This window comes from Lathyrus oleraceus, chromosome 2 (assembly GCF_024323335.1).
Source record: "Lathyrus oleraceus cultivar Zhongwan6 chromosome 2, CAAS_Psat_ZW6_1.0, whole genome shotgun sequence".
Lineage (NCBI taxonomy): Eukaryota > Viridiplantae > Streptophyta > Magnoliopsida > Fabales > Fabaceae > Lathyrus > Lathyrus oleraceus.
In genome coordinates, this window is record NC_066580.1 from 9,428,905 (window position 1) to 9,500,993 (window position 72,089).

The window sequence follows — 72,089 nt, forward strand, 5'->3', positions numbered from 1 at the left end:
AGAGTTTTCCGACTATTGAAGATTGAGTCCTCACGAAATTCTGTAATGACAACAATATTAATCTTTGTTTTTACTTTTCTTATGAGTAGCTAAACCCCCCCATTGCTAGGGGGGTGACCCTGATTCTGAATGTGACAGTATTGATGTTTATGAAAGTATTGCTTATTTCTTCTTTTCCATTAATTTGTTCTTATCGCCGTTCTTTATGCGTTATTCGTCGGACCAACGAATGATGATTATTATGAATAGTGTAAGCTGGACCGCAATTATTCATTGACCTGGATAAGAACTTTGGATAGTAAAAATAACCTAGGACTAGGGATTTTCTATCTGACCGGTAATTCTTGATATGTGAATGCTTGAGTATGAACCTAATTGTGTATGGACATAGTAATTAGGTTACATAATAAAAGGTCTATTACTAAGGACTTAGGAATAGATACCCTTGAGGACCGGAATTAATTTGACAGGAATAGCTCTACGCCGTCATAAATTATATCTGTTACAAGAAGTTTCATTCACCGAACCCTAGCAATCTTCTCTCATTTGTATCTCGTTCAACCTTTTTACTTGTTTTATTTATTTGCAATTGGTAGTATAATTACACCACAACACAAAAACCAAAGGCTTTTGTCTAATTGAAACAATCTATAAACTCTGTATCGTCAAGCAGTCCTTGAGATCGACAAACGGGGAATGTCCCTTTTATTACTACAGTGAGAAAAATAGTACACTTGCTATTTTCACGTCAAGTTTTTGGCGCCGTTGCCGGGGACTGCCAAAGATAATAGAGTTTATTAATTTATTTTCAATTAGAATTTTGTTGCTCTGCATCCAAAATTTTATTTATTGTTAATTGTTATTTTTATTATTATAATAACTAACTTCTTCTAATCTGTGTATGCGAGGTAAGGCCTCAGCTCATTTTCATTTTGACGCAGAACCAGAGAGAACACTGCGCAAAAAGCTCAGAGAAGCTAGAAGAAAGAAACTGGCCAACTCTGACACCGAAGAACCGGCTACACCTGTCACTCCAGTTTCTGTTCACTCCGAAAAATCTGAATCAGACACAGCTTCACATCCAGACACTGAAAACATGGCTGCAGACCCACCTCCAGCGGAGAGACTTTTAGGTGATTATGGCAGACAGAATATCCCAGCAGTGCGGTTGACCATTGTTAACCAACCTGTTAATGTTGCTCACTTCCAGTTACATCCCTCAACTATCCGCCAGTTAGAAAGTAAACCGTTTGCAGGAAAAATCAATGAGGATGCAAACAAGCATCTGCAGAGGTTTCTGACTATGACCACATCATTAAAAATTGATGGGCATTCTGAAGAGGCAAAGAGATTGGTCATGTTCCCATTCACCTTATCTGAGGACGCTGAGGAATGGTTCTATTCCCTACCCGCAGGAAGCATTACTACTTGGCAACAAATGGAAACAACATTCTTGAACGAGTATTTTCCTGCTTCTGTGTATATCCGTAAGAGGTATGACATCGTGAATTTTAAACAGAAAGACGGAGAGACCCTTGGAGATGCATACAAAAGATTCAAGAGATGTTTAGTTGCATGTCCTACACATAATTTGGATGAAACTGAACAAATGCAGAACTTTGTAAACGGGCTGAAAATGAAAACTAAGCAACTCATTGATACAGCTGCTGGTGGCTCATCTAATTTTTCAACAGCAACCGGTATCAAAAAGATCATCGAAGCTATTGCAGCAAATGAGCATTTGGAATTATATGACCGCACTGTGAATCAGCCGGAAGGAAAAATTGACTTGAAATTAGCAAATCAGGTAGTGAAAATGGAAGACCAAATTGCAGCTGAGGTTGAAAGAAGATTGAAAGCTATGAATATAGGTACCCAGACTGTTGCTCAAGTGCAACCGGTTCCGACCATGATTTGTGAGATTTGTAGTGGACCACACTTTACCATGCATTGTGTTGCAACCGCAGAACAAGTGCAAGCTATAAATTACCTGAGGCAGAATAATCCCTACTCAAATACTTATAATCCGGGGTGGAAAAATCATCCTAATTTCTCTTGGAAAGATCAGCAGGGTAATATTCAAGGACCTCCACAACAACAACCACCGTACCAACAGCAACCTTATCAGCAACAGGTACCGAAGAAAGCGGATTGGGAGATTGCTATAGAGAAGATGGCAACTCATAATATGCAATTTCAGGAGGAAACCAGGAATAATCAGAAAAGCACCAATGCATCGATTAAAAATCTGGAGATTCAATTGGGTCAGATAGCACAACAGATAACAAATTCCCAAATACCAGGCGCATTACCTAGTGCAACAGTGACAAATCCAAGGGAGCACAATAATGTGAGTGCGGTAACAACAAGAAGCGGAAAATCTGTTGAAGATCTTAAGAAGAAGGATGAAGAAGAAGATACATTGTGTGAAGTGGACCTGGAAATCTTAGAGAATAAGACACCACCTGAGGAAGAAAGTGTGAAAATGCCGGTGGTACAAGAAAAGCTACCTGAACCAAAACCCATCATTAAGCTTCCTTTCCCACAAAGAAACAAAAAGAAGAAGCAAGATGAGAAAATTTTTCAGAAATTCATGGAATTGTTCAAGAAATTAGAAATCAATATTCCATTCTCTGAGGCACTCGAGCAGATGCCTATCTATGCGAAGTTCATGAAAGACATCATCTCCAAGAAGCGCACCACTGACACTGACCCTGTTATATTAACTGAAACTTGTAGTGCTATTTTGCAGGGTATGAAGATTCCAGTAAAGAAGCCAGATAGAGGGTCTGTGACCATCCCGTGTACCATTGGAGATAGGTCTTTTAAAAGGGCGCTGATTGATTTGGGGGCTAGTGTTAGCCTTATGCCTTTGTCTATTTACAGGAAGCTGGGAATTGGCAATGTTCAGGATACCAGAATGACACTTCAATTTGCTGACCACTCAGTGAAGAGACCTTTTGGGGTGGTTGAGGATGTTCTGGTCAAAGTTGATAAATTTGTTTTTCCTGTTGATTTTGTAATTTTGGAAATGCCAGAAGATGAAGAGATACCTCTGATTCTGGGAAGACCGTTCTTAGAAACAGGTAGATGCATGATAGACATTGAGGGAGGTACCTTGACCCTAAAGGTATATGATGAAGAGCTCAGAATTGATGTCCGGGATACTATGAAACATAAAGAGGAAATGTGTACAAACCACTCTGTTGAAGTAATTGATCAAATAGTGACTAGCACAATGCAAAGAAAGTTTCCTGAATTACCATTGGAAAGAGTTCTGAGTCTGTCAGTCAGAGAGATTGAAGAGAATGATGATGAAAAAGAAAAAGAAGTGCTTGCCATGCTGGATACACAACCTCTTTGGATGAAATCCAAACCACGTCGGTGGGAGGACCTGAGATCTTCACCAGAATTAGAAAATGAAAAGGTAAGTAAACCAGGTATAAATTTTGAATTAAAACAATTGCCTGTAAATCTTAAATATGTCTTTCTAGGATCTGGGACAAATCATCCTGCTATTATCAGTTCTGAGCTAAATGCCATAGATGAGGAAAAGTTAATACAGGTACTAAAGAAGCATAAGAGTGCTATTGGGTGGACTATTGAGGATTTAAAAGGTATTAGCCCCACAGTATGCATGCATAAGATACTGATGGAGGATAATCAGAAACCGGTAGTGCAACCACAGAGGAGGTTAAACCCAGCAATGAAAGAAGTGGTAAGGAAAGAAGTTGTAAAGTTGTTAGATTCGGGAATGATTTACCCCATTTCTGACAGCTCGTGGGTGAGTCCAGTGCATGTGGTACCCAAGAAAGGAGGAACCACAGTAATTCTAAATGAAAAGAATGAATTGATCCCAACTCGAACAGTGACAGGGTGGCGAGTATGCATCGATTACAGAAGACTGAACACTGCAACAAGAAAGGACCATTTTCCTCTCCCGTTTATTGATCAAATGTTAGAAAGACTTGCAGGTCATGAGTATTATTGCTTTCTGGATGGATATTCGGGATACAACCAAATTGCTGTAGCCCCGGAAGATCAGGAAAAGACGGCATTTACATGTCCTTATGGTATTTTCGCTTACAGACGGATGCCATTTGGGCTGTGCAATGCCCCAGCTACTTTTCAGAGGTGTATGACATCTATATTCTCCGACATGCTTGAAAAGTATATGGAGGTGTTTATGGATGATTTCTCTGTGTTTGGTTCTTCTTTTGATAATTGTTTAGCTAACTTGTCTCTTGTTTTGCAAAGATGTCAGGAAACTAACCTTATTCTCAATTGGGAGAAATGTCATTTCATGGTGCAGGAAGGAATTGTTCTAGGACACAAAATTTCCCACAAAGGAATTGAAGTGGACAAAGCCAAAGTGGAAGTGATAGCTAACCTCCCACCTCCTGTGAATGAAAAAGGGATAAGGAGTTTTTTGGGTCATGCAGGTTTTTATCGCAGGTTTATTAGAGACTTCTCAAAAGTCGCCAAACCATTGACTGATTTGTTAGTCAAGGACAAGCAATTTAATTTTGATAAAAACTGCATGGTAGCTTTCGAAACTTTAAAGAGTAAGTTGATCAGTGCACCTGTTGTCATCGCCCCCGATTGGTCCTTGCCTTTCGAAATAATGTGTGATGCAAGTGACCTTGCTGTGGGGGCTGTCCTAGGACAGAGGAAGGACAAATTATTGCATGTGATTTATTATGCTAGTCATGTCCTTAACCCGGCCCAAATGAATTATGCAACTACCGAAAAGGAGTTGTTGGCCGTGGTTTACGCTTTTGACAAATTTAGATCATATTTGCTTGGTTCAAAAGTCATTGTGTATACTGACCATGCTGCTTTAAAGTATTTGTTTGCTAAGCAGGAATCAAAGCCGAGACTTTTGAGATGGATCCTCCTCCTTCAGGAGTTTGATTTGGAAATCAAAGACAAAAAGGGGTGCGAGAACACGGTCGCGGATCACTTATCTCGCATGTCCCCAATCAAAGAAACTGAGGAGGAACATCCTATTCAGGACACATTCGTTGATGAGAAAATACTTGCGGTTCAAGAGATACCATGGTTTGCTGATTATGCAAATTATGTGGTAGGTGGGGTTATACCTGATGACTTTAATTCTCACCAAAAGAAAAAGTTTCTTTATGATTGCAGGTTATACTTATGGGATGATCCATTTCTTTACAAAAAGGGAGTGGATGGTTTGATCAGAAGATGTGTTCCAGAAAGAGAGCAAGCCGACATTCTGAAAGCTTGTCATAATTCTGAGTATGGTGGACATTTCAGTGGAGATAGAACTGCAGCAAAAGTCCTCCAATCGGGTTTGTATTGGCCGTCGCTATTCAAGGATGCAAATTCTATAGTCCGAGAATGTGATAGGTGCCAACGAATAGGTAACATTACAAAACGGAATCAGATGCCACAAAACTCCATGCTCGAAGTTGAGCTGTTTGATGTTTGGGGAATTGATTTTATGGGACCCTTTCCGCCATCATCTGGTAAGAATTACATATTGGTTGCGGTCGATTATGTGTCAAAGTGGGTAGAAGCTGTGGCATTACCAACTAATGATGCTAAAGTGGTGGTGAAGTTCTTGAGGCATAACATTTTCTCTAGGTTTGGGGTACCACGGGCTTTAATTAGTGACCAAGGTACGCATTTTATAAATAAACTCTTTGAGAATCTGTTGAAGAAGTATAATGTCAAACATAAGATAGCCACACCATATCACCCCCAGACGAGTGGGCAAGTGGAGGTATCCAACCGTCAAATAAAGCAAATCTTAGAAAAGACGGTAAGTGCTTCCCGGAAAGATTGGTCAGTAAAGCTGGATGATGCATTGTGGGCATACAGGACTGCATTTAAAACACCAATAGGTATGTCTCCCTATCAATTAGTTTACGGTAAGGCTTGTCATTTACCACTCGAACTCGAGCACAGAGCCTTCTGGGCCTCCAAATTCCTTAACTGTGATCTTTTCAAAGCTGGTGAATCCCGAATTCTTCAACTTCACGAGTTGGAAGAATTCAGGAATCAAGCTTATGAAAATGCCAAAATTTACAAAGAACAAACAAAAAAGTGGCATGATAAAAAGATCCAGAAAAAGGAATTTCGGGAGGGACAACTTGTACTTTTGTTTAATTCCAGGTTGAAGTTGTTCCAAGGGAAATTGAGGTCAAGATGGTCTGGACCGTTCGTCATTAACAAAGTACTTCCTTATGGAGCAATAGAGCTGAAAAATGAGAAGAATGGCGACACTTTCAAAGTTAATGGTCAGAGGTTAAAGCCATACAATCCCGGTGAAGGGGGGCCAATTGAATCCGTTAAACTCCTCTGAGTATGAGGTGTCCCGTCGAGCCATGCGACGTTAAACGAAGCGCTGCTTGGGAGGCAACCCAAGGGAGGTTTGATTCTTTCTTTTGTTTTATTTTTGCCGAGTCAGTTAGTATGTAGAAAAGAAAAAATTTTAATAGAAAACAAAAAGAAAGAAAAAATTTTGAAAATGAACCTGCCAATACGCGTATGGGTTTATGATACGCGTATTGGTCATCAAAAATGCATGCCTCTGGTGAAACGCGTATGATACGCGTATAGACGAAGCATACGCGTATGATACGCGTAAGGGACCAGGCCATACGCGTATCACCTTATGATACGTGATCTGTTACGCAGCTCACTTTTTACACTTGTTTTTGCAGCGTATGATACGGGTATGGCAAAGTGATACGCGTAAGGTACGCGTAAGGCAGTCTGATACGCGTATTTGCAGCGTATCTTACGCGTATCTGTTTTATGGGGCTGTATATATATTTTTTGTCCGTACGGACTTCATTTTCTCACTTTTTCATTACGTATTTTCTGCGTATTACTGTGAATTTTCTCTGTTTTCTTCTTTTTCATTCAGTCCACAGAGCAACATCATGTCTCAATCACCGTCCGAGATCAACAACTTCCGTACCACCCACCATGCAGAGCGTTATGAACAAATAAAGGGACGAAGCATGGTTGAAGAAAAACATTGGATGTATCAGAATGATACGTATCCAGAGGTCACGAATATCCTAAAGAAGCAGAAGTTGATCTATTTTAATGACAAAATCCAACCGGTTTCACTGGATTTGATCTGGGAGTTTTACGCGAATGCGCTAAGGGTAACATCTGACGAAGACGATCCCACAGGTAATGCAGCGTTCGTATCATGGGTCAGGGGCACAGCGATCAAATTTGATGGAAGAACGATCAATAGTGTGCTGAAATGCAAGTTTTATGATTCCGTTTGTCCGTTTAATGAGATGAAACGGTCGGACAAAAACTATTGGCCTTACGCTGACATGAAAAATTCACTGATTAGGCCAGGCCACGATTGGGCACCCACGTCCAAAATCTCTCCTGCAAAGGTTATGGTGGTTGATCTAGCACCGATTCCGAAGGCTTTGGCCTATTTCATTCATCACAATCTGAGTACTAATCGAAGCGGGTCAGAATTAATATCCGAATGGGCCTTACTGCTCCATCAGATCCTGCATCAGAAACAAGTGAACATTGGACAAATCATAGCTGCTGATATGGATGACATAGCTCAGTCGCCTAAGAAATCCTTAGGCCATGCGACTGTGATTTACCTGCTGTGCAAGAAAGCGGGTGTCCCGGACTTCTCTGATTCGCTGATGTTGCGACCAGCTGCACCCCTGAACGCCCACTGGATGAAAGAGAGGACGGTCACAGATGATCAGCCCCGCCCTCTGAGGCAACCACGAGACAGGGAGGGAAGCACCAGTGCTCCGCAGCAGGAGGCTCAGCCGACTGCAGCAGGAACACAGCCACCTCAGCCTCCTCCGATTGATGAGAACTCCAGAGAGTATCGGATGCAGATGTCCCAGTTTTGTTTGATGCAGGACTTCTGTTTTCAGTATGGGATGTCAGGGAGAGTTCTGACTCATCAGACGGATCTGTGGGAGGAGGCACAGCGCTTCAGAGATAGATTCTCGGGACCGCCTCCAGCCCCTCATTTTGGCCAGTTCACCTATCCTTGGTGGAACCAGCCAGTGCAGATAGGGGGAGAGATTCCGCAGCAGCCACCGCAGCAACCACCGCATCAGACACCACCTCAGCAACAGCAGTCTCCGTCGGGCCACACAGAGACATTAACGCCTATCTCGGCATTCGCACGAGGGCAGACTATTTTGGACCCGACAGATATGATTAATTTTGATACCCACATGCAGGACGGTGGACAGAGTGATTGACTTTGATTGTTGTTTTTGTACTTTTGGTTTTATTTGTGTAATTTGTGGTTTTTTTTTAGTTATGCAGTTTTAATTTCTGTTGCTTTGATGTAACCACCTATTATGGGTTGGCGAATTCTAATGAATGTGATTTGGTTTATCTCAATTTTCCTGTTTATTTCCTTAGATACGTGACTATGTCTGGCTATTGGTTTCGCGATCACTCACACCAACTACTTGGGCATCCTCCCTTTCAGTCCCCTGACGTTAGATACTGTTGTTTATGATTGGACGCACTGGTTAAGATTAACATCAGAACCACGAGCATGAGCTTTGGACTCAGAGGTATGATAGAACAAGTCAGCTTAACCCGTCCTGGTGAGTTCATAAAAAGCCAAACACTTATTATCATATGAGCGATATCAGGTATGTCTTTATCAATCTTGGTTTGCGTACGTTCTTTTGTTATTATTAGCTGTACGAATACACACACTGAGGCATGTTTTTTGTTATCACCTAGAGCCTTTCTAGCCATCCCATTATTATTATTATTATCCATTGTTTTACCCCGTTGAGCCTTTAATCATTTATTGTTGATATACCCGTTTTTTTTTCTAAACCCATGACCCTGGACCTATCTTACCCTGTTCAGAGTATGTGAGAAGTGAGTTCATATCTACGTTTCTATCTAAGTTTGGGGTTGCTGTTGGTATAGCAACCTTTAAGTTTGGGGTAGCTTTGCAGTCAATGAATAGTAAGTGAATGTCGTATAAAAAAAAAAAAAAAAAAAAAAAAAAAAAAAAAAAAAAAAAAAAAAAAAAAAGTAATAATAACCAAAAGAAAGAAAGAGAAAAGCGAAGAACAGCTTTTGAAAGATGCTACATTCACTAGAAATAAAAGGAAAAGAGGATTGCATAACCCTACAGGAATAATAACAAAGAAACGTAGTAAGAGAATGATTTCATGTACTCTGAACCAAAAAAAAAAACAAAATACAATAAACATAAACCCTAGGTTCCACCTTCATAGCCTACCTAAACCCAAGCCCCGTTACAACCCTAAAAGACCTCAAAAAGTGTGTGTGATTGTACATGTTGATAGGATGAGAGAATTTATTCAAACTGTTGATTTGATATTGCATATTGTGATTTGAGAGTGATAAAACTTTAACCCAGAGAGACTTGGTGAGAGTGTGATATAAGCTGACAGGTAAAGTCATATCTCTGAGGGAAAGAGTTTCTAGCTCGTTGGCTATGTGGAAGAATCAGAAAACCTGAAAAACATCAAGAGGTCCAGTGCGAAAGATTTCAGCAGTATTGTGGTAAGAACTGTTTTACAGTAAGTTTGGGGTGACATGATTTTTGATGGTAATAAGATGTTACTTGAGGACAAGCAACAAGCTAAGTTTGGGGTTGTGATCAGTCACCATTTATGCTAGACATTCCACTATTTAACCGTAAATAAATCAGGTAAACTGTGTAAACTGAAGCATTTTTAGTTAGAAATAAGCTAAATTCTATGATATTAAGTGTGTTGTTACTGATGAGTTTCTTGAGGATATTTTACACTTTTTGGTATGTCAGCAGGTAAAAAGCTAGTTTGGAAGCTCAGGGGATCAAACGTCAGATGAGAAATCGAGCCCGAGCAAGGAAACGGAAGAAAAAGTCAATTTTTGGAGAACCTGCTGTCCATACACGTATGACCTTATATGATACGCGTATGGACCTTCCCAGTACGCGTACCATACGTAAATGACCAGAGGGAAGGAAAATTCAGCCAAAATACAAGCTTCTGGTGATACGCGTACCAACTTGGGCAATACGCGTACCAACTTGGGCAATACGCGTACCAACTTGGGCAATACGCGTAACAGGCTGGGCAATACGCGTACCAGATGCTGTGTTACGTCCAATACGCGTTTCCTACTAGGCAGTACGCGTATGGGACAGCGCAGTACGCGTATGGAGCACAAATTCAGGAAAAATCCAACTGAATAGCTATTAAGAGGCCAGACCACGATTTTCCGGGGGTTGGACATTTTTGGAGAGAAAATATACGCGTTTTGAGAGCTGGAGACTCAAGGAAGATCAAGGGATTCATATGTTCAAGAGTTTTCCGACTATTGAAGATTGAGTCCTCACGAAATTCTGTAATGACAACAATATTAATCTTTGTTTTTACTTTTCTTATGAGTAGCTAAACCCCCCATTGCTAGGGGGGTGACCCTGATTCTGAATGTGACAGTATTGATGTTTATGAAAGTATTGCTTATTTCTTCTTTTCCATTAATTTGTTCTTATCGCCGTTCTTTATGCGTTATTCGTCGGACCAACGAATGATGATTATTATGAATAGTGTAAGCTGGACCGCAATTATTCATTGACCTGGATAAGAACTTTGGATAGTAAAAATAACCTAGGACTAGGGATTTTCTATCTGACCGGTAATTCTTGATATGTGAATGCTTGAGTATGAACCTAATTGTGTATGGACATAGTAATTAGGTTACATAATAAAAGGTCTATTACTAAGGACTTAGGAATAGATACCCTTGAGGACCGGAATTAATTTGACAGGAATAGCTCTACGCCGTCATAAATTATATCTGTTACAAGAAGTTTCATTCACCGAACCCTAGCAATCTTCTCTCATTTGTATCTCGTTCAACCTTTTTACTTGTTTTATTTATTTGCAATTGGTAGTATAATTACACCACAACACAAAAACCAAAGGCTTTTGTCTAATTGAAACAATCTATAAACTCTGTATCGTCAAGCAGTCCTTGAGATCGACAAACGGGGAATGTCCCTTTTATTACTACAGTGAGAAAAATAGTACACTTGCTATTTTCACGTCATTAATTATTAAAAAATAATAGTCTTGAGTGTGTTCTAAAATGACAAGAAAATATTCAAGTGAAGATTAATTTTTGAATTCAGAAATACACAACACTTGAGAAATGTTATAGTAGGTTTGAGTTCAGAAATAGGAAATACTTGCGAAGTGTTGCAATAAGTTTGAATTTAGAAATAGGTAATAATTGATGAAGCAATACAAAATGCGAAACAATGCCACTTTTGAAAATACATGCATTGGCACGTACACAAATTTACTACTTATTTCTTTTTAACTCATTATCCTCCAATCAAGTTCAACTTGATTTTCTTTTTAATATAAAAAAGGAAGTATGAGAATTGTATGTCTCTTATCACACAATATATGTGTTAGCTCTAATTTTGATGCTCAAAAAGATATAAGAAGTCAAGTATAAAACTTAAGAAAATATTTGGAAGAAATCCAAGCTAACTTCGACGGGAGTTAGACAAAGCCTTTCGATTGGAATTTGGCAAAGAAATTGCTATATTGTCGAAATAGCATTATGGGATTTAGAAAGTTTCTGAAACGGTTCGAAGATGAGTTCGACGAAGATAATTCAAAATGAGATTAATAACTATATTTTGACCTTATCCATCCCTTCAAAGGCCGTGTGGAGGCCTATGAAAGGCGAGACACATGCAAGCTAAAACGTGTCATTTTCAGGATAAAAGACCGTTTATTACCGTTACTGTCGAATTAATATAAATATGAGTCTTAATATTAGGATTCAGAGTTTTCAATATTGTATCAAACTCAAAATCATTCAAAGTATCTAAGTGTTATTAAAAAAGAGTTTTCTGAGAATATGTACGTATGAAACACCATATTTTCATTCGATGTCAACTTATTTACATTAAAGTCATTTTGATTCCATCTACATTCCTGTCGAAACTATGTTATTTCTTCATACTTTCGATAAACCTTTTTTGCATTACTTTTAATTTAAACATTATCGTCGAAGAACTTACTACTAAAACAAACCTTAAACAAAAACTATACACATGTGTCCTAGGATCAATCTAGTCGATCCTGTAAGTAACAAAAGTATCAATTTTGGAAGAGTAGCGCTTGTTTACTGAAGTTCAAGGTAAATAAATTGGCACGGCCGATGGGACCCTTGTGTCTAGTTTTTTTTAATTGTATTTGAAACAAATTCTGCATTAGGTCTTCATACAAATTTTTCTCAAACTTAGTTGCATGAGATTGAGAAGTGGTATGGTAGCCAGAAATAACGCCTTAAAACAAAAAAGGAAGTATGTTAGAAAGATGATTAATCCATCAAACAACAATGGAGAACAACCTCCTCACTCGATAGGAGAGAATAAGGCCACATCGAATGTAACTAAAACAATGCCTTCTACGGCAAACACGGCGACAGTACCGTTGAGCGCGCAAAGTGGACCAGTATTATCATCCCCCGTGCGAACGCAGACGCAACCAATAACCCCAAGACCAACAGGGACCATTAGTTTTAGGCCTTACGTGACTGGGTTTACAATGCCAATGAATGGTCACTAACAACCATATGGCATGGCAACTTCTACGATGACAAATTTGCATAATAGTACGTCAACATTTACTGATCCAATGGCGACTATAATATTTTCGTTACAAGGGTCGCGATCAGACGTTAACAATTTGGGTCAAAGTACCCAACCCTCAAGAGTGGGATTTTCTGTCCAATTACACACTTTCACAACCAATTATGTGGCGATATTAAGGCAGCAAATGGACGAAAGCAACCATGAGATGGTTCATATGCTTGCCCAACATATGGGGACGATATTCAATCCTCTAATCTAAAATACTACTCAAACTAATCAGCACAATGCTCAAACTAATTAGCAATTGTCAGCGCAGATGACGCGAATTGCATATTTCTTTGACGCCCCTGATGCGCCAGTTCGACAACCTCGTCGAGAATGGATGGTAGAGAACCAGGGTTTGATCTTAGAAGAAGACCCAATAATAAATCAGGCCCAACAATTTGTATCTAATGGTCTCGAAGTCGACCAGAGCTTCTATTTACATGTTTATAAAAGAAAGATTCAAGACTATTATTTCCTCCTATATCTAGTTCATGTCAAAATCTCGTTTTTCATTTAATTATGAAAATTTATATTCTTGAAAAAATAAAATAGATAAAAATGATCATTATGATCTTGTTCTGAACCAATGAATCGTCTACTTTCATATAGAGGTTCATTAATTCTTTGAGGGTCCTTCAAGCGCTTATTTTTAAAAGAGCTTTTTCGATTAAACCAGAGATATATTTGTAGATATGGTTTAACCGTCTTGTTTTTTAGGCCCGGATATCAATCCTATCCTTTTAGTGTATCGATTGATATCTAAGGATCATTAAAAAAAGAAGCTCCCAACAACATGATTTTGCATCAAGACTAATATGTGATAAAAAAGGATGTCTAAGGATCATTATCGTTATATGTCTTAAATAACAAAATAATTTAAGTCAGGTTTTCACATGGGAAAAGATGGAAAATTTAAAATGAAAATGTTGTGGCGTGTAAATCACGTCACAACATACATTTCAAAATATATAAAAAAGGCTTCAAGTTTTCACATAGGAAGGATTGAAATTTTCAATAAATTAATTGTGGTATAGAAAACACGTCGCAAACTACATTTCAAAAATAAAAAAATTGAGAGGAAAACTTTGACTGTTGGAATTGATTGATGTGCAGGTTAATTGACACCTTTAAATTTGCGTCATATATTTCACATAGCAACCTTTTTACCGTTCTGACTGTCGTAAATTATTAATAATTAATAGTCTTGAGTGTGTTCTAAAATGACAAGAAAATATTCAAGTAAAGATTAATTTTTGAATTCAGAAATAGTTTAACACTTATAAAATGTTGTAGTAGGTTTGAATTCAAAAATAAAAAATACTTGTAAAGTATTACAGTAGGTTTGAATTCAAAAATATGAAACACTTGATAAAGTGATGCAAAATGCAAAATAATGCAATTTTTTAAAATACATGATTGTCACGTAGACAAATTCACTACTTATTTCTTTTTAACTCATTATAAGTTCAACTTGAATTTTTTTTTTAATATCAAAAAGAAAATATGAGAATTATATGTCTCTTATCACACTGTATATGAAACTTTAAAATGTTATGTTTATAATGATAGATAAAAATTTTAACCATTCATAGAATATCTATAAATTGTAGTAATTATGTAATTTCTATACCATTTTTAAAATCAATTATAAAAATTAATGTTTTGAAAACCGGACTGAACAGATCGGTTTAAATCAGTTGGACCGAAAATCAGAGATGAATCGTCCAAAATCATTCGAACTAAAGAAGCAGAGCTGGTTTTGTAAAATCGTCTGGTTCAAAACAAATAATCAAATTAACCATTTTTTGATTTTTTTTTTTATAAATTTTGATATATCAATATTAAAACTTAACATACATTCCCAATCAAAAAAAAACTTCTAAATTTTATCACTCCATTATAGTTTTTCTTTCAACCACACTTCATCATCATCACTCCGTTTCTTTCAAACATAAGCACGAAATCCAACTCAGTATTGATTGTCGTTCAAGTCAATATTATTTGTTGCTGTCAATTAAGATTTATTTGTTGTAGTTCAATTAAAATTCATTTTTTTGTTCTTTAATGAAGTATATTATATTATTTATTTTTGGTATTTTATCTTATTTAATTTAGGTATTCTTAATTATTTGAACTTTATTTTAGCTATTATATTCTATTATTTTAATTTTAATTTGAATTCGTTTAACTTAGTTTATTGTAATTCTTTAATTTGGTCAAATTGTTCTTAAATGAATGTAAATGAAGTATAGAATTATGTTATGTTATTATATGTATTATCGATATTGTTGTATTAAATTTGTAATGAATTTTTGAAATATTTATTTTATTATGTTGTGAAGATATGGTTATGTGTGACATATTTATGAAATTTATTTTTATATTATTAGTTTATTGAATAAACGGTTCGACCGTAGGTTTAACCGGTTTAACCAATTGAATCTTAAATCGCAAGTTTTACCGTTTTGATCTCCGGTCCGATTTTTAAAACATTGATTAAAAATGAGAATCTTCACATTATAAAATATCAATTTTAACATTGCTCAGAGATTTCATTAAAATGTCACTTTAAAGAGATTTCATTATGAGAAAAAACACGAGTTTTAGAGAGAGAAGCTCCCCCTCTCTCAAAAACTAGGTTTTCCTTTTTTGGTGAGAATAACCTCCCCTCCTGTATGGGTTCTTCTTCCGTCATCAGAGCTTTTCACCTCCATAATGGTGGCCATGTCCTCCTCAATGGTGGCTCCCTCCAATTGTAAATGTTCCTCCCTCCCTTCTTTTTCCTTTGAAACACTCGACCATGTTAGATCCACACAGTTTTCTACCCTCAACTCCATTAAGTTCTTCATCCTCTCAACCATCAACTATCAATCGTTTGTTACTCCAAAATCAATTCCACAAACTGCTGGGACAAGGTGTTGCGGTCATGAAAAATGGCACCCACCAACGGAGGCTTTGATATTTCTGAGTTTATGTATGTGTTCATGTATTGGTTACTATTATTATGTTTATGTTGTTGTGGTTCTTGTTGTTTCTGTTAATTGCAATTAAATTTTGTTTTTACCCTTCCAAAACTAACAGAATTTATTTGTAGAGTCACTTTAGTTGTATTTTTGAGTTGTATCATTTTATTCTCTCAATATACAAATACTTTTGTAATATTCCCAATTCAAAATTAATGCCAAAATTAATATTCATCCAATGTTACTCTTTTCTCTCTAATTCTCTCTCAACTTCATCTTCCCCAATTTTCTTTTCTTCCACCATTGTCAAACCTTCAATTTGAGTTTTATGTTCTAACATTTGGCATCAAGAGCCTTGGTTATCGATCCTAATCCGCTGCAACAATGGCAACCGTTTCCAATGATCGAATTCCCACCAATCTCCCTATTCTTGATTCGAAGAACTATGATAAATGGGCGAAACAAATGAGGGTCTTGTTTGGTTATCAAGAGGTGCTTGAGATCGTCGTCAATGGAGTTACACAATTAGGGGCAAAGGCTACCGACATTCAAAGAGCTACACACAAAGAAGAGAAGAAGAAGGATTACAAAGCCCTATTCTTGATTCACTCGTGTGTTAATAACGATAATTTCGAGAAGATTGGCGATTGTGACTCGGCGAAGCAAGCATGAGAAATCTTGGAGAAAGCATATGTCGGTGCCGTCAAAGCGAAGGTTGTAAGGTTACAAACTTACAAGCGACAATTCGAGTTAACACAAATGGAAGACAAAGAAACGATCAACGACTATATTACGCGCATTACCCGGTTAGTTAATCAAATCAAATCTTGTGGGGAAATGATTCTTGAGCAGAATGTTGTATCGAAAGTATTGCGTTCGTTAACATCGCGTTTCGACAACATAGTTGTGGCTATTGAAGAATCAAAGGATCTAACAACTTTGAGCAAGGATGAATTACAAAGTTCGTTAGAGGCACATGAACAAAGGATGGATGAGAGAGGCGCCGACAAAGCCAAAGCGGAGATTGCTTTGCAAGCGCGTTTCAATGAAAAGAATAAGAGGTCGAAAGGAAAATTTATGGCGAGAGGTAAATCAATTTTTCAGAAATTTGGTTCAAACGATTCGCAAAATTCAAAGAATTCGACGAGTGAAAAGGGTGAAAGTAGCTCCAAGGATAGTGGTCATAGAAATGGTTTTAAGAAGCGTGATGTGAGTAAGGTGCAATGCTACAAGTGCAGAAAGTTTGGACACTTTGCAAATTCGTGTTGTGGAATGAGAATCACAATAATGACGACAAGGTTGCTAGGGAAGAGGTAGATGATGAGGACACACTTCTAGTAATGATCACGGAGGAGAGTTATGGCATTACGGATGTTCCGGGCAGTAGCTACAGTAGTTACAGTTTCCAGGACAGCAACTGTACTGTTCCGGAAAATAGCGAGAAAATGCATTCGGGTCGAAGTGCATTGGTTACCGTTCGTGATGGAGTCCAAGGGAGAGATGAGTGGTACTTGGATTCCGGTTGTTCAACACATATGACGGGTCGAAAAGATTGGTTTGTGCAAATCAATCAAGCGGCAAAAAGTAAAGTCAAATTTGTCGACGACACCACTTTAAGCGTCGAAGGGGTAGGAGATGTTTTGATCGGAAAAAGGAATGGTGGACATTCAAGGATCAAAGATGTCTTGTATATATCAAGAATTAAGTGTAATCTTTTAAGCATTGGCCAATTACTTGAAAGAGGATACAAAATTTGTTTGGAGGACAAGATTTTACGTGTTTTGGATTCAAATGGTGTGTTGATTCTAAAAGCGCTGATGGCTGCCAATAGAACCTTTAAGGTTGAGTTAAAGGTTATGGAGCATCGTTGTTTAGCTACCGCGGAAAGTAGAGATGAGTGGTTATGGCATTACCGTCTTGGTCACCTAAATTTTAGGGATCTAAGAAAGTTGCAACAAAGTGAAATGGTAATGGGGCTGCCACACATTAGCATTCCAACTGAATTGTGTGAGGAATGTATGAAGGCTAAACAACACAAGAATGTGTTTAGAAAAGATGCGGGTTGAAGAACCAAAGGCTTACTTGAGGTGGTATGTTCTGACGTTTGCGGACCGATGCAAGTAGAGACTTATGGTGGTAATCGATATTTTGTTACGTTCATTGACGATTTTAGTAGGAAGCTTTGGACATATCTTATCAAGAGAAAAGATGAGGTATTTGGAGTTTTCAAGAAGTTCAAATCCATGGTGGAGCGCCAAAGCGGTTGGAAGCTCAAAATTCTCAAAACGGATGGTGGAGGTGAGTATACCTCTAGTGAGTTTGGGAAGTTTTATGATCTTGAGGGAATTGTACGTGAGGTGGTGCCTCCGTATACGCCTCAACAACGGGGCTGCCGAGAGAAAAAATCGTATAATAATGAACATGGTGCGTATTATGCTTTGTGGGAAAATTTTGCCTAAGGAATTGTGGGGTGAGGCCGTGTCTACAGCCACCTACTTGTTGAATAGGTGTCCCACTAAGAAGCTGGAGAAACTCACACTGGAAGAGGCTTGGAGTGGCTTCAAACCGAATTTGAATCATTTGCGCATTTTTGGATCGATTTCATATCGTCATGTACCGAACCAACTTCGGAAGAAATTGGATGATAAGGGTGAGAAGATGATATTTTTAGGATATCACTCTACTGGAGGGTACACGTTGTTCGATGGAGAAAATCGGAAGATCGTCATAACCCGGGATGTGACTTTTGATGAAGTCAAAAATGCAGAAAATGCAGCAGTAACCGATTACCCTAATAGCAGTAATCGATTACTCACAGAAAAACAGCAGTAACAGTTTTTTGAAATCACTGATCCGGAGGCTTCCGACACCGCTGTACCAGCACCTACAGTAGTGTAAAATGATGTTGTTAATAATGGTAGGCCAGTGAGGCAAAGAGCCCTGCCTCATAGTCTCCGAGATTATGAAGGATTCCAAGATAACGAAGTGAATAACGATGGTGATTTTGTTCATTTCGCGCTTATGGCCGAATCCGAACTGGTAAATGAGGAAGAAGCCTTAAGTGATCCTAAGTGGATATGTGAAATGAAAGAGGAGCTGGAATCTATTGAGAAAAATGGTACTTGGGAGTTGGTCAATTTACCACTTGGAAAGAAACCGATAGGTGTGCGATGGGTCTATAAGGTTAAAGCAAATCTCAAAGGTGAAGTAATCAAGCACAAAGCTCGATTAGTGGCGAAGAGGTTCTTGCAACGAAAAGGTATAGACTATGAGGAGGTATTCGCACCGGTGGCTAGACTAGAGACTATTCATTTGGTTGTTGGTATTACACATAGCAACAATTGGATGGTTTACCAAATGGATGTCAAATCTGCATTTTTGAATGATCCTCTTGTTGAGGAAGTCTATGTGGGGCAGCCACCCGGTTTCGTGATAAAAAATCAAGAGATGAAGTATTACAAGCTACACAAGGCGTTGTATGGTTTGAAACAAGCTCCAAGAGCTTGGAAAAAACGTATTGACGGGTTTCTTATTGACATTGGTTTCAAACATGTGTATCCGAACATGGAGCTTATGTGAGATCGGATACGAACGATGGTGTTATTATACTTTGCTTGTATGTTGATGATCTCTTGATTACGGGAAGCCATGACAAGAGTGTTTCAAGGTTCAAAAGTGAGCTCATGAGAGAGTTTGAGATGACGGACCTTGGTGTCATGAATTACTTCCTTGGCATAGAGTTTCACAAGTCAAAAGTGGGGTTGCTTATGCACCAAAGGAGGTATGCTCTAGATATTTTGAAAAAGTGTGATATGGAGCATTGTAATGCTTCTATTACACCTTGTAAGGCTAGAGTGCAGCTGTCCAAAAGTGATGAGGAGGATGATGTTGATCTAATGCTTTACCGGAGCTTGATTGGATTGTTACGGTATTTGTGCAATATGCGACCGAAATTGACTTTTAGTGTCTGTATTGCGAGTAGATTCATGGAGAGACCTAAGGTGTCTCACTTGGAGGCGGTCAAGAGGATCCTTAGACATGTGAAAGGTACTCTTGGTTGCGGAATTCTCTTTCCCGCATCGGACACGGGGCGTAAGTGCAATTTACTTGGCTACACCGATTCTAATTAGTGCGGAGATAAAGATGACCGAAAATCGACGAAGGGGTCCATCTTTATGTTTGGTAGTACACCAATCTCTTGGTGTTCGAAAAAGGAACCGATTGTAGCACTCTCTTCTTGTGAGGCCGAGTATATTGCGGCGTCGTTAGGTGCGTGCCAAACTTTGTGGCTTATGAATCTATTGAAGGAATTGGAATATGGTGATGATGATGCCACCACAATGTTTGTAGACAATGTTTTCGCAATAAATCTTGCGAAGAATCCGATTGCACACGGAAGGAGCAAGCATATTGAGACGCGGTTTCATTATTTGAGAGAATTGGTCGGTGATGGAAAGTTTAGATTGAGCTATTGCCGAAGCGAAGACCAAGTTGCGGATTTGTTGACAAAGGTGTGACAAATGATGTGTTCAAGAGGCTAAAGAAGTGTTTGAGCATGGTGGACTTGGAGCAACTAAAGTGAGGTGGTGTGTTAATTGCAGTTAAATTCTGTTTTTACCCTTTCAAAACTAACAAAATTTATTTGTAGAGTCACTTTAGTTGTATTTTTGAGTTGTATCATTTTATTCTCTCAATGTATAAATACTCTTGTAATATTCCCAATTCAAAATTAATGTCAAAGTTAATATCCATCCAATGTTACTTTTTTCTCTCTAATTCTCTCTCAACTTCATCTTCCTCGATTTTCTTTTCTTCCACCATTGTCAAACCTTCAATTTGAGTTTTATGTTCTAACAGTTTCTTGTTTGTTTGCTATGTTGGGTGGATTATTCTTAGGTTTAGGTTGTCATAAGTTTGTGCTCAAAGTGTTTGTTGAAATGCATCAAAGAAGTTTGGATGACAGAGATGTGGTTTTGAGTGAGATTCTTCTTAGGGTTGTTGCAAATCAAACTCCTCATTCCAGTCAACAAATGAATCATCAACAAATTGTGAGTTTAACAAAACTGGAGAACCCGTATAATCGAATTGCGCGTGATAAAGCTAAAGAAATTATCTATAACGGGATATAGTTAAAGATTGTGGTTCCAAAGCTCACTTAGTTGTTGCGGAAGAATTCCGCTTGGTTGCTTAGATCAAGGATTTGGATTGATAACTCTCTATTGGTTTCTAATTTCTCAAAGGTCTTTGATGTCGATAGCTTGTTTGACTTAATTATTAGCATCGTTGTTAAATTGTGGTTGGAGTATGTCCTAACACACTATCTTTGACTATATTAGTTTTCTCTCTTTTCTTTATTTATTGAATGAGATTTTATACTCTAAAAAAAAGAGTTAGAATTCAATTCTAACATTGTACAACCACAATGCAATAGTTTATAGATGGAATATACCACAACATCATACAATACAACCACACAAAAACCATGTGTGAAAAGATTAATTACTAATACAATCATTTTCTCTTTTTATTACAATCATTTTCCAAATGCCATTATCAAAATTAGTATAAAAAAAAATTAAAGACGACGAGTGATAGGAATTAAGCACAAATCATGTTTTCTTCCAACAGTTAATCCAAATGTCTCAGCCATATCAATTTCTTCATTTTTCATTTCATTGGGAAGCTTCCAATCAAAGTGGTAAAGTAATTTAGCAAGCGGTAGCTCAACGTTAGGTGAGGCAAATGCTATTCCTGGACACATCCTCCTTCCAGCACCAAATGGTATGAACTCATAGTCTGTGCCTTTGAAATCAATTGGGTTATTAAGAAATCTCTCAGGTTTGAAACTCTCAGCTTCAACCCAATACTTTGGATCTCTTCCAATTGCCCAAGCATTTACCATGACCCTTGTCTTAGCTGGGATCTCATACCCATTGATTTGACATCTCTCTCTACATTCTCTTGGAACTAACAATGGTACAATAGGATGCAACCTTAGTGTTTCTTTGATGACACACTTTAAGTATACCAACTGGTGCAACTCTGATTCATCTACACTCCCTTTCTTATCAAACACTTTTCTTACTTCACCTTGTACTTTTTCCATTACTTTTGGATTCTTTACTAACTCAGACATCCCCCATAACAAAACCCCTGATGATGTTTCTGTACCAGCAGCAAACATGTCCTGCAAATAGTGTATGGAATAGTGAAGCTACTTTAATTAAAAAAGACAAACAATTTTGGTTGTAGACAAACCAGGATGATTGATTTCATATTGTCGTCAGTTAGTTGATGTTGCGATTGATCATTTTCCTGTTGAATCTTGATAAGGGCGTCAACTAGATCTTCTTCTTTGCCAGTTTCCTTGTGAATGCTTTGGTGATCGTTGATGATGTCTTGCAATATCATATCAATCTCGCTATGAAGTTTTTCAAATTTTGTCTTCGCCCTACTCATCCTTTGAAGAATTTTAATAGAAGGATACAAATCAGCAACATAAATTCCTCCTACCATATCTATCATTTCACTACTTAATGATCTGAATACTTGTTGGTGTTTGCTCCTTTTCCCAAATGCTGAGCGCGCAACTATCCCATATGTCATTGAAAAGATCTGATGAGTGAGATTAACAACCAGTCCTTCATTTGAAGAAATTGATTTAACAAGATCTGACACCTCTTCTTCTCTTATGGACCCAAATGACTGGACACGCTTTACACTCAATAGCTCTATAACGCATATCTTCCGTAGTTGCCTCCAGTGCTCTCCGTATATAGAGAATATAATACCAGTATTATTATAACTAAGTATTGTGGACAACATAAGGTTTGGCCTATCACAAAAGTTGAGGTCTTGTGTTTTCATAACCTCTTTGGCTATTTCTGGTGAAGTAACTATTATGTATGGTACCTCACCAAGTTTTAGGTACATCATAGGTCCATACTTTTGTGCCAAAGTTTTAAAGGAATGATGAGGCATTGGGCTGCTGATAATCTGATGTATGTTTCCTATGAAGGGTAGTCTCCATGGTCCAGGTGGTAAGTTGGGGTTAGAATATTTAGAAGTAGTCCATGTTTTAACTATTTTGAATAGTAGGAAGAGGAAGAGAAAGGATGCCATTAAGGTAAAGCTAGAAAAAATGTTGGGAAGGTCCATGATTGTAGAGCTAAGGGAAGAAGAATGCAAAGATGAAGGTATCTAAACAATGTTGTTCTTTAAAGTAGTACAATAATACAAAACTAATATAAAGAGTCCTATTGTAAAGCAGAATACAATATAAAGATACCGATTTGTCCCATGCACTAAGCATGAGAATACTATATTATTTTGATTGCACCTACCACGCTCATTTCGCCCTGTTCTTTTTCTTTATAAATATATACTATTTTATGAAGATACACATGACGCATAAATTCATCTCTTTCGGTAACAGCATAAACTTATCTACTACTCCTGCAGAATCACATTAAGTTTGGGACTTTGGTAGTGATTGGATTACCGATGAGAAATGGTTTCAAATTGTTTTTTGATTCATTTACATGTTTATAAAACAAAGATTCAGGACTGCGATTTCCGCCTATATCTCGTTCATGTAAAAATCTCGTTTTTCATTTTGTTATGAAAATTCATATTCTTGAAAAAATAAAATAGATAAAAATGTTCGTATCTCATTTTAGAGCATTATGATCCCAATAAATCGTCTACTTTCATATTGAGGGCCAAGCTTATTTTTAAAAAGAGCTTTTTGGGTTAAACTAAATAATAGTATATTTGTAGATATGGTTTAACCGTCTTGTCTTTTTTGGCTCAGATATCAATCCTACCTTTTTAAGTATATCAATTGATATCTAAGGATCACTATAACAAAACAAGTTTTCGAGTGACATAATTTTGCATCGGGATAAATATGTAAAAAAAAAAAAGATGTTGCGATGTCGCTGTATGTTTTAGATAATAAAATAATAGAATTTAGGCTTTCACATGGAAAAATACGAGAAATTTAAAATGAAAATGTTGCGGCGTGTAAAACACGCCGTAACATACATTTTAAAATATATAAAAAAAGGCGTCAAGTTTTCACATAGGGAAGGTTGAATTTTTCAATAAATTAATTTGCGGCGTGAAAAATATGTCACAAACACATTTCAAAAATAAAAGAATTGAGAGAAAAACTTTGACCGTTGGAATTGATTGATATGCAGGTTAACTAACACCTTTAAATTGACATCATATATTTCACATCGCAATCTTTTTACAATTTTGAGTCTTGTTAATTATTAATAATTAATAGTCTTGAGTGTGTTCCAAAATGACAAGAAAATATTCAAGTGAAGATTAATTTTTGAATTCAGAAATAGACAACACTTGTGAAATGTTGTAGTAGGTTTGAATTCAGAAATGGAAAATACTTGTGAAGTGTTGCAGTAAGTTTGAATTCGGAAATAGACAATACTTGGTGAAGCGGTATAGAATGCGAAACAATGCAACTTTTGAAAATACATGCATTGGCGCGTGCACAAATTTACTAATTTCTTTTTAACTCATTATCCTCCAATCAAGTTCAACTTGAATTTTTTTTTAATATCAAAAAGAAAATATGAGAATTGTATGTCTCTTATCACACAATATATGTGTTAGCTGTAATTTCGACGCTCAAAAAGATATAAGAAGTCAAGTATAAAATTTAAGAAAATATTTGGAAGAAATCCAAGCTGACTTCGACAGGAGTTAGACAAAGCCTTTCGACTGGAATTTGGAAAAGAAATTATTATATTGTCGAAATAGGGTTATAGGATTTAGAAGTTTCTGAAACGGTTCGAAGATGAGTTCGACAAAGATAATTCAAAATGAGGTTAATAACCATATTTTGATCTTATCCATTCCTTCAAAGGACGTGTGAAGGCCTATGAAAGGCGAGACACATGCAAGCCAGAACGTATCATTTTCAGGATAAAAGACCGTTTATTACCGTTACTGACGAAGTAATATATATAAGAGTCTTAACATTAGGATTCAGAGGGTCCAATATTGTATCAAACTCAAAATCACTCAAAGTATCTAAGTGTTATTGAAAAAGGAGTTTTCCAAGAATATGTACGTATGAAACACCATATTTTCATTCGATGTCAACTTATTTACATTAAAGTCATCTTGATTCCATCTACATTCCTGTTGAAACTATGTTATTTCTTCATACTTTCCATAAACCTTCTTTGCATTACTTTTATTTTAAACATTATCGTTGAAGAACTTACTAGTAAAACAAACCTTAAATAAAAAGTACACACATATGTCATAGGATCAATCTATTCGATCTTGTAAGAAACCAAAGTATCAATTTTGGAAGACTAGCGCTTGTTTACCAAAATCCAAGGTAAACAAATTGGAACATCCAGTGGGACCCTTGTGTCTAGTTTTCTATTGTATTTGAAACAAATTTTGCATTAGTTCTTCATACAAATTTTTCTCAAACTTAGTTGCATGAGATTGAGAAGTGGTACGGTAGCCAAAAATAACGCATCAAAACCAAAAAGGAAATACGTTAGAAAGATGATTAATCCACTAAACAACAAGGAGAACAACCTCCTCATTCGATAGGAGAGAATACAACTACATCAAATGTAACCGAAACAATGCCTTCTACGACAAGCACGACGACAATACCGTCGAGCGCACAAAGTGGAACAATATTATCATCCCCCGTGCGAACGCAGGGGCAACCAATAACCCCAAGACCAGTAGGGACCAGTAGTTTTAGGCCTTACGTGACAGGGTTTACAATTCCAATGAATGGTCACGAATAACCATATGGCATGCCAACTTCTACGATGACAAATTTGCATAATAGCATGTCAATATTTATTGATCCAATGGCGACTATAATTTCGTCGTTACAAGGGTCAGGATCGGCCGTTAACAATTTGGGTCAAAGTACCCAACCCTCAGGGGTGGGATTTTCTGTCCAATTACCCACTTTCACAACCAATTTTACGGCGGTATTAAGGAAGCAAATGGACGAAAGCAACCATGAGATGGTTCATATGTTTTCCCAACTGTGGGGGCGATATTCAATCCTCTAATCCAAAATACTACCCAAACTAATCAGCAAAATGCTCAAACTAATAAGCAATTGTCAGCGCAGATGACGCGAATTGCAGATTTCTTTGGCGCCCATCAAGCGTCAGTTCGACAACCTCGTCGAGAATTGATGGTAGAGAACCAGGGTTTGATCTTAGAAGAAGACCTAACAATAAATCAGGCCCAACAATTTGTACTTAATGGTGTCAAAGTCGACCAGGGCTACTATTTACATGTTTATAAAAGAAAGATTCAGGACTGTAATTTCCGCCTATATCTAGTTCATGTAAAAATCTCGTTTTTCATTTTATTATGAACATTCATATTCTTGAAAAAATAAAATAGATAAAAATGATTGTATCTCATTTTAGAGTGTTATGATCTTATTTTGAACCAATGAATCGTCTACTTTCATATAGAGGTTCATTAATTATTTGAGGGTCCTTTAAGCGCTTATTTTTAAAAGAGTTTTTTCGGTTAAATCAGAGATATATTTGTAGATATGGTTTAACCGTCTTGTTTTTTAGGCTCGGATATCAATCATATCCTTTTAATGTATCGATTGATATCTAAGGATCATTAAAAAAAAAAAAGCTCCCAGCAACATGATTTTGCATCAAGATAAATATGTGACAAAAAAAAGGATGTTGCGACATGTTTATCATATCGTTATATGTCTTAAATATTAAATAATTGAAGTCAGGTTTTCACATGGGAAAAGATGAAAACTTTAAAATGAAAATATATAAAAAAGGCTTCAAGTTTTCACATAGGGGAGGGTTGAAATTTTCAATAAATTAATTTGTGGCGTAGAAAATATGTCGCAAACTGCATTTCAAAAATAAAAAAAAATTGAGAGGAAAACTTTGACTATTAGAATTGATTGATGTGCAGGTTAACTGACACCTTTAAATTGGCATCATATATTTCACATAGCAACCTTTTTACCATTCTGACTATCGTAAATTATTAATAATTAATAGTCTTGAGTGTGTTCCAAAATGACAAGAAATTTTTCAAGTAAAAATTAATTTTTGAATTCAGAAATAGTTTACACTTGTAAAGTGTTGTAGTATGTTTGAATTCAAAAATAGAAAAAACTTGTAAAATGTTACAGTATGTTTGAATTCGAAAATATGCAACACTTGATAAAGTGATGCAGAATGCAAAATAGTGCAATTGATGAAAATACATGCATTGACACGTATACAAATTCACTACTTATTTCTTTTTAACTCATTATCCTCCAATGAAGTTCAACTTGATTTTTTTTTAATATAAAAAAGAAAATATGAGAATTGTATGTCTCTTATCACACAGTATATATGAAACTTTAAAATGTTATGTTTATAATGATAGTTAAATTTTTAACCATTCATAGAATATCCATAAATTGTAGTAATTATGTAATTTCTATACTATTTTTAAAATCAATTATCAAATCCAATGTTTTAAAAACTAAACTGAACCGGTTCATTCAATCGGTTGGACTGGGAATCAGAGATGAAACTGGTTGGGTCAATCTTTTAAAATTACTAGTGGGTCAAAACCAAAGTAAAATCGGAAAAACCGGATTGAGTCGTCCAAAACCATTCAAACCAAAGAACCGAAGTTGGTTTTGTAAAATCCCCCGGTTAAAAAAAATCCATCAAATTGATCATTTTTTAAATTTTTTTATAAATTTGATGTGTCAATATTAAAACCTAACATACATTCACAATCACAAAAAAAAACTTCTAAATTTTGTCACTTCATTATAGTTTTTCTTTCAACCACACTTCATCATCATCACTCCTTCTCTTTCAAACATAGTCACGATATCCAACTCGATATTGATTGTCGTTCAAGTTAATATTATTTGTTGTTGTCAATTAAGATTTATTTGTCATAGTTCAATTCAAATTCGTTTTTTTTCTTTAATGAAGTATATTATATTATTTATTTTTTATATTTTATCTTATTTAATTTACGTATTCTTAATTATTTGAACTTTATTTTAGTTATTATATTCTTTTATTTTAGTTTTGATTTAAATTAGTTTAACTTAGTTTATTGTAATTCTTTAATTTGATCAAATTGTTCTTAAATGAATGTAAATGAAGTATAGAACTATGTTATGTTATTATATGTATTATCGATATTGTTGTATTAAATTTGTAATAAATTTTTTAAATATTTATTTTATTAAGTTGTGAACATATGATTATGTGTGACATATTTATGAAATTTACTTTTATATTATTAGTTTATTTAATAAACGGTTCGACCGTAGATTTAATCGGTTGAACCAATTGAACCTTAAACCGTAAATTTCATCGGTTCGATCTTCGATTCGATTTTTAAAGCATTGATCAAAACTGAAAATCTTCACATTATAAAATATCAATTTTAACATTTCTGAGAGATTTCATTAAAATGTCACTTTAAAGAGATTTCATTATGAGAAAAAACACGAGTTTTAGAGAGAGAAGCTCCCCCTCTCTCAAAACTAGGCTTTCCTTTTTTGGTGAGAACAACCTCCCCTCCAGTATGGGCTCTTCTTCCGTCATCAGAGCTTTTCACCACCAGAATGGTGGCTATGTCCTCCTCAATGGTGGCTCCCCCCAATTGTAAGTGTTGCTCCTTCCTTTCTTTTTCCTTTGAAACACTCGACCATGTTAGATCCACACAGTTTTCTACCCTCAACCTCCATTAAGTTCTTTATCCTCTTAACCATCAACTATCAATCGTTTGTTACTCCAAAATCAATTCCACAAACTACTGGGACAAGGTGTTGTGGTCATGAAAAACGGCCTCCACCATCGGAAGCTTTGAAATTTCTGAGTTTATGTGTGTGTTCATGTATTGATTAATATTATTATGTTTATGTGTTATGAGTGAGACAAGTCCAATTGATACAAGTGAGGTGAATGAAGAATGGAATGATGACGTGGCAAAGGAGAAGGCAGTGAGACACAGCAAGAGAAGCAAGGGAGAGCATCCAATGTGGACCCAGTTTGTTAGGAATTGAGATAATATTAATAGTGGGGTAGCTATTATAGTGGTGTGAATTTGTATGAGAACATTCTTTCTCTCTCTTATCTCTCTGATTCACCACACATTTGGAATATTGTACTATTCGTCTTATTTCCGTTATTTCCCTTTTACCAATTGTATTTCTTCCCTGCTCAGAGTTGCAGTGGAATTCATATTTCAATTTCACTATCCATACTCATCCTTCATTGCTGTTATTTTACTTGATCCCATTGCAATGCCATTACACTAGTGCTTTCATTTCATCCATGGCCGACAACACCAGAATGAAGGAGCTAGCAGCTGAGGTACGACGCCAAGGTGAAGTCCTGGAGCAGAACGAAAGCATCAATGCTGCTCGTTTTGAGCGAATGGAGACGATGCAGCAGGCATCGGAGTCACGATTTGCAGAGCTATCCACATCGATGGAGATGATGCTGAAACAAATGCAAGCTATAGTCGTCACCCATGGAAGCACGAACTCAGGGACTCATTCATCATCGTCAGGGAATGCTTATACACCACCTCCTTTTCATGTTCGCAACATCAAGCTGGAGTTTCCAAGGTTTAATGGTAAGAATGTTTTAGATTGGATTTTCAAGGCTGAACAATTTTTTGGCTATTATCATACCCCAGATACGGAGAGATTGATTACTGCTTCAGTTCATCTTGAGCACGAAGTTATTCTGTGGTTCCAAATGGTTACTAGATCTCAACCATTTCAATCATGGAACGATTTTACAAGAGCTCTTGAATTGGACTTTGGGCCCTCAATTTATGATTGTCCGAGAGCATCTTTGTTTAAATTGCAACAAACAAAAGCTGTTAATGATTATTATCTGGAATTTACTGCATTGTCCAATCATGTTTATGGCTTAAGTAATGATGCATTAATTGATTGTTTTGTAAGTGGATTGAAAGAGGAAATTCGTAGAGATGTTATGCTGCATTATCCTATTTCAATTGTGAAAGCTGTGTCTATTGCCAAGTTATTTGAGGAAAAATTGGCTGCTAAGAATATTGTGTTTGTTCCAAAGAAATCATCTTACCACCAAAATAGAACTCACTTCAATCCAACCAGAAATGACCAAACACAAGCTACCGAAAAAGCCCTCAACCCACCCTTACTTCCAACACCTCCTACTAGACCTATGAGCCAACTCCAAAAGAATCCTGCAATCAAAAGGATTTCTCCAGCTGAGATGCAGTTAAGAAGAGAGAAAGGTTTGTTTTACTTTTGCGATGATAAATTATCTTTCTCACATAAGTGCCCAAACAAACAATTGATGTTATTAGAGCTGCATGATGATCCTGATACCCTTATTTCAAATAGCTCAACAGCCATAAATCTTACAGCAGATAATGAAGAGATGACAGAGCATCATTTATCTCTTAATGCTTTACATGGAGCTACAGGAATGGGTATTATCAGATTTAAAGGTTATATTGGTCCTATTAGTGTTTCTATCTTGCTTGATGGAGGAAGTTCCGACAGCTTTATTCAGCCACGTATTGTACACTGCTTAAATCTAGCTGTGGAACCAACTAAAGGGTGCAAGGTCCTGGTGGGTAATGGACAAAATATGAAGATTGAAGGTGTGATCAAGAGCATGTCTATGAAGATACAGGGCATTGAGATTATTGTGCCTGCATATCTCTTGCCGGTAGCAGGGGCTGATGTCATATTACGAGCACCATGGTTGGCTTCATTAGGACCGCATGTAGCTGACTATGCTACATCTATGTTAAAATTTTATTTATATGGGAAGTTTGTCACATTGCAAGGTGAAGATAGCAACAAACCGATAGTAGCTCAGCTGAGTGAGTTGTTCACTATTCAAAAGATCGATCTAGCGGTTATAGGGGACAATTGGAATGACAGAACAATTAATCTTGAACCTGAAATGAGTACATTGTTGCATACATACAAGGAGATTTTTCAAATACCTAAAGGATTACCTCCCAAGAGAGAATTGACTCATGAGATATTATTGAAAGAGGGAGCACAACCTGTGAAGGTAAGACCATATAGATATCCTCATAGTCAGAAACAACAAATTGAAAAACTGGTGCATGACATGCTTGAAGAAGGCATAATCCGACCAAGTCTAAGTCCATTTTCATCTCCAATTATCTTAGTGAAAAAGAAAGATGGCACTTGGAGATGTTGTCCGGATTATAGAGCTTTAAATGCCATAACTATCAAGGACAGTTTTCCCATGCCTACTGTGGATGAACTACTTGATGAGTTACACGGAGCAAAGTTTTTTTCGAAACTTGATCTTCGTTCGGGTTATCACCAGATTCTTCTCAAGCAAGAGGACAAGCAGAAAACGGCTTTTAGAACTCACCAAGGCCATTACGAGTGGTTAGTGATGCCTTTCGGGCTCACAAACGCACCAGCTACATTCTAAAGACTTATGAATCAGCTATTCCAACCGTTGTTAAGAAAATGCGTTCTCGTTTTCTTTGACGATATTCTAGTGTATAGCCCTTCATGGCAGTCACATTTGCAACATGTAGAAATTGTGTTCCAAATTCTAAGTCAGAATGTGTTGTTCGCCAAGTTATCCAAATGCTCATTTGGGTTATCCGAAGTGGAATACCTCAGTCACATCGTTTTCGGGGCTGGTGTATCAATGGTTAGCATAAAGGTCCAAGCTGTGCTAGATTGGCTTATTCCAACAAACTTGAAACAGTTGCGCGAATTTCTTGGCCTCACCGGTTACTATCGAAGATTTATCAAGTCTTATGCAACCATAGCCGGCCCCCTCACTAATCTATTAAAGAAAGACGCCTTTAGGTGGGATGAAAACACTCAAAGAGCTTTTGAGCAATTAAAAACGACAATCACTTCCGCACATGTGTTAGTGTTACCAGATTTCTCCCAAGAGTTTATCCTTGAGACAGATGCTTCGGGTACAGGGGTGGAAGCAGTACTAAGCCAAGGAGGACATCCCATCGCCTTCTTTTCGAAGAAATTGACTCCACGAATGCAACTTCAATCAGCCTATACACGTGAATTTTATGCTATTACAGCAGCATTAGCTAAGTTCTGGCACTATTTACTGGGTCATAAATTCATCCTGCGAACATACCAAAAGAGCTTAAAAAGTTTGTTAGATCAATCCCTCCAAACCCCTGAGCAGCAAGTTTGGCTTCATAAATTCATCGGATTTGATTTCCGTATCAAATATAAGCCAGGCAAGGATAATTAAGCAGCTGATGCATTATCCAGAATGATGTCGTTATCCTTATCAGCACCGGAGTGTGAGTTTTTAGAGGAATTAAAGCAAGAAATTGCTGAGGATGAACATTTATAGTTAATAGTACAACAATGCCTTGATAATCATGTGATCAATGATAACTATTCGGTGAAAGATGGATTATTGTATTGGAAACACAGATTGGTAATTCCTGTTGAGAGTAGCTTGATTCAAAACATTCTCAAAGAGTATCATGACACACCTATAGGGGGACACGCGGGAGTGACCAGAACTCTTGCTAGGGTGGCGTCTCAGTTTTATTGGCCTAATATGCGACAACATGTGCAGAAATTCATTGAAGCTTGTATCATCTGTCAACAAGCTAAGCCTGTTAATACTCCTTATGCAGGCCTGTTGCAACCATTGCCAATTCCTGAACAGGTTTGGGAAGATATCGCAATGGATTTTATTACGGGCTTACCCCCGTCTTCTGGTTTCACTGTGATCATGGTAGTAGTGGACACATTAAGTAAGTATGCTCATTTCATGCCCTTGAAATCTGATTACTCTAGTAAAACAGTTGCTGAGGCATTTATGCATAATGTGGTTAAACTACATGGAATGCCTAAGTCAATAGTGTCTGACAGAGATAAGGTATTCACTAGTAAATTTTGGCAACATCTCTTTCAATTACAGGGCACAACTTTAGCGGTGAGTTCCACTTATCACCCCCAAACGGATGGACAATCTGAAGCTGTCAATAAGTGCTTAGAAATGTATTTGAGGTGTTTTTCTTTCAAGAATCCAAAGGCATGGTCAAAAGCTCTCACGTGGGCGGAACTGTGGTATAATACGGCGCTGCATTCAAGCTTGGGGATGTCTCCATTCAAAGCTTTATACGGGCGGGAACCTCCTAGGCTAACTCGTTACAACGCTACCAATGTTGATCCAATGGAGTTGCAGCAACAGTTATTGGAAAGAGATAGAATTTTAGCTGAATTGAAAGAGAATTTGGGGAGAGCTCAACAGGTGATGAAGGCCAATGCAGATAAGAAACGAAGCCATGTTTCTTTGGAGATTGGTGATCAAGTTTTGGTTAAGTTGCAACCTTATAGGCAGTCTTCTGTAGCATTGCGGAAGAACAATAAGCTAGGGATGAGGTACTTTGGTCCATTCAGCATCATTTACAAAATTGGTGTGGTTGCTTATAAACTTCAACTACCTGAGACAGCCTGTATTCATCCTATCTTTCATGTCTCGCAATTGAAAGTGTTCAAAGGACTCACTGTTGTACCATACTTGCCATTACCCTTAACTACAGTGGAAGAAGGTCCTATCATTCAACCTGCAGCCGTGTTGAGTACTAGAAGCATACTTAAAGGTGCCCAAGTGGTGGAACAATTGTTGGTGAAATGGAGTGATATGCCAAGTCATGAAGCAACTTGGAAAGACAAAGAAGATATGCTGCAGAGTTACCCGAACTTCAATCTTGAGGACCAGATTGCTCTTGAAGGGGAGGGTAATGTTATGAGTGAGACAAGTCCAATTGATACAAGTGAGGTGAATGAAGAATGGAATGATGACGTGGCAAAGGAGAAGGCAGTGAGACGCAACAAGAGAAGCAAGGGAGAGCATCCAATGTGGACCCAGTTTGTTAGGAATTGAGATAATATTAATAGTGGGGTGAATTTGTATGAGAACATTCTCTCTCTCTCTCTCTTATCTCTCTGATTCACCACACATTTGGAATATTGTACTATTCGTCTTATTTCCGTTATTTCCCTTTTACCCATTGTATTTCTTCCCTGCTCAGAGTTGCAGTGGAATTCATATTTCAATTTCACTATCCATACTCATCCTTCATTGCTGCTATTTTACTTGATCCCATTGCACTGCCATTACCCTATGTTGTTGTGGTTCTTGTTGTTTCTTGTTTGGTTTGTTATGTTGTGTGGATTGTTCTTAGGTTTAGGTTGTCGTAAGTTTGTGCTCAAAGTGTTTGTTGAAATGCCTCAAAGAAGCTTGGATGACAGAGATGTGGTTTTGAGTGAGATTCTTCTTAGGATTGTTGCATATGAAACTCCTCATTCCAGTCAACAAATGAATCATCAACAAATTGTGAGTTTAATCAAACTGGAGAACCCGTATAATCGAATTGCTCGTGATAAAGCTAAAGAAATGATCTATAATCGGATAGAGTTAATGATTGTGGTTCCAAAGTTCACTTAGTTGTTGCGGAAGAATTTTGCCTAATTACTTAGATCAAGGATTTGGATTGATAAATTGTGGTTATCCATAGCTTCTTTGGCTTAATTATTAGCATTGTTGTTAAATTGTGGTTGGAGTATATCCTAATACAATATCTTTGACTATATTTGTTTCCTCTCTTGAATGAGATTGTTTACGGTTAAAAAAAAAACAGACTTAGAATTCGATTCTAACATTTTATAACCACAATGCAATAGGTGACAGATGGAATATACCACAACATCATACAATACAACCTCACATAAACCAAGTTGAAAAGATTAATTCCTAATACAATCATCTTCTCTCTTTATTACAATCATTTTCCAAATGCTATTATTAAAATAAACAAATAAAAAATTAAAGACAACGAGTAATAGGAATTAAGCACAAATCATGTTTTCTTCCAACAGTTAATCCAAATGTCTCAGTCATATCAATTTCTTTATTTTTCATTTCATTGGGAAGCTTCCAATCAAAGTGGTAAAGTAATTTAGCAAACGGTAATTCAACGTTAGGTGAGGCAAATGCTATTCCTGGACACATCCTCCTTCCGGCACCAAATGGTATGTATTCATAGTCTGTGCCTTTGAAATCAATTGGGTTATTGAGAAATCTCTCCGGTTTAAAACTCTCAGCTTCAACCCAATTCCTTGGATCTCTTCCAATTGCCCATGCATTGACTATGACCCTTGTCTTAGCTGGAATCTCATAGCCATTGATTTGACATCTCTCTCTACACTCTCTTGGAGCTAACAATGGTGCAATAGGATGCAACCTTAGTGTTTCTTTGATGACACACTTTAAGTATATTAATTGGTGCAACCCTGACTCATCTACTACACTCCCTTTCTTGTCAAACACTTTTCTTACTTCACCTTGTACTTTTTCCATTACTTTTGGATTCTTTACTAACTCAGACATCCCCCATAACAAAACCCCTGATGTTGTTTCGGTACCAGCAGCAAACATGTCCTACAAATAATGTATGGAATAGTGAAGCTACTTTAATTAAAAAAGACAAACAATTTTGGTTGTAGACTAACCTGGATGAGTGATTTCATATTGTCGTCAGTCAATGTAGGCTGTGATTGATCATTTTCCTGTTGAATCTTGATAAGAGCGTCAACTAGATCTTCATCTTTGCCATCTTTCTTGTGAATGCTTTTGTGATCGTTGATGATGTCTTGCAATATCATATCAATCTTTCTATGAAGTTTTTCAATTCTGGTCTTCGCCTTACTCATTCTTCGAAGCATTTTAATAGAAGGATACAAATCTGCAATATAAATTCCTCCTACCATATTTATTATTTCAGTAATGGCTGATTTGAATACTTGTTGGTGTTTGCTCCTTTTCCCAAATGCTGCGCGCGCAACTATCCCATATGTCATTGAGAAGATCTGATGAGTGAGATTAACAACCAATCCTTCATTTGCAGATATTGATTTAACAAGATCTGCCACCTCTTCTTCTCTTATGGACCCAAATGACTGGACACGCTTTACACTCAATAGCTCTATAACGCATATCTTCCGTAGTTGCCTCCAGTGCTCTCCGTATATAGAGAATAAAATATCAGTATTATTGTAACTAAATATTGTGGACAACATAAGGTTTGGCCTATCACAAAAGTTGAGGTCTTGTGTTTTCATAACCTCTTTGGCTATTTCTGGTGAAGTAACTATTATGTATGGTACCTCACCAAGTTTTAGGTACATCATAGGTCCATACTTTTGTGCCAAAGTTTTAAAGGAATGATGAGGCATTGGGCTGCTGATAATCTGATGTATGTTTCCTATGAAGGGTAGTCTCCATGGTCCAGGTGGTGAGTTGGGGTTAGAATATTTAGAAGTAGTCCATGTTTTAACTATTTTGAATAGTAGGAAGAGGAAGAGAAAGGATGCCATTAAGGTAAAGCTAGAAAAAATGTTGGGAAGCTCCATGATTGTAGAGCTAAGGGAAGAAGAATGCAAAGATGAAGGTATCTAAACAAAACACTCACATTATATATTCGTTGCATTTTCAAGACAATGCAGTTCTGTAATGTAGTACAATGATATAAAACTAGTATAAAATGAATACAATATTAACATAAAGATAGCCATTATCTCTGGCCCTAACCACGAGAATACTATATTTTTTTCATTGCACCTACCACGCTTATCTCGCCACGTGCCTTTTTTTAATAACTATAAAAAGCGATTTCATGAAGATACACATGAGGTTTTTTTTTAGTTATGGGTTTTTTTTAACTCTTTGAAAAATGTGATGCATAAAATTAAGTGTTTATGATGTAAGCCGAAAATTTTATTAATCATCAATTCTAAATTGATCAATAATTGGATGTTCCTCTTAATCTCATATTCCCTGTTTATAACTTTCAATGTAGTAAGTCGTAGAGCCGCCAATTGTCTTTTTAATTGAGTGAATATATAGTAAATTTAGTTATATAATATATATATATATAACCCTAATCCCTAACTATAGGGTTGAGGCTCACACTTTTGCCCACACAAATCAGATTTCAAATACACTGTCTTTAATTAAAAAGATCATATAATCAATAAAGAGACTTATTTATGCACCTCATCAGAATCATGATTACTCCGTTTTTCACAAACTAAAATAATAATTCACTGTAGCCCACAAAATATTAGATAAATTTAACATTCTCCCACTTGGGAAAAAAACAATTGTGTGATTTTAATATTTAAAAATATATTTTGAAAACGACTCTCGGGTTAACATCATACCTCACTCCAATATGGCATCGACCACCAACACAATGCTCAAAATAGAAATTACTTGACAACCCAACACTTGAGTGTCCTAATAAAATAAAACGTGATAAGACAATGACATAAAGAATAAACTCCCACTAACCAAGTACATCGAAAGAATTCACAATGCGCATGTTCTCAATAGAATTTTTGAACACAATGGGCCTAAGTCCCTTGGTTAAAGGATCAACAATCTTGAAATCAATACCAATGTACTCAATAATAATGTCATTTTTCTTGACAAGATCTCTAAGTGTTAAATACTTCAATTCCAAATGCTTAGAATCACTAGAATTTTATTATTCTTATACTAAAACACAACTGCATTGCTATCACAGTAAAGTTTTAATGGCCTAGCAATGGAATCAATAATACAAAGTTCATTTACTAATTTTCTCAATCAAACAGCATGAGTGGCAGCAGCATAACAGGCAACAAACTTTGCCTGCATATTAGAAAAGGCGATCAGAGTTTGCCTTTTACTCTTCCTGGATATCGCACCTTCAGCCAACATAAAAATGTAACTAGAAGTAGATTTCCTATCATCGACACAGCCAGCAAGATCAAAGTTAGTATACCCAACTATTTCCAAATTGTGAACTCTCCTAAAAACAAGCATATACTCTTTAGTTCTCTGCAAATATCTCATCACTTTATTAGCAGCAATCCAATGATCATTCCCAGGATTAGACTGGTATCGTGCCAAGACACCAACTATGAAATCAATGTCACCCTAGTGTATACTTAAGCATACACCAAGTTGCCTAATGCACTCTCAAAGTGTTTTCTCTTTATCTTTGCCCGCTCAATCTCATTTTTAGGACATTGATCTTTACTGAATTTGTCACCTTTAGTAACTGGAACATCCCCTTGGTTACAGTTCTGCATATTAAACCTCTCTAGGAATCTATCAATATAAGTTCTTTGGGACAAACCGAGTACACCACCTGGTTTGTCTCCGCGTATTTCAATTCCCAACACAAAAGATACTTCACCAAGATCTTTAATATCAAAGGACTTGGTTAACATAAGTTTTGTCTCATGAAGTAGACCAAGATCATTATTGGAAAGCAAAATATCATCAACATATAATACAAGAAAGATGAATTTTCTCCCACTGGCCTTAAGATAGATGCCCTGATCAACTTTATTTTCTTTGAAACCCAAGGAGGTCACCACATCATCAAATTTCAAGTACCATTGTTTAAAAGCCTGTTTCAAACCATAAATAGATTTTCTCAATTTACAAACGAAATGATCATTACCACTTGACACAAAACCCCTAGATTGCTGCATGTACACCTCCCCATTATGATCACCATTCAGAAAAGCAATCTTAACATCCATCTAGTGCAAATCTAAGTCAAAATGTGTTACAAGAGCCATAACAATTCTAAGAGAGTCTTTATTGGAAACAGGAGAAAAAAATTCATTAAATCAATCCCCTTTTTTTTGTGTGAAACCTTTAGCCATAAGTATTTCCATAAACCTCTCAATTTTACCTTTTGAGTCCTTCTTTGTTTTGAATATCCACTTGCAGCCAATCACCTTACAGTCTCTTGGTAACTCCACCAGTTCCCAGACATCATTATTGACCATGGATTTCATTTCATCATGCATTACATTTGTCTACATGCTAGATTGAGAATAAGTAATACATTCTAGGTAATTTGTAGGATCAATAACATTACCAACATCATAAGAATTCTCATTAAGATAAACTACAAAATCATCAGTGATAGCAGGTTGTTTTTGTCTTACTAACCTTCTAACATGAATTTGCTTAACCGACTCATCAGGTTGTGCAACCTCAGCCACAATAGGAGGATCAACTACATTATCAAAAAGTGGTTCAACCATACTTTCAACTGGATGTTCAGCCACATTCTCATTTATAGTTAAACCTCCACGGGCAGTGGATGAGCTGGCGTTTTCAAAATTAGGAAGTGGAAAAGTAACAACTTCAGGCATAACAAAATAAATATTATCAGATGTAATGACAGACTCAACAACATCAAGTTCAAGGAATTTTGCATGCATGGACTCCACAATTTTTTTACCTTTACTAGGACAAAAGAACCTGTATCCTTTAGCTCGATCTGTAAATCCAATGAAAAAAAACAACGACTAGTTTTGGGGTCAAGCTTTGTCTCAAAGGGATTATATGTTTTAACCTCTGCGGGGCAACCCCAGACACTAAGATGGTTCAGAATGAGTTTTCTACCTGTCCAAAGCTTAAAAGGTGTTTTTGGAACTGATTTACTAGGAACTTTGTTTAATATATAGAGATATGTTTTCAAAGCGTCGCCCCACAAAAGTTCTGGTAAATTACACTACTCACCATGCTTCCCATAGTATCCTTAAGAATGCGGTTTCGTCTTTCGACTACACCGTTTTGTTCAGGAGTACTAGGCATGCTGTATTATGGAATAATTCCACAATCCTTCAAGTATTTTACAAAAGGCCTCATATGTTGCTTAGTAGAATCATATCTACCATAATACTTTCCACCACGGTCAGAACGCACCACCTTTATCACCTTTCCTAGTTACTTTTCAACCTCAGTTTTAAATATTTTAAATTTTTGAAGTGCTTATGATTTTTCCTTAATGAAGTAAAGATAGCCAATCCGGGAAAAATCATAAGTGAAAATGATAAAGGATTTATTACCATAAATAGTAGGAGAAATGGAGAAGGATTTAGGCCCATTGATGATATCAATAAAAGCAGAACAGTTGTTCATGGAGAAGTTCACTGTTGAGACAAAATAAGAATGCATTAAGAAAGATAAGATATAACTTCAATGAACATAAGCTATCACGAAGAGACCAACATTATCTCGCAATCCACTTTGTGTGAAATGCATAAACCTAGGCCACAACAAGGGTCAGAACCTTAGATGAGTTACTCAATGAGCATACATTGAGTTCAAAAATCTATCTCCTTTGAATAGTTAAATTCTCTAAACCAAAACACCACCAACAACTTTATCCATAAATTTCAATAATAAAATACTCATGAGCAGACATTAGATTTAGAAATTTATCTCTTTTGGACAGATAAATCCCTTAGACCAAGGCATCTCCAATAGTTATATTCTTAATTAACCATAATTTCTACATATAATTGTCTTCCTTTGGGAAGTCAATCATGACTGAAAACCATTTCTCAAATTAAAAAGAGACTTTTATAAATTAAAATGAATGATCTCACTTTGATGGTAATTGCACACAATAATTTATAAAAATTCTTGAATAGAAATCAAATTTCTCTTGCCAAAAAAATCATGAACCATTCATGAATTTCAACAAGATATTCCCAATAAACTTTATCCTCAAGAGTGTCAACTTTAATAGAAGGAGTATTACACAGTATTTGACAAAACAAATACTTATATCATAAAATCATATAAAGTAATATTTAATTGCATTCGAATCCGTAAAAAATTATATGTATATTTCTTGCCATCATGTTATCACACATCATGGAAAGTGACGGTATCGTAGTATGGAAAGTGACGGTATCGTAGTTGAAAAGATTTATGTTATAATTTTTCAATTGATAATAGAATTGAAATAGTCAACAAAAATTGGAGTGGTATTGTATCATAACAATTCTAGATTCAATTGGTTCTTATATATTTCCATTATTTCCATTATAATCAAATCTTATCCATTTTATGCAAAATTTTGTTTGAGAAAGCAAACTCTTATATATAAATCACAACATAATGTTCATCGGATTCCGCATGGCAACGCCACTAATATTTGTATTCAATTGATTATATAAATTCAATATTATTTTTCTAACCCCCTTATTTTATTTATTCTGAAAATATGCCCAACGTAGACCCCCTTTATTTTTGCCTCTAGTATTTGATTTTGTTTTATTTTAAGTCATTTGGTTATTTTTTGAAGGACTTATAAGGTCTTGAACCTTAGGACCAATGCGATCTACTTTTGTCATGATGTTGGCTTGGTTAGGGTTGATTGAACCTTCCTTGTTTCAAATCTACTAATGGATGATCAAATGTTCATCCATGGTACTTTGAATCATAGATAGGTTGCCCCTACACCAACCAACATGAGTCATTGGACATGTAGATAAGGACTTGCATATGTTAACTTGTGATTTCATCTGATATACTATTGTTTCTCTTGATTATACTAACCTACTAACATTATGCTTTCTTGTCTATATCCACTAACCCTTTACTAACTTGTTAATATTATACCTTGGATCTTATAACTTGCTAACTTAACCTAATTTCACTAACTTTGATTACTACGAACTTTTTGTTATTATTATCATTGTTATATTCATTGTTATTTACTTTTATATCATTTATATTTAAGTACTCATCGTCACCATATTCATTGTATAAACTTCATCATGCATGTTTATTATTTGTCTTTATTTTATTGTTATCATACACTTAAAAACAACAAAAACATGATAAAACTATAAGACCAAAAACAATCAATTACATTTAATCCACTTGGACTTACAAGATCTCATCCTAGGACCTTTGCTTGGAGGCCTTTTCCATTACTCTTTTGTGATGCTTTGTTCCAAACTTTGGGTTTCATCTGTACTTATATACCTGTTGTAAGAATGACATCATGGCACCACCTTAAGGGGACATGTTTGTAAGACCATTATCCTTTGTTTAGCTTAGGTCACTTTTGCACACACAAGGCTTTCTCTTGAGCTACCTTACAATGAGACTCTTTACTTTTTTGTTGGTTACTTTGCATTCATGTTGCATAACCCAAATTTCTTAATCAAATAAAAAAACCCTTGATCCAACTCCGAGTGACATTTTCCTAATCAAATTCAAAACACTTAATAACTACGATTAGTATTGTGCGCCACGAGCCTTAAGTGGTGGAGAATGAGTGAGAATGGATCATTCCTTCTCTCACTCTGATCATTTTGGGTGCAAGACGATTGACTTGTTGTCTAGAATATTCACCTCCTCCCTTAGACTTTAGTGTGATCTAATCACAAACATTCTTTCCATAAACCCTTTTTCAAGGTAAAATCAACACAACCTATCAAACCTAATTTTTGTGCCTTAGAGCGCCCACCCCGAAAATCCTTTTCTCAAAGGAAAAATCAACCAACACATAAACATTTTCTACTCCGAACTACGGAGCTCTGATTCCTCATCCCCGATGAGTGATACGTAGGCACAAGGGCCATAATTCTTGGCGAGCACAATAATAAAAAACCAAACCCCTCTCTTTCACACACATTCTTTTGAAAATAAAACAATAATGAGATAAATCCCCGTGTACGTAAACAACCCAAATGGTTTCCATGGAGTACCATGGACATAAGGGGTATTGATACCTTCCCTTTGCATAATTAACTTTCGAACCCTAATCTCGGTTACGAGAACGATTCCTTATCCATTTTCTAGCGCTTCCCGTGCGCGTATCTTGTTCGAGGGTTTTATCGACTATTTCCTCTCGCGTCTATGATAGAGGCACACAAAAGAAAATTCGGTCGCAACTCTTCTAATTTTGCCTTCTCCTCTTTGAGGAGGCAATTCCTTTGTTCAGTCCGTTCAGTTCACTCGATGGGGACACCAGTATGGCCCGACTGCTGTAGCTGAAATATTTTATGACTGGGACACACAGGATAAACTAGATACTTTATGGGGAGCTATTACCACAAAAGGTAATCCTGACCCATCCACTCAGATCTCTACATATATCCATAACCCAACACTTAGGTATTTCCAAATGATTTTAGCCCAAACCTTCTTTGGTAGGAGTAAGGGTAGCGAGCCTATTAGTGAAGAAGAATTATTGTTTCTCTACCGTATCACCGAGTCGGAACCAGTTTAATATGGAACTTTACTCATAGCCAACCTTGAAGGTGTTGCTAAGTCCACAGAAGGCCCAATCCATGTTGGAGGAACTGTTACATAAATAGCATATGCCTTGAAACTCCAAAACCAACTCTCCCACCTAGTTCCGTATTGTGGATTCACCCTCCTCGATATAGGATATTGTTTGTACCATGGCCTGGTACGACGAGTGTACTTCCGGATTAATGAGTGCAAATTACTCATTAATAATGAGGTTGTTCACCACTTTACCTTGCCAAACCCTGAGAGAACTAGCATTTATAATAGGGAGAATTGGAAATATGATCTGGAAGGAAAATAAGAAACATCAGATAGACCCATCACCCCTTCCACTCCAGAATAGCACCTATCACCTCTCTCGAATAGGCCCATTGCATTTTCCTCCACAGGGCCAACACAGAGGCGCGACACTGACTATGAGCTCAATGCCATGCACCAGGAGATTGTTTCCCTTCGCGAAGAAGTTCGTGACCTTACTTCACAGATGGAAGTGGCTAACGCCACTCACACCGAGGAGATAAATTTCCAATGCAAGGAGCTCCATAGCCTTCGATGTCAGATTACTGCAGCTTGGGCGTCCCGACCACCCCAAATTCCGGGACACCCACGCAGTCCCTTTAGTACCATTCATTGCAGACCTTTTCATCATGGAGGAAGAATTTATTTTTACATTTATTATTATTAGAGTTATTTAAACCTATTTTCATTTTAGTTGTCTTTCTAGTTACCTTCAAATTTTCTCCATTATGCATCATTTAACATTTTTTTTTATTTTTTCACTTATTTTATCATTATATTATGTTTCATATTATTTTTAATATGTCTAATTCAAGGTCAATCTATGTCCAAATATATTATGCAATCAACCATCTCGAACAAAATGACAAGACTCCACAAAAAGGACCCAAAAATACACCAAAGACACCCTAAGGCCCAAAAGTTCACAACTTAGGACCCATCTTTCGTATACACCGGTTTGCGTAGTCAAATTGGGTTGATGTTTTCTTTGGGTGATTCAAGGATAAAACAGATATGTGAATGGGCAACTTATTATTGATGGTACAAACTATGATTATTCTAAAGCTCTAATGGTTGACTTTCTAAATCCTATGGACAACAAGATTTGGAAAGCAGTCATAAATGGAATAAATCCTCCAAAGGTTACAGTTAAAGAAAACCTTAAAACCTTGAAGCATGAGAAGGTCTGGTCACAGGAAGAAGATGAAGAAGTACATGGTAACTCTCTTTCCTTAATTCCATTTATAATGGAATTGACAAGAATGTATTTAGAATCACCAACACCTGAACCAATGCTAAGGAAGCTTAGGAAACTATCCAAATTGCTCATGAAGGCACCTTCAATTTTCGTATGTTCTGACATCAACTTCTCATAGCATAATTTTATAATTTGAAAATAAAGGAGGACGAAACTGTTACTAAATTCAATGTCAGCCTCTGTGACATTGTGAACAATTCTTTTTCCCTTGGTGAAAAATATCATAAGAAAAGTTGGCCAGAAAAATTCTCACATATATTTCAAATTGGTTTGATATGAAATTCATAGCCATTGAAGAGGCATAAGATGTGAGTACAATAAAGGTTGATAAGCTAACCAGATATCTTCTAACTTTTGAAATGGCTATTAATGAAAAATTATAGAAAAAGAACAAGGGTGTGCCATTCAAAGGTGGTGTTGAAGAAGATGAGGATTAATTACAAGGTAATATTGATAATAACCTAATTGAATCTAGTTCCCTTATATCCAAAAGTTTTGGCAAGGTCGTGAATAGAATTGACATAAGATCAAGAAATAATGTCACAAACAATCTCAAACGCAACCAGCTTCAGAATTCCAAAGAGGTCAACCCTCAACGCAAACAAAAAGACGAGGATAAACAAAACAAGGGAAATGAAATTCAATGTCATGAATGTGAAGGTTGTAGGAACATTTAGGGAAAATGCATCAACTTTCTTGTGTAACAAGAAAAGGAATATACTGCTACTTTTCATATGATGAGTAAGATGGAGAATGTGAAAATGAACAAGGCAACAATGTGGTTGCTTTCACATAACAAAGAAGATCCAAATCTAATGTTCATAATGATGGTGACTCAAGTGATGAAGAATTATCAGATGATGCACTTGTCAAAGCCTAAAAGATGTTATATCTCAAGTGGAATGAAGAATACAAATTTTGTGAAAAACAGAAAGAGAAGATTGATGTTCTTATTCTAGACAAAGCGCATCTCATAGCTACAACCTCCGACTTAAAGGAAGAAGTTGATCATTTAAACTTCAAACTTAAAGATATGACTGAATCTGTTCGCATGCTAAATTCTGCTTCTAAAACCCTTAATGAAATTCTAGGCGTAAGTAAGGTGGCAAAATATATGAAAGTATTTGGATTCGATTATGAGTCACTAAAGTCTAAAAATAATTTTTTTCCACCTACTAAGAAGACAAAGTTTATCATGACAAACTTCAAGTCTCAACATCCCGTTTGACTTCAAAACCAGTACTCTAATGCTTATGTCAGAGTTTTATAGGTATGTCACTATTATCTTCGAAAATGTCATATACAACATTTGAGCTACAAATTATATTGTAGGACTTACAACCAGTATACACCTCGCCCTACCTAGAGTACTCTAAAAGATGTGTGCTCTAAAAAAGTGTGGAAAACCAAGGAGGAAACTCAGAGTCATGTAGCGTATACCTACTTAATAGTATCTTCTCATGAAGACTGGTATTTCGATAGTGGATTCTTTAGATACATGATAAGAGAAAATAAGTATTTGAAAGACTTAGAGTCTTAGTCCAATAACTATGCTACTTTCGACGATAGAGCCAAAATTAAAATTCTTGAAAAAGGAAAATTGTACTTCCAAGGCCTCCCATGTATGGACGATGTAGTTATAGTTGAAGGTCTCACTGATAATATCATCAATTTGAGTAAATTGTGTGATCAAGAGTTTAGACAAACCGAACCTAGACCCACTATCATGCCACTGCTATCGGCTTCGATGCCAATCTCAAAGATGACGAATAAAATACTTAGTGAACTTATTTGCTTAAACAATGTATTTCAAAGATGACGAATACATCATGTTTTCTTCTTGATGTAATCCCAAATGACTCAGTCATATCTAGTTTTTCATTCTTCATATCATTTGGAAGCATCCAATTAAAATGGTAAAGTAATTGAGCAAGATATAGCTCAATACTCGGTAAGGAAAATGCTATTCCTGGACACATCCTCCTTCCAGCACCAAATGGTATGAACTCATAGTCTATGCGTTTGAAATCAATTGGGTTATTGAGAAATATCTTAGGTTTAAAACTCTCATCTTCAACCCAATACCTTGGATCTCTTCCAATAGCCCAAACATTTACTATGACCCTTGACTTAGTTGGGATCTCATATCTATTGATTTGGCATCTCTCTCTGAATTCTCTTGGCACTAACAATGGTGCAGTAAGATGCAACCTTAGTGTTTCTTTGATGACACACTTTAAGTATATCAGTTCATGCAGATATGTCTCATCCACATATCCTTTTTTATCAAACATTCTTCTTACTTCACCTTTTGCTTATTCCATTACCTTTGTATTCTCTACTACCTCAGACATACACCATAACATAACCCCTGTTGATGTTTCAGTACCAGCAGCGAACATGTCCTACAAATGGATTCATAGTAACATATATGCAAATTTACAAATTGGTCTTTTAAATTGTGGAAAGAACAATTAATATATTGGCAACTAACCAGGATGATTGATTTCATGTTTATATCAGTCACGTGATTTTGTGTGTGTTCATTTTCGTGTTGAATCTTGAGAAGAACATCAACTATATCTTCATCCTTGCTAACTTCCATGTGAATGCTTCTGTGATCGTTGACGATATCTTGCATTAACATATCAATATCTCGGTGAAGTTTTTCAAATTTGGTTTTCATCGTACTCACTGTTAGAAGCATATTAATAGATGGATACAAATCACCAATACAAAATCCTCCATATAAACTTATCATTTCATCAAATGCTGATCTGAATACTTGATGGTGTTTACTCCTTTTTCCAAAAGTTACCCTCGCCAAGATCCCACGTGTCGTACCCCAATTTTGACCACGCTTTTTGTCCTTTCTATTAACTTAGGATATAAATCACTAACATATTCAGAATATGGGACATCTGGTTAACTCCAATGACCTAAAAAGTTAAAGGAGGACCGTTTTGACTTTTAGTTCCTCATAGAGACTTAATTTTGATTTAGTGGTATAATATAAAATATCATCGTACTAGAGGTATATAGGTTAATATTAAGATGAAATGGTTTATAATGTTATTTTTACTAATTAAAAATGTAATAATATTGGGATAAATTAATTTTTTGTCAAATTATTATTTTGAGGGAAATATTTATAGGATACTTGGGTTTATTAGAGTATTAATATTCTTACTAACGATGAATTACTATTATTAAGGTTAAGTTATTATTATTATTTATTAAAATAATGATTATTTATTATTATTATTTATTACTAAGAATGTTATTATTGATATAATGTCTAAGATTATTATTATTATTATTGGATTATTATTATTAATATTATTATTATTATTGTTATTGGATTATTATTATTAATATTATCGTTATTACTGGATTATTATATTATTAGATTATTACTATTAATATTATTATTATCAGATTATTATTATTATTAATATTATCATTATTATTATTGGATTGTTATTTATTATTATTATGCGATTATTATTAATATTATTACTATTATTAGTGGATTATTATTATTATTGGATTATTATTGTTAATATTAATATTAGAATTAAAGTGTATTGGGCCTAATCTGGGCCTCCTTACACTTGGGTCAATTAGAGAACCCAAGGGTCAACTGAGTCAAACCCAGGACCCAACTCCGAACCGGGTCAAGCCTGACTCGAACCCTGTTCATCTTCTTCCCCATTCAGAAATCCTAATTTTGCGTACACAATGAGCAATAAAAAATTTCCACTTTTATTCCAAAACATTCAAATCATGAATTACATAATCAAACTCAGACCAAAAGACATTACAAATATCAGTTACAATTTGGAACCCTAAATCTATTTTTGAACAAAATTAAAATCTAATAAAACTACAATCAAATCAAATTCTAATTTTCCTAAATGAACCAATCTAATTGAATAACCTAACCTAATTCTAACCTATAAATAACCTAAGATTAAAACAGAATAGGGGGAGAAAGGAGAACCCTAAGAAACTAATTTTTTGCCCCTGTGATCCATCGTCCTCCACTAGAGCTCCACAAATCAGATACTTAGGATTTTCAAATTGAAACCCTAACTATTGGAGTTACGCCTCACTGTACCTGCAAAAAAGCAAAATAAAGGAGAATTAGGCGAAGTAGAAGAAAAGGGAGAGGACTAAGCTCAATTCGAACACTGCAGGAGAGGTAGGCCTCCAATTCTTGATTTATTGTGCATCCATGAGTAATCATCGTTGTCGTAGGGTAAGATTTTGATTCGGGTACATGGGTATGATTATTCTATTTTTTGCTGTTTGGGTTGAGATTTAGGGTTAAGGTTGTTGTGATTTATTGATCGATGCAAGTTTTGTATCGATTTGGGTAGTTTATGGTTATTTCTGGGTAAGGTCTAGGGTTAGGGTTCATGTGATGAACCCAAGGGTTCATCTGGGTAGGGGTGGGGTTCTTCTCAGAACCCTTAGGGTTCTTAGGGATCGTTAGAACCCAGTTAGGGTTCTTAAAGGGGAAGGGTTTCTGGATTTAGAACTAGTTAGGGTTCATCTTATGAACCCTAGAGTTCATCCGGGGAACCTAGGTTGAAGGGTATAAGGGGTTCTGGAAAAATGTTGATGAGCATTTGAAGATTTCGGTTGAGACTCAATTTGAATTTGGGGAAGGTGGGGTTTTGGGTGGTGGCACAAGACAGAGAAGGGAGGCCGAAGGGTTTGGGTTCTAGATAGAGGGCAGAGAGCAGAGAGAAGTAGAGAGAGAACAGAGAGTTAGAGAGAGAATGAGAAGGGGAAAATAAGGACGAACTGAAGGGAAAGGGACTTAAATACGTCCCCATGTCCCATTGAATTTCCCCCATGTGGCCCTCTGTGAGGCCTTCAGATGAATTGACCTTTGACTCATCTGACGCGGCCAGGTCCACCGTAATTCATCACTTGACTTTGCTCATCGTCCCTCTAGTCAGCATACTTACCTGGTCATCTCATCCTACGCTCGAGATTTGATCTGGTTGACTCTCCAGTCAACCGATCAGACGATCATGATGGAGAGTCCATCGTTGACTCTCCAGGGGGGCTTTGGAGGCACAGTGGGCTCGGAAAGGCCAATGAGCCTCTCTCCAATTCTATTTGCACCCCATCCCAACGACCCATTTACTTATTTGTACAAAAATGCACCCCCTTTCGATTTTTTTTTTAATTTTAATTAATTAATTACTTAATTACTTATTTATTATAATTCATCCATTTAATTTTTAGTTAATTGATCACTTAACTAATTATTAATTACGATTTATCCATTTAATATTAATTCAAATAAAAATTAAAATTAAATTTTTGTTATTTTGTGACATGTTTATCTAATTAATTAAGTATGATGATAATATTTTAATTGATCAGTTTTTTTTATCATTTATATTAGGACTAATTAAATCATGAATTAGGACAAAGAATCGGGGATAATTAGTAGGGTTCTAGGGATGTCAAATGGGATAAAAGTCGGGAAAAAGGATATATCTTATGACATCTTATTTAAATTATTTGTATTATCTTTAATTTGATTTATTTTTGTATTATATATTTAATATGTTATTATTAAATTAAATGACATTCTCAAATTAAAACGAGATAAAGACATGTGATATAATTTGGGATAAAGGGGTTATCAAATATTAAATCAGGATTAAATCGGGATAAGGGGTTATCACATAACTATGACTCCTATTTTATTTTCTTAAATAATTTAAAATAAGATTTTTGTGATGGATAAAGGGATAAAATCAATACAACTTCACTTCAAATCGTAAGACCTCTACCCTAGTGTATTGAAGCATTTTCTAAAAACATTTCTCCACCCTCGATGCGTGAGAACTTTCAAGGGATAAAAACGACCAACCAACCAATATTTTTTAAGAAGAACTACGGTACTCTGATCCCTCGCTTAGTGCGGAGGTACGTAGGCATATAGTTGTAAACTCTATCGAGTATAATGATAAAAACCCTTTTGGGGTCTCTCGTCCATTTAAATGTAATACCTTATGTAAATAAATAAAGAATTAATAATTAACAAATATTAAAGCAAACACCTTAGAAACATACACTAATCCTAAAATTAGAGGAGGATCTCATTGAGTACAATAGAGGTAAGGGTTGCCTAACACCTTCCTCTTACCTAACCGACTCCCGAACCTAGTCTTTCACCTTTAGCTATTAGGTTTTCTCATTATTTCCCTGTTCCTTAGGAAAAAATAAAGGATGATGGCGACTCTGTCATTTTTCCAACCGCAACACCATGTGTCATATCGAAAATCTTATGAGAAAGATTAACAATTGATCTTTCACTTGCAACTACTGATTTAAGAAGATTAGACACCTTTTCTTCTCTTATGAGCCCAAATGACTGGACACGTTTTATACTCAATAGCTCTATAACGCATATTTTTCGCGGTTGCCTCCATTGTTCTCCATATATAGAGAATATAACATCAGTAGCATTGTAACTAAATAGTGTAGATAACATAAGATTTGGCCTATCACAAAAGCTGAGGTCTTGTGTTTTCATTACCTCCTTGGCTATTTCTGGTGAACTAACTATCATGTATGGTACCTCACCAAGTTTTAGGTACACCAAAGGTCCATATTTTTGTGCCAAATTTGCTAAAGAATGATGAGGCAATGGGTTGCTAATAATCTGATGTACGGTCCTTTTCCATATGTGTAAAAGACTCATTCCAAAGGCCTCTAACATCAATAGGTTCACAAAATATTAAAATTGTCACGAATAACCTCTGTAAAGCGTATGGAATTCGGAGACTCGTAGCCTAAACCAAACAATCACGAATACTATGATCTGTCTCTAGAAATCCCTTATCCTCGGCTGATTTTTTTAATGTATTGAAAGTCGTGCCATTATTTATAAGAAGATATTCTCAACTAGTTGGACCTGTGACATGAGATAACAATAGTCGCAAGTAAAACTTCTCTCCCTTCGAAGGTGATACCGTATAGATTCTTTTGATAACTTTTCTTGATGACCGCCTGTGATGCCATTCCTTGTCCCGCTTATTCCAACAATAATGCTCTGGAATCTCTCTCTATATATAATTTCTTGCTTGTGGATCTCGTAGATTCAATGCAAATAATTGTGTGAGTATTATTTTGGAGTTGCTTTCATTATTTAACACATCTGCAATTCGCTGATGATCATAAAGCGCACTTGATGGCGGTTCGGCAAGTGGATCTATAATCTTTCAACCGAAGGATATAATCGGTAAAGAGTGAATCGAAATATTTTCCATAATGCCTCAGGAGCACAAATCCATCTTGAATCAACATATTGCTGAACTTCATCCATGCATGATCCTTTATGAACCTCCATAGTCACACAATCAGGTCCCTTGTAGACAAATTTGTATAGATACTTGATACTTTTAATTCTACTGCAAATCTCTACATTAATGTGACAGTCATACTTTAACAGTAACCAAGGGTTATAAGAAACCACCCATCTATTATTGACAGACATATCTCTACCTAACAATATAGATTCATCAAACCTTCTCCTATACTCGGGATATGAGTCAGTGCCTTGACGTGTTTCATCCAAGATTTGTTTGGGATACCTTTCTTTACAATGTTCGTCTTTCATGCATGGAGACTTTCGGTTGATTATGCCGCAAGATCTGTGGATCATATTTTATACAACAGCTTCATGCAAATGTGGTTCACATTCTAATTTAGGTATTTCTACTCTTACCATACTATCATACTCTTCTGGGTCACGCAACTTGTCGTTACTTTCTAAGACCAACAACATATGCACATGCGGCAATCCTTGTTTTTAAAATTCAGTGACATACATGTAGCTTTGAACCTTTCCCAAGACTCCTTTATTACTAACATCATCCTTTAAGTGCTCGAATTTCGAACGAAATATTCTTGTTAGGAAATCTGGACGATCTTGTGGTGTTTGAAAAGACAAAAGTTCTGATGTTATCTCACTCCAAGAAGAATTGCATGTCATTGTTAGAAAAATATCTGGTTTTCCGCCATTAAGAACAATAGTCATGTCATCTTCATAACGTTGTGTCATGTCTCGACGACCACCAATAAACGATGATGGCAATATTGTTCTTTTTCCAATATTTTCTATGGTGATTCATGAAATGCATTAGTTTTAGAATACATGAATGATTATCATTAGAAGTACAACTACTTATTAATATAAAACTGTATATTTATGCTACATTAATTTGTACCTGCATTAGTTTCACCAACATGCAAAGCATCCTGTAAACCTTGGTACACTTTAACATGTATATCACTTTGGTGCTCTTTAATCCACCTTAACCTCCCTGATTCAATTTTGACATAATTGTCAACAACATATTGTTGCAATAGTCGATCCGCATTTAAAAACATTGATTGATCATTTGGGCGAATCTACAGTTGATTGAAAAAAATGTAGGTGCTAAATGTAAATTTTTTTAAACAATGCTTAGCTAAGTATACTATATACTAAAATTAATCTAAATTCACCTGAATCATGTAACTGTAATATGTTCGACATGACACTCTTTGTCCATTACAAATTTTTGTGTTAACGTCCCAACCATGTGTCCGAAATGGACACAATATGGGGTATTGCAAAGGATCATAATATCCCTTTATCTCTTGAACTTTCTTGAGATTTCCATCATGACGAATGAAATTAATATCCCTTCCATATTCCATAGAATATGTATCACATCCAACAATAATTGTCGCAACTTGTTCTGCAGTTGGAATATTGTATTGATGGTGATTAATTGGACGCTCCTTAAGTATGAGGCTACATTCACTGATATTTGGAAGTAGTGACAGTTGCTTGAACCTAATTACAAAAGGATTAAACTGATGGAGCATTTTCTGTAATTTGTGAACTACAATTTGGTGCAGTTGTGGATTTTCCTGCATTCTATTATGTGGCTCATTATCATTGTCGTAGATGTATAGTTGTAAGAAACACAGTCTGACACCCTCATTTGGATAGAAACCTCCTATGTTATGGTAAAAAGCACATTGAGCATGAAATGTATATATACCACGGCCAGATGCAAGAATGTTCTCATCAACTTGAACACCAATTAAAGTGAATGAGAGCACATGGTTATAACTTCAAATATGTTTCCTAAAATGTTTTCCTTCAGCTGAACTATCCAAAAATAATTGTTGCAATTCTATATGAGCATTAACTCGTGAAAATGATACATTTCCACCAGTAAAACACGTGTCATGTGATTCATGATGAAACAATCTTGCATTGCAGTGTCTACAGGTAATTGGATTAGGCAGCCAGGATTTTGCCATCATCATGTTATTTTTGAAATTTCAAGCAATATTTTGTTTTGTTCGAAAAGCATGTCCTGACTCTACAGGCAGAAGTTTGATATTGATTACTAAATATTATCTAAAATCTAAATCTAAAATACAAATAAAAAAAGTACGCAAGATGCCTCAATTAGAATATTTTAATATTGCTTAATTTTAAATTTATGTCACTCGAGTAAAAGCTACATTTATTTGACATAAAATGTTTATGAACATACCTTGAGGACGACATGATGATGCACCATTTTCTCTGGCATCTATGTTAACATATGATATTACTGCATCCTCCAAAGCTTCATCAACATTCATATCATCTGATACAAAAATAATAATCAATGTATATACATGTATAAAAATTATTGCTTGCATACTTAGAACAATATCCCTTATACCTGTATCGGATTGATTCATGTTGATTCGTTGATTAGGTGATGTCCAGTTATGATATGCAGGTTTAAATACATAAAATGAGATATGACAAATAAACAAAATCATATAATGTACGATATAATGTATATATTGATCATGACCAACCAAGTGCAACATCATTAACATATTTGTAAAATTTTAAAATGGAACTCTCGACTGGTTGTTTATAATGCGAGATATTTGAACTTGTTTCTCTTGCTCTTTCCGCCGTTTATAATTTTCACGTCGTCTAGATAAATAGTTTTCTCTCTGCTCGTTGCTCATATTTTGTCCCCTCTTCCTTTCATTTTCGTCTCTTGTTGCCATTTGTTGTTGACTTGATATCTGATGGGTATTATTTTCCATTTTGTTAATGTAATTGTCAAACACGAATGTAATTTATAACAACATAGTTCATTAATAATGTTGAAAAATAGTAGTAAATATAGATTTTCTTTAAAATAAATATACTTTTTTAAAAAAAAATACTCCAAAAATGATATTTGTAAAACATATGCTAAAAATATAAATCTAAACTAAAAAATGAAAAAGACGAAGAAGAAAGTAGGTAAAATAAATTTAAAATGGATAGTCAATAAAAATGAACATGTTGGATAAATAAATAAAAATATTTCATATTAATTAAGCATTGAAATGTAAAATGTTGTGAGAAATTGAGTCACTATAACTTAATTATATGAAAAACTAAGTTAATTTTTAATTATAGATAGATTGTAGTTTTAAATTAATTAAAAAATATAGTGAAAAAAGATAGTGGTTTGATAAAAAAATATTTATTTTGATCATATGTCACATATAAATATTTAACATCTTTTATCATATCTTACTCAATTTCTCTCACTCTCTTGTCATCTCTCTACCTTTTTTAACATGTTATCTCATTCTTTTATTCTTTGTAAATTTTTATATTGCATTATCTATAAACTATTGTACTAATTAATAAAAAGATATTCTCTAAAATACTTAATTATTTATCATTCATATCCAACCGGTGATCCTAAAAATATCAGTTTTACTTTTTAACTCTTATAGCTAATTATTTTCGAAGAACTACTTAAATATATTCTCTTACAAATAAAGGCAAGTAATTACATAAATAAAAATACTATAAAAATAGTAGTAATGATAATAATATAAGTCAAAGTAATTTTAAAATAAAATAAAAAACTGTCTAATATATATATATATATATATATATATATATATATATATATATATATATATATATATATATATATATATATATATATATATATATATATATATATATATATATATAAAATAAATAGATATTAACTAAAAAATGTAATTAATTTTTCAACTTAAACTTTCTATTTAAAATATAATAAGATTAGATTGTAACTTAATAAAATAGTAAAATTCTTATATATTGATTGAAAATTCTTCCTAATTAAGCTTCATAAGATATAAAAGGTAGAACTATAATAGATGTGGCAAGCACGGAACTATGAAAGTAAAGAAAACTTTGTAACTCCAATAGCAAGAACTTAATTATAATTATGATTTAATGATATTGGCGGCAAAAGCATAATTCATCTAACTAATACATAATAGATCTCTGCAAAATCATAAAAATAACTAAAACATCTCAACTAACACACTAAACAATCAAGACATAGCTACTAAATAAAATTGTGAAAAAAAATCTATAATGTTACTTCATTTCACATTTACACTATATTTCCCTCAAAATAATTAATAAATTAGTAAATAAAATAATTAAATGTAACAAAAAAGTACAGTATACCGTTCTTCTACAACTTGAAGATGATTCTTTTCGGAAGATAAAATCTAAAAAAGAAAAAAAATATGAAAACTGAATTATCAAATAACAACACATTCGCGTTGGTGGAATCTCAAACATGCAAATGAACTATTATTAATTAATAATTACATTAAAATGGAATATTATGTTATTTATACTATTAACACTATCAAAAGCAATTGAGAATTAACACATACATAAGAGAATTTTTTTTCTAAGTATCTTTTGTTTCCCCTGTTTCTTTCTTTTATGTTTAACTTTCTTTTTTCTTTTGTTGAAATTCTTTCTTTCATTTTGTTTTCTATAATTTTTGCTTTTAATTATCTTTATTTTTTATTCTTTCAAGAGAAATGATCTCATAAATAGAGAGTAATGATACTCTAATTTGGTCGTAGTGAGATAAACCGTGATTAAATTATAAGGATAAATATATTATTTTTATATTATTCTTCTTCGTATTTATGTGGTAATTTTTAATATTTATTCTATCATATTTTGTTATAGAAATTTTCATATGATAATGATATGTAATTATGTATTAGATATCGTTTTGTGAATTATGCACTGCCTTGCCATCTTTTTCTCCTATATATTCCATTATACCATTCTTTCAAAAATATATACCAAAATACCATCTTTTCAGAAATCTTCAACACACAGCCGCCAATCCATTGGGCGGTTGAGTGTAAAAAATTAATGGACCGCCCATTCATTTGGAGGCTGTGTTGAAAACGTATTTTTTTTCTACAAAAATGTAATATATTAATATTTAGTATTATTACATTATTAATTAAATTATTATTGATTTTGTATTAATGATTTTGATTTTTCAGTAATCAACATTATTATTAAAATTAATTATTATTAATGATTTTGTAAAATTAATTATTACTAATAAATTTTGTAGATAAAATAATTGTTTAATTTATAACAAATATGATATATGTTACAATTAATATTGATTTAATATAAATTTCTATTATTAATAAATATTATACATAATAATTTTTTTTTAGTAAAATAAAATATTATTAATAAGTTGGGTAGATAAAATGTTTGTTTAAATTAAAATAAATATAATATAATTTATAATTAATTTTGATTTAGTATAAGTTTCTATTATTAATAAATATTGTATAAACTTATAAAAACTTATAAGAAATATTAATTTAGTAAAATTATAAGAAATATTAATTTAGTAAAATTATTTCTTATAAATTAAAGTTGTAGGTAATAAATATTTATTTATAAATATATAAATAAGTAAATTGCATATAAATTAGAAAAAACGATAAAAATAAATATAAGGAATTTTTTATTTATTGATATAATAACAAGAAAATTACAATGAACCCCACTTAACCATGATTTTGACCGGGACGTGGTAAGCGGTGACCAGTTCCACATGAAGGAGCAAAACCTAATCGAGTAGACCTTCTTTGTGGAACTCGGTTCTCACCCTGATCAACATTCGAAGGCCCCGCCTCATTTGTTGGATTTATGAAGTCCTCGAGAGCGTCGTCAGATATGAAGTCTGTCGCACTGCCATAGCTTAATCTGGTTCCCTCGTAATTTCAGTTTGGTTGGGCATATGGGGGCATTGAGGTTTGCATGAAAGGGACGTAGGGTTCTTGTGGTGTTTGGAAGTTGTGCTCTTGTTGGGTAGTTTGTGTGAATGCATATGGATTATGGTGGATGGTGTGTGGTGTATGTGGCTGGGTGTAAGATGTTGAGGGGGTAAAATTTTGGGAGGAGTTATAATGTTGTTGTTGTTGTTGTTGATGGGTGTTGTAGAGGGGTGGGTTAAATGGTTGGTATTGTTGACTATAGTGTTGTGATGGGGTATAAGGTGGTTGGGTTGGGTTGAAAGGTTGTTGGGTATGGTAGGTGTGTTGTTGGGTGTGAGAGGTGGGTTGTTGGGTGTAGGTGGTTGACGGTCCGGTGTGTTGAAAGTTTGAAGGCGCGGGTTGGTTACGAGGATCAAATAACAATCTATTCTGCGATAGATACAAAGTTGACACAGATCTATACCAATCCATGTAACCCCTACTCGGTTTACACTCATCTGGCATTACAAAGCCTTGCAAGACAGTGTTGCGACGACTTTGCCATTGACGACGCTCTTGCTTGTAATGGTCTTTCCAATTAAGGAATTTCCATTGGTCGGATGCTTTACTCGTGTGATACTCCTCCATGCATTTAGGAGAATCCGGGATGTCTTGTTGAATGCCATATTGGAGTTTCACTCTATCGGAGTGATGCATCTCAACTGTAGTGAAGCATATGATAAACGTTGTTGAACTCCACATGTCACTTTCAGTTGGGTCGTCGTCTTCAAGCCCAAGATAGGGTCTCCATACAAACTGTTACATAAATTGGAATGATTAGTATCAGGAATGTGTTGAAGATAAAAAGTAGTAGTTGAGATTGTTATATAGTACATCAGTCGGTTCGAAATGATCGAAGAACGCCCGACCAATGGAAATTCCTTAATTGGAAAGACCATTACAAGCAAGAGCGTCGTCAATGGCAAAATCGTCGCAACACTGTCTTGCAAGGCTTTGTAATGCCAGATGAGTGTAAACCGAGTAGGGGTTACATGGATTGGTATAGATCTGTGTCAACTTTGTATCTATCACAGAATAGATTGTTATTTGATCCTCGTAACCAACCCGCGCCTTCAAACTTTCAACACACCGGACCGTCAACCACCTACACCCAACAACCCACCTCTCACACCCAACAACACACCTACCATGCCCAACAACCTTTCAACCCAACCCAACCACCTTATACCCCATCACAACACTACAGTCAACAATACCAACCATTTAACCCACCCCTCTACAACACCCATCAACAACAACAACAACAACAACATTATAACTCCTCCCAAAATTTTACCCCCTCAACATCTTACACCCAGCCACATACACCACACACCATCCACCATAATCCATATGCATTCACACAAACTACCCAACAAGAGCACAACTTCCAAACACCACAAGAACCCTACGTCCCTTTCATGCAAACCTCAATGCCCCCATATGCCCAACCAAACTGGAATTACGAGGGAACCAGATTAAGCTATGGCAGTGCGACAGACTTCATATCTGACGACGCTCTCGAGGACTTCATAAATCCAACAAATGAGGCGGGGTCTTCGAATGTTGATCAGGGTGAGAACCGAGTTCCACAAAGAAGGTCTACTCGATTAGGTTTTGCTCCTTCATGTGGAACTGGTCACCGCTTACCACGTCCCGGTCAAAATCATGGTTAAGTGGGGTTCATTGTAATTTTCTTGTTATTATATCAATAAATAAAAAATTCCTTATATTTATTTTTATCGTTTTTTCTAATTTATATGCAATTTACTTATTTATATATTTATAAATAAATATTTATTACCTATAACTTTAATTTATAAGAAACAATTTTACTAAATTAATATTTCTTATAATTTTACTAAATTAATATTTCTTATAAGTTTTTATAAGTTTATACAATATTTATTAATAATAGAAACTTATACTAAATCAAAATTAATTATAAATTATATTATATTTATTTTAATTTAAACAAACATTTTATCTACCCAACTTATTAATAATATTTTATTTTACTAAAAAAAAATTATTATGTATAATATTTATTAATAATAGAAATTTATATTAAATCAATATTAATTGTAACATATATCATATTTGTTATAAATTAAACAATTATTTTATCTACAAAATTTATTAGTAATAATTAATTTTACAAAATCATTAATAATAATTAATTTTAATAATAATGTTGATTACTGAAAAATCAAAATCATTAATACAAAATCAATAATAATTTAATTAATAATGTAATAATACTAAATATTAATATATTACAGTTTTGAAAAAAAAAATACGTTTTCAACACAGCCTCCAAATGAATGGGCGGTCCATTAATTTTTTACACTCAACCGCCCAATGGATTGGCGGCTGTGTGTTGAAGATTTCTGAAAAGATGGTATTTTGGTATATATTTTTGAAAGAATGGTATAATGGAATATATAGGAGAAAAAGATGGCAAGGCAGTGCATAATTCTCGTTTTGTGTGTTTGACACGTTTAAATTTAATAAAGTACAATAAATATAATTTAAAACTATTTACTTATGGTTGTGTTTCTGTGTCTGAGATTTATTTCTTCTTTCACTTTGTTCTCTAACAATATGTAGAAAAATTTGAGAAAACCAACAATAGGAATTAAGCATAGGTCATGTTTTCTTCTTGATGCAATCCCAAATGATTCAGTCACATCAAGTTCTTCATTCTTCATATCATTTGGAAGCTTCCAATTAAAGCGGTAAAGTAATTTGGAAGCATAGGTCATGTGTTTTCATAATCTCTTTGGCCATTTCTTGTGAAGTAACTATTATGTATGGTACCTCACCAAGTTTTAGGTACATCAAAGGTCCATATTTTTGTGCCAAATTTGCTAAAGAATGATGAGGCAATGGGCTGCTAATAATCTGATGTGTGTTCCCTATGAAGGGCAGTGCCCATGGTCCTGGTGGTAAATTGGCTTTAGAAGTTTTAGAAGTAGTCCATCTTTTAACTATTTTGAATAGTAGGAAGAGGAAGAGAAAGGTTGCCATTAAGGTAAAGCTAGAAATATTGTTGGGAAGGTCCATGATTGTAGAGCTAAGGGAAGAAGAATGCTTAGATGAAGGTATCTAAACAATGCAGTTCTGTAAAGTAGTACGATAATACAAAACTAATATAAAATATTCTTTTCATTGCACCTACCATGCTTATGTCGCCATGTGCCGTTTCTTTAACAACTATAAAAGCGATTTCATGAAGATACGCTACACATGAGGTAAGAACTTTGTCATTTAGTTATGAGTTTTTTAACTTCATTGGAAAATGTTATGCATAAAATTATGTGCTATAAATGTAAATCAAGGGAGACAGATAAAGGAATAAAAAATTATAAATAGATTGCTTTGATTTATAGAGTGTGTTTAAAAGTAAAATAAAAAGTCCAATGTGATTTTTCTTGTTCCTTGATATTTTCTCATTCGCAGCATTTTTTAGGCCCCATATCTGCATGTGCTTTTGCTGTACATAATGTATCACTCTACCAATTATGTGGATTCAATTTATGGCACTCTAACTATGACACAAAAATAAATGCTAAATTGTAAAATTTTATTATTCTTGACTTATTTTTATTGTCGTATTTTGAAAAATACGAATCTTCGCGGGCTATCGCACACTCGCAGAAATAATTGAACATAATCCCTACTGAACTTTATTTATTTCAAAATCTCTTTATGGGCAGCCCTGAAGTCAATTAGTTTGATAGGAGTTAACTTAGAGCTCAATTCTTTCAACCTTTCAATCTGAGGTTCTTTGTACTTGAACATGAAAGTGCTTCTTCTTGTTGGATTCATTTTTGAAAGCTTGCAGATGTTTAAATTCCTGAAATAAACATTAGACACTAAGAGCTTTGTCTTTTTCTATTCATATGGTGTATGAATGAATGCAATGTATATTTTTGGATTTTCCCACATACAGGGTCTCATAAGTCTGAGGCACAGATGGAGGATAAATTTAATTGCTTTGTTCACACAAGATTCTCACCAAGAATGATCTAGGGTTTACCAAGGTTCCCAAAGTCATGGATTCACCAAGAATGATTGGCGCTTAAGGCAAATTACATGTCGGACGTCAATTCCTTCAAGGGGATCTATTATGGGTGAGATTCTCGTATCGGCCCCACGAGAAATACATCTGCAGACCCGTACAACACAACAATCAATTTTAGGGTTCTAGACAAGGTTCCAAGAGTCATAGATTCGCCAAGAATGCTTGTCGCTTACGATAAATTACTTGTCGATCATCAATTTCTTCAAGGGAATCTACTTTGGGCGAGATTATCGTATCGACCCCACGAGAAATACATATCGCAGACTCATACTACGCAATCATCATTCCTAATAGGTCAAAGGGTTCAATGTTCTACAAAGGGTCCTTAGAGTCACGAACCCTAATGAAAACATTTAAGTTTACGAAAAATTACTTGTCGAGTGACAACACTCTAAAATGGATCTACTCTAAGTGAGGTTCACATGCCGACCATAACGAGAAATACATCTCACGGACCGCATTACACAATCATCGTCCTATCTTATGTTTTTTTTCTCTTGACTAGGGTAGAGAGTCTTTTCCACATTGTGTTTGAAGCAATTAGAGTATCCATATCAAAAGCTCATGGGACCCAAACAACAGATACATGATAATAATAAAGTATCACACACGATATAACAAAGCCGAAAGATAAAAAGAAATCAAATAAGCAAAGCTAACAAACATCACAAATTGAACTAAATTAGGCTTGACTCTCTCTTGCAGGAGCAATTCCCCAGCAGAGTCGTCAACTATCGCATCTCAAAGAATACGAACCTTCGCAGGGTTTCACGCGCTCGCGGAAATGATTGAATAAAGGCTCCACCAAAATTTATTTATTCCAAAAGGAAAGGGAAAATATCAATAAAACCCTTTAAAAGAAAAAGAAGATGGTTGTCGCAACCAAATTTGAGTTCGGGAGTCGATTACGCAATGGGAAGGTATTAGCATCCCTCACGTCTGTTGTACTCAACGGGAACCTTATAGTTAGATTTGTGATTGAATGTTAGATATGTTATTTGATTTCTTTGATTAATCAAAAGTGAAAAAGGAAAACAAAAAGGGGGTGCAAAAATATTTTTTATTAGGGTGTTTGACGAGTTTGCGCGTCTCACTCCTACGTATCCTCGGGTACAATCAGGAATTCAAAGTTACGTAATTCTTCGAAGAAAACTATGTATTGGTTGGTGTGTTTTAATGAGCGACTGTTTAGTTCACGCTATAACGGTTAAACGTTGCTTGTGCTTGCAGTTGGAGGCTTAAAGTATTTGTTTGTATGTGCATTATAACAGACTATGCAATGTTCTTTTTGAAAACATTTTCGATCGCGCAGGGAGAGAAAGAGATAAGTTGATTGGTTGAATGTTTTTTTTAAGTTTAGAAGACAAGCATTTATGACTTGCAAGCTACTATGGCTTGGGTCTAATGTTCGGGACTATGATCGGACATTACATTGAAGTAGTCTTTTTAATCAAATTTATTATGAAAGAGTTTGGAATATTTGCGAGTGTTTTGATCGAAAGACAAACCCTCAGGCTTGCAAGCTATTACGATTAGGGCTTAGTGCTCGGGACTATGACTGAACATTACACCCAGACAATATTTTTCTTTAAATTCATTATGAAAGGAAGGCGCATTTGAATTTTTGGGCGGAAGTCAAGCATTTAGACTTGCAAGCTATTACAGCTTGGGTCTAACATTCGGGACTATGACTGGATGTTACACTCAGGTAGCCTTTTTCTTTCATTATTGTTGAAAATAGTCAAAGTATGAGTTAGTCGTTTTGATTTTGTTTGAGAAAAAGGCTTGATGTTGGGTCAAGTGTTTTATTTGCGTTCCAAAGCGAATTATAAAAAATGGTTTGAAGTGAACCGGGTTTTGCAAATCCACTTGACGTTGGACCAAGGATTTTTAATTTAGAAAATATATTTATTTACCATTATTAACTATTCATTCTATTTAATTATTTAATTAAACAAAAAAAAAATAATAAAATAAAATATAATTCTAATTAGGCGAAGATGATATGTGCAGATGCATGATCATGAGAGATATGATGAAGAAAATGGTAATTAAAAACTAGGAGCATTATGTAATTAATTGACCAATATTCAATTAATCTATTAATTAAATTAATTATCATTAATTACTTTAATTAATTAATTGAAAAGTAATCCAATTATTAATTAAGTTTATTAAATATAATTCTCACAATTAATTAATTAAAACAATATTTCTTAATTATTATTATTATTATTATTATTATTATTAATAATAATAATAATAATAATAATAATAATAATAATAATAATAATAATAATAATAATAATAATAATAATAATAATAATAAGGAAAACAAAGAGTATCAAGACTAAAATTGAAAAAGTTGCTAAACATAAAAGGAATGGGTCTAAAATGGGCCCAATTGTAAAATGAGCCCAGGGGGTGTGCATGAAGAAGGGGTGGAACGCTGGTTAAAAGTGCAATTGGAGAGAATTGGGCTTAATGTTGACCCAACCAAAGAAGCAAAGCAGGCACATGGGGGGTACGCTGGGTATTGTGTGTGTTAGCAAGTGAACGAATTAGGTTGTGCCCAAACCCTTAGGCTATGTTTGGATATGATAAAACCAACGAAGCGGAATGAAGCGGAATAAAATGGAATGGTGAGGAACGGAGCAGAATGAAATAAAGATACCATTCCATTGTTTTGGTATTTTATGACGGAAGAGAACAACTCCCTGATCTTGTGGAACCTCACATCGATATGCTTGGTCCTAGCATGATGCACCTGATTATTCGCAAATAAATAGCACTCTGACTATTACAATGCAACTGAATTCCACCTTACTCACCACCCAACTCTTTCACTAACCCTGTAAGCCATAATGCTTCCTTGGCAACTTCAACTACAACCATGTATTTTGTCTCAGTTGTAGACATAACTACTATGGATTGAACTGATGATTTCCAGCATATAGGTCCCCCCACAAGAGTAAAGACATACCCTGTTGTAGACCTCCTATTATCCAGAGCACATGCATAGTCAGAACCCACATATCCCATAACTGATGGAACATCATGCTCCTTATTGAACATGATATCATGATCTGTTGTACCCTTCAAGTACCTTATGATCAACTTGACTGCTTGCCAATGCCGCTTCCCTGGCTTGGACATGAACTTGCACACTTGACTAACTGCTTGTGCCAAATCTGATCTAGTGCAATCCATAACGTACATCAAACAACCAATTGCACTAGAATAAGGAATTTTAGACATATCTTTAATCTTTGAGTCAGTCTTTGGACATTGTTCCAAAGAGAGCTTAAAATTATTCACCAATGGAGTACTCAAAGGCTTGCTTTGCTCATGTCAAATCTGCTCAAAACACCTTTAACATAGTTTTTCTAAGACAACCATAATTTATTAGCTCATAGGTTCTTGTGAATTTCTATCCAAAGAATCTTCTTTGCAAGGACCAAATCCTTCATATCAAACTCCTTACCCAACTTGGTCTTCAACTCATTTACATCATGCAAATGGTTGGCAGAAATCAACATATCATCAATATAAAGTAATAGGGAAATAAAAGATCCATTATCAAGGCTCATCACATAAACACAACAATCATAATCACAACTTCTATAGCAAATCCGGAGCATGTATGAATCAAAGTGCTTGTACCACTTCCTTGGAGACTCCTTCAAGCCATACAAAGACCTCTTCAATTTGCAAATAAGTATGCCATGTCCAATATCACTGAATCCCTCTAGCTGTTCCATGTAGATTTTCTCCTCTAGATTACCATAGAGGAAAGTTATTTTCATATCCATCTTCTCTAAACGGATATTCCTACTGGCTACCAAGGCCAATACTGCTCTGATAAAAGTGTGTCTAACGACCGGACTTTAAATCTCATCATAATCAATCCCCTTCTGCTGTGAATACCCATTTGCAACTAGGAGAGCCTTGAACTTTTCCCCTTCTTTTTTTGTTACTACTGGATTTTTCTTGTACACCCACTTACAACCAATATATCTCTTTTCCTGTGGAAGCTGGACAAAATCCCATGTCTCATTCCTTTTCAAGGAATCCATCTCCTCCACTATAGCACCCATCCACTTATCTTTCTCCGAGCTAGGCATAGCCTCTTGAAAGGTATAAGGGTATCCTGAACTTTTAAGAAGAGAATATATTGCTAAATCTTCTAACCCCCATCTGACTGAATATGTAATATAACGGGACCCCTTATCACGAACAAGTGTATAGTCTTATACTCCACCTGAATATGAGTCTGGCTCATCTTGTTGTTGGGATACAATCTATCTTGGACTCACTGGTGGCTCCTCTCCACTTGAATCTTATCCTGACTGGAACTTTCTACATCAATATCTGGAACAACTATCATATCTGAGTGTTTCAACATTGATTGCTCGTTAAATATAACATCCTTGTTGACAACCACCTTCCTCTTAACCAAATCCCATAACTTATACCCCTTCACACCTTTATTGTATCCAATAAAGATGCACTATTTTGACTTGGGGTCAAGTTTAGACTAATCCTCACTGAAAATATGCACATATGCTGGACACTCAAAAATCCTCAAATTTTTTAGATCAATGGGGTTACTTGTCCATACCTCTTATGCAACTTTTCCATCCAATGAAGCCCATGGTGATCTGTTGGGTAGATAGCATGCCATATTGATGACCTAAGCGCATGTGCCATAGTTTGGTTGCATCATTATCAGTTACATCAATCATAATTGTGCCCCTAACAACTTATAAATGTTGTCTGCATTCCTCCTTGCCGTCATCACTGTCATTGCACCATTGCTAACCCTCGTGATATCTCTATGTCCATCTGACCGGAATGAATAACCATTTGCTTCAAGAGTACCCAAAGAATTCAAATTGTTCCTCAATCATGGAACGTAACTCACCTCACTCAACCTGCGCATGTCACCACCATCCAAATAAAATTTAATTTTACCATTTCTAGTGATGGTACAAGTTTTATCATCACCTAAATAGACAAAACCAAAATCACCTAATTTAAAAGAGTTAAACCATACCTATCCAAAATCAAGAATCCATACATCAGTGTATTTTGCAGATGAAACGCAAAGCAAATCCTCTTCATTACAAAAGCCATCATATTGAACTACATTTGTTGAACTATTGTTGCCTGGCTTGTTTGGACAATCCCTCTTCTAGTGGCCAATTTTCTTTGCTACCATAACATTATGTTGTTTTTCTGTCCTTGGACTTGAACCTCTTTTTATTTTTAGAACTCACTACCTTTCCCTTGCATCTGCCACGATCTTGACCTTCCTTCATAAACAAACATTCACCTGAGCTTCCACCTTCCTCTACACTTTGGCGACCTTGTGCGTGTTGCAAAAGAGTAGAAGAAATATAATCAACTTGATTGTTTCCTTCTCGTATGTGAGAGTGGTCACCAAGTGGTCATAAGATCTTGGTAAATAGCACATGAAAATAATGGCTTTATCCTCATCGTCAACCTTCACACCAAGTCGTGTCAAATTGGCGTGGATGTAGTTGAAGACGTTGACATGAGCCTATAAATCACCTCCTTCATGCATCTTCAAGCTATAGAGACGCTGCTCCGCAAATAATTTATTCATGAGCATCTTGGACATGTACTGATTTTCCAATTTTCCCAAACATCTTTCAGAGTTGTGAGGTCCAGGATATGATTCATCATGTCATTAGAAACACAAAGTCTTATCAAACTCGCGGCCTTCTCCTTCATCTCGTTCCAATCAGTGGTTGTGATATCTTCTAATTTCTCATCACGAAGCGACTTCTGTAAACGTTGTTGAGGCAACAAATCCTTAACCCTCCTTTTCCGTAAACTGATACATCAAAAAAGTATTTTATCAATACTTAATCCTTAACCTTCCAGTTTACAAAAAAAATAATTAAAAATCATTAAGCAATACATCAACTAAGTCTTTTATCATAAATTTGATGTAAGGATAAAAAACAAATATTTGCCCATAATGTATAGTGTCTGTGCACTGTGTAAGACCCTAATTTTTATCCTAAGATCCCTCATGGCATCATATCATTTGCTCATTGCATTGCCTCAAGGATCATAGCATGTGTGGCTCCTTAACCCTTGGGTTGGGACTTGTGTGAGTGGTTTGAGACCACCAAGCATGCTTGAGTTGTATATTATTGCTTTTTTTATTTGCTTTACTAACCAAAAGCACAAAAATATGTCACTAACTCTTTGTTTTGAAGCTCAAGTGATCATCTGCTCATAATGCTCCTAGGAGGCTCCTAAGCTCAATGAAGTGGCTAGATGAAGATGAAGCAAGCATGACAATGGTCCAAAAATCTCCAAATCATTATATATGTCTCCCAAGTATCTCAATTTTCCAATTTTATCAAGATAAACCAAAGGGCTTGAGGATTGTTTCCCAAGGAAACTCTAATTCAACTATGCATTGACTGTGCCTTGCTCATGAAGCAACCTCAACCTATGATCAAATTCAATTAAGGGAATTTCTTTCATACATTATTTTATGCATATATGAGCCTATTTGAGTATCCTCAATCATTCATTCATCAAGATTTGAAGTTTGGCCTTGAGAAGTTGACCAGTCAAGTCATCTGACTAAACTGAAGATCACTGAGACCTAACTTTTGATATGTTTGTCAAATGAATATTACCTCAAGAGAAAAAATGTTCTTAGTAACCATATGAACAACTTTCATGTTCATTAAAAATCCATTTGAAACTTGGAAGGTCATCATTCATTTCAAAATATTATAGGTCATTTTGACTGAAACCCTAATTTTGGGTCAACTTCCCAAGGCCTTAACTTCCTTATTTTTTATTATTTTGAGGTGATACCAATTTAGTTGGAAATCTTAAGATGTCTACTTCAAATGTTATGTTGGACAAAATTTCATAATCCTAAAATAAACACATGTGATAATACAAAACATTATAGGTCACTTTGGACCAAGACCATTGAATTTGAAAAATGTCCAACTTCAAGTGCCCATAACGTTCTCATTAAAAATCTAAATGATTCAAAATTTAAGTCTAAATTTATCAACTTGAAAATATCTACAACTTTGATATTGGAGGTTTTTCCATTTGAGGCTTGCATTATTAAAACAGAAGGGCTTGAAGTTTCTCACTTTTGACAAAAAATTTCAAAGGGAACCTAAACATGTTTTGTGCCCTAAACTTCAAAGTCAGTTTTCATAAATTTCCAAACTCCAAATGGTTTTTTTTGCCCAACATAACTTTTGTTCCTTATTCCAAGAGCTTTCCAACCATTACTCACATGACCATTTTTGGATTTTCCATGTGGGAGTTTCGAATAGGTGAATGTTTATGTCCATTTGTGCAATTCACTTTATAACTTGACGTACAAGCTAATGCCAAGCCAGCTGCATGTCCAAATCATTTCTACTTGAGCTCAGCTTGCATTTCCATCCACTTTTGGGCCTCACATGCGCCTGTACAGGCCCATGCATGGAGGATCCCAAATTCATGCACACGAGCATTGCACCTCATTGCCTCAAGCTCAGCTATAAATAGAAGCTCTTCCTCATTCAAAATTCAACCGAAAGGAGATCTGAAACTCTGCTGAATTGAAAACCCAACCTCACTTAAAGGAATTTCAGTTTTCATTTCTCAATTTCAAGCTTGAATTTCAACATCATTAGTTGATCTTCAAGTCTTAATTCCTTAGCCTTGCATCATCATCATATCTCCAAGTCAAAATTGGATCAAGAACTTGAGCAAATCGTGTTGTTCAAAGCTGCATTTCAGAGGTATATCACTAAACTTGTTTGATCTGGATCTTGAAATACAATGTGAATTGCTTGAGTTTGAACTATTTTCTAAAGTCCTCGAGCAAGAGGCAGGCCAGTGGTGGTCTTAATTTCATGAATCGTGCCATTTCAGTTTGTGCACCTTGATCTTCAAGCTCTGATTTCTCATTAAATAGAAACATTGAGGAAGATCCAAGGTTACAGGGGTGATGTACATCACCCCAGCTTCATTTTGATAATCTACTTTTTCATTTTCATTAACTTTGGAAAACCTGCGCGTGGTGGCCAGAACCAGTTGGTTGGCCGGAGAAGATGGTGGTTTCCACCACCATCCCCACGTGGATGCTTCAGATCCCTTGGATCTCTTTCAAATGTTATAATCTTGGTCGTGCGTTTGTTTGACTTCTTTTAATTCCATGTGTGATGCGCTTGACTCATGAACACCATATGACCGCGCCTCTGAGCTGTGTGATGGTGCCACGTCAATTAATGAGACAGATCCAATGGCCGCTGATTTTTGCTATTTTCTATTTTCTGTTTTAATTTCATTAATTCCTTTTATTTTCAAAAATTCATAAATATTTTATTTGAAGTCACAAAAATATGAGACCAATGGCAAACAATTTCTTGAAAAATCTAGTTTCATATTTTGATTTTTAATTATTTGTGACTTCATTTAATATTTTTTTGTGAATTATTTGGTTTTTAATAGTTTTTTAATTCATTTTAAATACTTTTTAATATCTGAAAATTCCAAAAATATTTTCTTAACATATATGGATCATGATGAGTCAATGAAAAATAGTCTCATCAATTTCTTAATTGATTTGAGATTTATTTGAGATTTTAATTCATTTGTGTTATTCTTCTTTGTTTTTAATTGTTTTAAAATAGTTTCTGATTTCAAAAATTGTTGAAAAAATTTGTCAAACCTTATTGGACCATGTTAGACCTATGAGAATTTAATTGGACTTGTTCAAGTTGATTTGAATTGAATTTGAGGTTTGACCATATTTTGTCCATTTTAATTTTGCATTTATTTTAATTCCAAAAATACCAAAAAAATATGTTTGACTTGTTGACTTCTAATCTTCATTTCTCTTCTGTTTTACATTGGTTGATGATGATTTGATTCACTTTTGACCAATTATGTTTGACACTTTATTTCTTTGTCCATTTCATTTCATCTTCATCTTATTTCTTTTTATTTTGGCCAATGAGTTAATGTCTTATGGTTGGTCTTGACATATGAGAGGTTTAACCTTCTTTGATCCAAATCAAACTCAATTTGATCCATGATCAAGTGAGTTGCTTTGTGTCCAAGATAGGTTGCTTCTTAGTCAAGCAAAAAACCTAAAGTCCATACAAGGCCTTTCCTCTTTTCTTTTGGCATGACAAGTTGTAGGAGCTTGGCTTACTAGTCATGATCTCTAACTTGTGTTTATTTACCTATAGTTTTATTGACCGGCCTCAGATAGGTGTGGCTACTACATTAGTCCACTTACGATTACTTAACATATCGCTAAATTATCTTATGACACACTAACATAACTACTAACTACTAACTTTACTTCAAGCATTTAATTTCTTGCAATTTACTTTCTTGCTCATTTATTCATATTTCTTTTCCCTTTGCTCACTTGAGCTCATATCTTATGTTTATGTCATTTTCCTTTTGCTCATTCGAGCTCATTATTGTACATAAATATATTGTTGTCTTGTGTTTGTTTTGTCTTTGTTTGTGTGAACCCAATGCAAAAGGAGAAAGGACTTAGAATTAGGACCTTACCCATGCTTAAAGGAGTTCAAGAGCAACTAAACCTCATGCCTTTAGAATGCTAAATTGGTTGAAGAGCAACTAGGCCTCATGCCTTTAGAATGCTAAATCTCAAAGTTGACTTCAAAGGACTTTCTTTCCAAAACTCATTCTTTGTCCATTCCTCTTATTGTGTTGTTAACTTTTTGATGTTTGCTCTTGTGTGACAGGGATTCCATCTTGAGATAGTAAGAAGGACCATTTGTCATGAGTAGCCAAGTTAAGAGAGACAAGCCAAATGGAGATCCTAAGAGCTTGAATCTAATATTTGATTGATTACTCGAGTTGTTTGCTAAGTCCAAAGGAAATGAGCATCTTGAATTATCTTTATGATTTCAAGAAAAGGAACTCCAAGGGTTTTATCTCTTTCTCTTATCTTTGTATGCTTTAGGACTATCCCTTCTCTTCTTCTCCTCACTCTAACCCAAGCCAAACTCTTTATGTGCAAACCTTGACTTTGTTTCAAATTAGAAACCTAGGCCTTATGCCTTTGACTTTTCAAAATCTTTTCTTTAATACTCATTATGAATAAATGTTAATCCAACTTTGACTTCATTTTTGTAAATAAATCTAACTTGTAAATACAACTCACTTCAAGTTGATTTTGTGGTTCCAATGGCCACCTTTGTTAAAACTTTTCATAAACATTAGCCATAGGTTTGAGTTATCATAGTGGTTGATGTAAACCTCACATTATCCTTAGTGATTGGACTTTAAGTCTTCCATACTTATTATAGGGTTAACCCCTCACTAGTATGTTGAAGCTCTCCTCACATGGTAGATTGTTGGTTTAGGTTGAGTTTTCTCCCTTTGATAACAAAAGACCTTAAGGCTTTTGAACAAATCAATTCACCAATCTTTGAGATTTTTACCCCGAACTACGAGGTTTTGATCATACCTTTGTGATGGTACGTAGGCAATGGGTTCATCCATTTCAAACAACAAAATTGTAAATATAATACATTCTTTTCTCATCCCCCAATCTTTTGCACATATTTTCACAAAATACCAACCTACAACACACATTTGCAAAAAGAGGTTCCCTTAGAGTACTAAG

General features: G+C 35.2%; 4 protein-coding genes and 1 pseudogene across 4 annotated transcripts; 2 read left to right on the forward strand and 3 right to left on the reverse strand.

Annotated features, from left to right (window-relative positions):
• The first annotated feature begins 16,991 nt into the window (after positions 1-16,991).
• On the forward strand, positions 16,992-17,717 carry LOC127121626 (uncharacterized). Its single transcript, XM_051052083.1, has one exon. The coding sequence runs from the start codon at positions 16,992-16,994 to the stop codon at positions 17,715-17,717; it is 726 nt and encodes a 241-aa protein (XP_050908040.1).
• Positions 17,718-19,349: 1,632 nt separating this feature from the next.
• LOC127121627 (uncharacterized mitochondrial protein AtMg00810-like) lies at positions 19,350-19,781 on the forward strand. Its single transcript, XM_051052084.1, has one exon. The coding sequence runs from the start codon at positions 19,350-19,352 to the stop codon at positions 19,779-19,781; it is 432 nt and encodes a 143-aa protein (XP_050908041.1).
• A 1,358-nt stretch (positions 19,782-21,139) lies between these two features.
• On the reverse strand, positions 21,140-22,869 carry LOC127117611 (cytochrome P450 71D10). The gene is made up of 2 exons (XM_051047684.1): positions 21,910-22,869; positions 21,140-21,838 (listed from the first exon to the last, which is right to left on the reverse strand). Exons 1-2 carry the CDS (start codon positions 22,807-22,809, stop codon positions 21,227-21,229), a joined length of 1,512 nt encoding a protein of 503 aa, XP_050903641.1. The 5' UTR covers positions 22,810-22,869; the 3' UTR covers positions 21,140-21,226.
• Positions 22,870-34,459: 11,590 nt separating this feature from the next.
• LOC127117610 (cytochrome P450 71D10) lies at positions 34,460-36,248 on the reverse strand. Its single transcript, XM_051047683.1, has 2 exons — positions 35,243-36,248; positions 34,460-35,171 (listed from the first exon to the last, which is right to left on the reverse strand). The coding sequence occupies exons 1-2, from the start codon at positions 36,140-36,142 to the stop codon at positions 34,557-34,559; spliced, it is 1,515 nt and encodes a 504-aa protein (XP_050903640.1). The 5' UTR covers positions 36,143-36,248; the 3' UTR covers positions 34,460-34,556.
• An 8,862-nt stretch (positions 36,249-45,110) lies between these two features.
• Positions 45,111-60,425, reverse strand: LOC127117613 (cytochrome P450 71D10-like; annotated as a pseudogene).
• Between the last annotated feature and the right edge of the window lie 11,664 nt (positions 60,426-72,089).

Bases quoted from the DNA above. Each gene is read 5' to 3' on its own strand.
- LOC127117611 (XM_051047684.1), bottom strand. From the start codon at position 22,809: ATGGACCTTCCCAACATTTTTTCTAGCTTTACCTTAATGGCATCCTTT. The intron at 21,839-21,909 runs GTTTGTCTACAA...CACTATTTGCAG, and splicing joins ATATGAAATCAATCATCCTG to GACATGTTTGCTGCTGGTAC.
- LOC127121627 (XM_051052084.1), top strand. From the start codon at position 19,350: ATGACGGACCTTGGTGTCATGAATTACTTCCTTGGCATAGAGTTTCAC.
- LOC127117610 (XM_051047683.1), bottom strand. From the start codon at position 36,142: ATGGAGCTTCCCAACATTTTTTCTAGCTTTACCTTAATGGCATCCTTT. The intron at 35,172-35,242 runs GTTAGTCTACAA...CATTATTTGTAG, and splicing joins ATATGAAATCACTCATCCAG to GACATGTTTGCTGCTGGTAC.
- LOC127121626 (XM_051052083.1), top strand. From the start codon at position 16,992: ATGATCACGGAGGAGAGTTATGGCATTACGGATGTTCCGGGCAGTAGC.